This window comes from Mirounga leonina, unplaced genomic scaffold, assembly GCF_011800145.1.
Source record: "Mirounga leonina isolate KUSES-001 unplaced genomic scaffold, KU_Mleo_1.0 Mir_171, whole genome shotgun sequence".
Lineage (NCBI taxonomy): Eukaryota > Metazoa > Chordata > Mammalia > Carnivora > Phocidae > Mirounga > Mirounga leonina.
The window spans coordinates 4,412,569-4,484,657 of NW_023270436.1; positions in this window are offsets into that span (position 1 = coordinate 4,412,569).

The window sequence follows — 72,089 nt, forward strand, 5'->3', positions numbered from 1 at the left end:
AATGGACATATTTTTCCAGAATATCTATAAATATTCCCTAGAAGACATTTTGGAAAGTTATTAATTAGATTATGCTTTATTTTCCTAATGAGGATTTTTGAAATAGTTTTTCACTGTGCATGAAATAACCACATTTTTATTATCACCCATTAATTGCTTACTTTAATTGCACATGCATATTTAAAGCAAATTAATTAAAAGGCTATAACAATTTTAAAACATGACCTTTTCCCTCTCAAGTTGTATGAAATGATTTTGTCAGAAGTTTCATAATTGTTTATGAAACAATGCATGCAACCAAATGAGTTTGCTTAAGCTACTGTGTCTCAAAGTGCCATAAAAACCAAGTGATTGAGAGGCTCCTTCCTAATATGTGAAAAATTGTAGACTCAAATATACAGTGACTCAGTTACGCGGGATAACTTGGGGGTAGGTAGGAACTCATCTTATGTCTGACCCAGCATGACTAAAACATTTCAGGAGGCTAGTCTAATAAAAAGACCCCTCTCCTGCAATGGACTTCTAAAAAACTTGTACATTTTTGGGGGGTGCCTGGGTGGCTCAGTCAGTTGAGTGTCTGACTCCTGGTGTCAGCTCAGGTCCTGGTCTCATGGGTCCTGAGGTCGAGCCCCAAGTGGGGCTCCGTGCTCAGCAGGAAGTCTGCTTGAGATTTTCTCCCTCTGCCCCTTACCCTACTTGCTCGCTCGCTCTCTCTCTCAAATAAATAAATAAATCTTAAAAAAAAAAAGCTTGTACATTTTTAATATTACCCCAGGTAATTTTTTTTAAAGTAGGTTCCACAGCCGGCCTGGAACCCAATGTGGGGTTCAGACTCACGATTCTGAGATCAAGACTTGAGCTGAGGATCAAGAGTCCAATGCTGAACTTGCTGAGCCACCCAGGCTCCCCCAACCCCAAGGTAATTTTTTTATAAGAATCCCATGCTATGTATACTAATTTCAGGTCTTCGGTGGCAAGTGACAAGCCCATCTCAAAATTAGTTTCAGCAAAAAGGGAACACAAGGGTTCATGTGCTGAATTCACAGAATAATTCAGAAACAGTCATGGCTTTCAGGCACGGCTGGATCCTGAGCCCAAGTAATAGCAAATGTGCTCTTTATCTCCATTGCTTCGCCCCCACATCTCCCAAAAAGCTCAGTTCTCAACACGTGCACTTCTGTCCTTCACGTCTTCAGGCAGCTGGGCATGAGGAGCTTCCATCTGTAGCTGCTGGTATGGGTTGAACTGTGTTCTCTGAAAATTGACACATTTAACTCCTGGACCCCAATACCTCAAAATGTGACTGTATTTGGAAATAAGCAGATTGCAGATGTAATTAGTTAAGATGAGGTCCTTAGGGTGGAGCCCTGATCCAATCTGACCCACGTACCAGTAAGAAAGGGAGATTTGGAGACACACACACACACACACTCACACACACACACACAACACCGTGAACAGCAAGGTGAGGGGACAGACCACCGCGCTGCATCTACAAGCTAAGGAACCGCAAGGATGACCGGCCCCCAGCAGAAGCTGGATCCTCCCTCCCAGCCTCACGAAGAACCCACCCTGCCCGTGACCTGATCTTGGACGTCTAGCCTCTGGAACTGCAAGAGTACATTTCTGCCAGTTAAGAGACAAATGTGCAGTGCTTTGTTCTGCAGCTCCAGCAACTGGTGCACCAGCCAAGCAGATGTGAAGTGAGCAGACTCCTGGGGTCAGAACGCTGAGAGCAAACCCAGTGACCATGGCCCATGACTGCAGGCCTTGCTCTTCTCCCCGCGGCACCTCAGTAGAAATCGGACAGAGATATGCGGGCTAGTCACGCTTAACAACCGCATGCCAACTGTTAGCCCGGGTCAACGGTCCTCAGAACTTATCTGCAATTAAGAAAACATTCGGGGGAGGTTGGAGCAGCTTGCAAAATAAGGGTTTTGCAAAATGCCATTAAACTGTCACAGGCCAACTGTTCCCACAATTATGTACAATAATTCTGTGATGTTAGCTCAAACCAGGAAAAATAATCTCCTTATGCAAAATGTATGCGGTTAATAAAAAATGAACATTTTTATTCAGCTGTCCTTGTCCTTCCAAATACTAATTATATTTATTCCTTTTTATTCATGCAGAGGTTTTTTTTTATATAAATGTAATCATGGTTTAGTAAATCCATAACCATTTGTTGAACAGCAATGCTGATCACATCTCTTCAGCTAAGACTTGCAAAGCATTTCATTACAATGGTGTTCTGCACTGAGGTTCACTCCGTGAATTGAGTGTCTGACAACAGAAGAATGCCCCATGCACACCGGGTACTTTTAAAAAGCCTCTTTACATATTAACAGCCAGTGTGGCTGGGAAACTTCTTTGTTCCCCAAATGATGGGAAAAGCGGGTCAGGATGGTGGTGAACACAGGTCTTTGCTCCAGATTTTACTCTCCTGTTTGTATTGGGGAAAAAGTAATAATGAAAGCATCAGCCTTGCAGGACTAGCCGGGGTGGGGGATATGGCTTCTGCAGAGCCCTTCCGCGAGATTTCTTTGGACACTGTGGTCACTTGGGCAAGTTCTTGAACACCTACCAGCACCAGCATTTCTGCATGACCTCCGTGGGAGGCAGCGCCTGGGAAGGAGGCCAGTGACGGATGGGCAGTGATCATTTATGATGCACGGAAGCCCTTGTGGGGGCGCTGCTTTCCTCACGGCATCTTATACAACGCACTGAAATGGAGTGAGGGAGCTATAACATGACATCCAATTTCCCTCTCAGAAAATCACTTATAAGTAAGCCCAACTTTCTTTTTTTTTTCTTTTTTTTTATTCTTACGTTAATCCCCATACATTACATCATTAGTTTTAGATGAAGTGTTCCATGATTCATTGTTTGTGCATAACACCCAGTGCTCCATGCAGAATGTGCCCTCCTCAATACCCACCACCAGGCTAACCCATCCTCCCACCCCCCTCCCCTCTAGAACCCTCAGTTTGTTTTTCAGAGTCCATCGTCTCTCATGGTTCGTCTCCCCCTCCGATTTCCCCCCCTTCATTCTTCCCCTCCTGCTACCTTCTTCTTTTTTTTTTTTTCTTAACATATATTGCATTATTTGTTTCAGAGGTACAGATCTGAGATTCAACAGCCTTGCACAATTCACAGCGCTCACCATAGCACATACCCTCCCCAGTGTCTATCACCCGGTCACCCTGTCCCTCCCACCCCACCCCCGACTCCAACAACACTCAGTTTGTTTCCTGAGATTAAGAATTCCTCATATCAGTGAGGTCATATGATACATGTCTTTCTCTGATGACTTATTTTGCTCAGCATAACACCCTCCAGTTCTATCCACGTCGTTGCAAATGGCAAGATTTCATTCCTTTTGATGGCTGCATAATATTCCATTGTGTATATACACCACATCTTCTTTATCCATTCATCTGTCGATGGACATCTTCACTCTTTCCACAGTTTGGCTATTGTGGACATTGCTGCTATAAACATCGGGGTACACGTACCCCTTCGGATCCCTACTTTTGTATCTTTGGGGTAAATACCCAGTAGTGCATTGCTGGATCATATGGTAGCTCTATTTTCAACTTTTTGAGGAACCTCCATACAGTTTTCCAGAGTGGCTGCACCAGCTTTAAGCCCATCTTTCTTACTTTATTCTTTCCAATGCACCACATTATGCAAAAGGCTCACCAGGAAAGTTTCACTCTTGAGCACATCTCCCCCTGGTCCTCATTGGGAAGTTCCTCCTTAATCTTTCTGCATCCCTCTGCCTCCAAGACCCTCCTGAGGGAAGACCATGATGTGGATGAAAGAGGAAGGGTTCTCTCTCTGTAAAGAGTGGCTGGAGGGGGGGGGGGTCACTAATTTGCACGGCTTTTTAGAAATGCATCTGTCAGAGTCACAAGAATGTATTAAGAAAAAAAATCCAGGACAAGAGAGGCTTTCCCTTTCTTGTAGGTAGAAGGCAGGCCACTTACATATTAGTGGGGTTTTTTAGGATCAAGCCTAGGAGACACCGAGCAGGTGAATTACCAGCCTCCTGGTTTGTTCCATAGTACATCAGGCACATTTTTCCACGACCACATCTTAGCAAATGCACTTTCCTCTCGTGAACACTTACGGCCTCAATATCAGCAGATCTTAGAATGATTAAAACAAATCTTTAATATTCAGAGAACTTCTTTGCCCTTCTCAGTAAACTCCTTAGAGAGCAAGCAATTCGATTTTATATTGGCAAGATACAGACCGGGTACAGATAAAACCTGAATTGTATGGTCCCTGCTGTGTAGATGCTCGCCAACATCTTCCTGGTCTAAGATGATGTAAAGTTCAGCTCCAGATAAAAAGACAGTGTATATGAGCCTGCACTCCTCGGAAGCCTTTGGCTGGCTTCCAGAAAAGGTGATTCCTTGGGCCTAACTTGTGCAAATCACGTGGTTTATGCTGAACACCTGCTTTCCTTCCAGAAGTCTGGAATTTTGGTACCTACCAAGCATAAGGGCCTCCATGACCAGCCCGCAGTGAACACCCTGAGTCTCTAATGAGCTTCCCGGATAGATGACTTTTCTCTTGTGTTGTCACAAATTGCTGCTGGGGGAGCTCAGTGCATCCTGTGTGACCCTACTGGGTGAAGATTCTAGAAGCTGGAGCCCGGTTTCCTCTGGATATTTCCATGTGTCATTTCCCCTTGCTGATTTTGTTTTATGTCTTTTTGCTGCAATAAATCACAGCCATAAGTACAATTCTATGTTATGAGTCCTCCTCATGAATCATGAAAACTGGGGGTGGGCTTGGGACCGCCCAGTACACCTCTCACTCCTGATCTCAGGTGGAGGTTATTCACTTTTTCACCATTTATTATGATACAACTCGGTTGTCATGGATAAGTGGTGTGAGTCCTAGTTTATGTGGGTTGTCATAGCCACTGTTCATCAAGTCTAAGGCATATGTAGTTTGCAGGGAGTTTTGATTAGGTACACGATTTCCACTTGTCAAATACTTTCTGTGCATTTATTACGTCAACGTTGTCTTTTTTTTTTTTTTTTTTAGATTGATAATTTGTTGAATTGCCTTGATGGATATGCCCATGTCAAACCAACCTTGCGTTCCTGGGATAGTCCTGGTTTATCGTGATGTATTTTTCCTTTGTATATATCACTGAATTCTTTTTTTTTAAAGGTTTTATTTATTTATTTGAGAGAGAGAGAATGAGAGACAGAGAGCATGAGAGCATGAGAGGGAGGAGTGTCAAAGGGAGAAGCAGACTCCCTGCCAAGCAGGGAGCCCGATGTGGAACTCAATCCTGGGACTCCAGGATCATGACCTGAGCCGAAGGCAGTCGCTTAACCAAATGAGCCACCCAGGCGCCCCACATATATATATCACTGAATTCTATTCACTAAATTTTTGCATCTACTTCATGGGGCATACGTTCTTGTGATATTTCGATATCCCAGAGTGATCCTGGCCTCATAAAGTGAGTTGGGAAGTGTCCCCTCCTCACATACAAACATCCATCAGTACACACTGCATCCTCTCCACCCACCCTCTGAAGATCCAGAGCTCTCTCTCTCTCTCCCTGGGAAACTCTCTCCACTCTGCACTGCAAATTCTAGCTGCCTTAGACCCTAGTTCTATCTCGTCAAGACCTCCAGGCTCCACCTGGGTTCTCCCTCTCGGCACCATGGTCTGGAATCTCTCTCCAGACATTATACTCGGGCAACCATAGAGCTCACCTCATCCATTTCTTGTGTCTCAGAAACCACTACTCTTCGTTGCCTCATGTTCGGTATCTGGAAAAATCATCATTTCGTATATTTTGTGTGGGATTTTTTGGGGGGGAGGAGGTTGTCTCAGGAGAGAAAGTAAATATTGCCCCTCTTTCTCTATCTTGGCTGCAAGATTCTCAGTGCCATTCTGCAATAATTTGCACAAGTTCAGATCATTTGGAGAAGTATCGTCCTCCCACCTAAGCTGCTCTCTCCTCTGGAACTGTGGGCCTTTGTGAAGCAGAGGCTGAAGAAAATATTTTCCAATATCTTCTTTAGCTTTAACATCCAAGACCCTATATTGAAGTTCCAGTTAGAAATGCTAAGTTACTACAAGTTTAACAAAACCAAGAATATAGCCTGAACTGATCCAAGGCCTGGATGGTCTAGTAGGATGAATTATGTGATTTTTGTCTATAGGTTTCCACACCTATGAAAATAATCTTAGCACACATGTGCAGGGCACTTCACAGTGGCAACTGTGAAGTAGGTCTGTGTGGTCAACTTTGTTGGTTGCCTGCCCAGCAACCGTCACTCTCTCTTGCTCTCAATGGAATCCCAGTCTTGTTCAGATGTCCACTCCTGCACAGAGCCATGAGCCGTGGGGAAGCTCATCCTACTCTAACTGTAGGGATAGCAGTTGGGTCTCATTGGCACTGGTTGGTTCCTCCATCGATATGTGACTTGGTATTTGCTAAGGAGAAGGAAGTTCTGTTAGGAAGTCCTTCATAAAAAATTGATTCATTCCATAGAGAGCCATTGGAAAGATACAGCTTCTCTTGTTCCAGTAGATGCTATGTATAGATGCAATGATGAATACTGCAACAGCAGTCCTGCTATCTGCTTGAGGATGAAGGACATGCCCAGGATGGTATCCAGACCATGAGAAAGGGAAAGAACCTGGATCCTTGATCCCACGGAGCTTCTGAATCCGTCAACTCTGTAGCTTGCTGTAGACTGGACTTCCCGCTGTTGAATAAGAGAAAGTCCCTTTCCATCGAAGACAACTTGAGTTGGGGTTATATTACTTTATATGAAATTATTCCACCATATAAAAATTGATATCACCTTCATTTATGGGAAAGAACCAAAGATACCTGCCTGATACCACATAGCTTGTAAATGATAGAGCTCAGAATCAAACTTGGTGCTTCTGGCTTCCTGTCCATGGGAGGACAGAGGTGACAAAAATCAGAAGTAAAATCTTTAAATAAAATGTGGTCAATAATAGAAAAAGTTGCATTACATGCTGGTAGAAATCTTTTTAGAGGAATGGATAATGTCTAATCCTTCGTCGTATCTTTTCTCTAAGCTTCAGCCTGGCCCTCATTTCAGCGGTTAGATTGAATTCTCAGGAAAAAAAGATGAATTGAAAATAAGATTCTATTTTCCTTTTTCATTTAACTCCCACTCACATCTTGTCCTTCTTTTCCCTGATAACTCTGATTATTCACTGATTCTTAGGGACTGAGGTCAAAAATTCTTGATTCATGGTTGGGATAGTTCACAAATGTGCTTTATGCATCCAACACATGGTTTCTGGCAGCATTAAATCCTCATTTTGACATGGAAACAAGTGTTTGTGGACCAGTCCTACTGCTCTTTTTTTTTTAGAATTGGGGTTTCCCTGTTCACCCTGCTTTTCATTAGCATTCTCTAATAAACCCACGTCACTCACTCACCTTGTCCTCTCTGGATGCTATTGCCATTTGATGTCACTACTTGTATATGTTATTTAGAAATTCTTCAGCCTTGAGATTGAGAATACAAATTACATGCAGGTTTACAAGAACAATCCATGTGTCTGAGCAGTGTGTGCCCAGCATTCTGTTAGGACATGGATAGACATCGATGTATAAAACAGAAATGCTACCTGCCCTTGTGAAGCTTACCACCTAATAGCAGGCATGTTATTAAAAAATAATAATTCTATAATATTCCAATTATCTACTAGCTATAGTCACTCCATATTGTGCCAGTTAACAAATACCCCTTTATGGTAAAAACAGGAGACAGAAAACCTTGGCCCACAACCAAAATCCAATTTGCTGTTTTTAAAAATAAAGTTTTATTGCAACACAGCCATGCCATCCATTTACTATTGTGTGTTCATCCTACAATGGCAGAGATGAGGACTTGCAACAGGGAATGAATGGCGTTCAAGGACTCAAATAGTTACTACCTGGTCCTTGGCAGAAAAAAGATTGTCAACCCCCGGCATAAAACAGCAAAATTGCTACTTAAGTTCAAGGTGCTGAACTGGGCTATGGGTAGACACGGACCCATAAACAGATCTAATGTCTGCCCTTGTAAAGTTTATGGTTGAAGAGTTGATTTATTTTTTTTTTATCACCACCAGTAAATACATACAAAACTAAGAATCTCATTGCCTGGTAAAGAAAAAGCATGTCGCTCACTTCAAGTACAATGTAAGTCCATTGCCTTGATGAAAATGCTTCTCCTGGGCATTGGTTCATGATTTTCATCCACTGGAAAGACCCTACACCTTTGGCTCAGTCCCTCCATTATGAAATGGAATGCTTTTTTTTTTTCTTTCTCAGATCATGTTAACATTTGGAAATGGCAGATCCTAGTAGTACCTGGAAGTCAGGAAAGACTGGCTTCATTTCTACCTGTAAAAAATCAATGTATCTTTAAGGAGAACCTGGTTTTCTTTTCATTATATTGCTAAGTGGACTTCATGAGTCTATTTAAGATTATGAGACATAACATGAAACATTAAAATGATTCTGATCTCTTAACCCAATACACAGGCAACTTGTGTATTCATAGACTCTGCATATATAACTCACATTAGCTTAATGAGAACCCTGTCCACACATTGTTACTGGATCATGGCCTTTAGCTTTTCCCAGAAGAAAGGTTTATATTCACTTTCTCTGATGGTTTCCCTCCCACGTTTGTTTTTCAGAGCTGATGTTTAAATTCCTCACAGAGCTGAGACATTAGTGGAGAGAGGAGAGACACCCATCAGTCTTGGACCGATAATGCCCTTAATTTGCTGGGAGACTTTGTCACTGTGCCTTATGATCAATTATGCAAGCTCATTCTTCCATGGCTCTGGGCTCAGACGTGAAGTCCATGCCTTAAGTAGCAAGAACTGGTCCCTATAGCCTTAAGTCAGGAGGATATTTTAAAACACTCAGCCACTGAGTCCACCAGGCCAAAGGCACAGCGCACAGACCAGTCACCTGGAACAGTTCAGTGTAGCTCACATCCCAACCCACATTCTATGGGGTCACCTGATGTCTACAGGCTATGTTGGTTCTCAAAGATCTGTTCTGAATCTCCTTCGCTTCTCTTAATGTTGACCTATACTATGTTAAAAACTAAATTAGCTTCCAACAATAAAAGTAGGGAGATTTTAAACCAAATTCTAAATTTCTGGCATCTCTTGAATAAAATCAGTATATATCTGTTCATGCAAGGACCATGTGTCTGCACAATGACAGTTAAGGAAGGGGTAGTCCACTCTCCTACTGTCTCTGATGTCTGGTCACCTTCCCCTCACCTGCCTGGTCCCAGCAGGGGTTTTCAATCCCAGTGCCTGATTCCGAAGGAGGCAGAGAGGAAGAACCAGGGAGCTGGACTCATGGGAGAGACTCGGATGCACATCACTGGCTTTGAGGATGGTAAGGGCCAGGAGCCAAAGAATACAGGTGGTCTCTAGAAGCTGAAGAAAGCAAGGAAATCCCCCATACTGTCCAGAAGGAAGCACAGCCCTGCAGACACTTGATTTTAACTCAGTGAGATCTCTGGGGACTTCAGACGCTCAAAACTGTAAAAGCATTAAGGTACCTTTTGTTGGGCCACTAAGTTGATGGTAATTTGTTACAGCAGCAACAGGAAACTGATACAAAGTCTAATCCACCAATAACTCACACAGCAAAATTATAAAATCTACTCTGTAGGTGAGAGCAAGAATCTCTTGCCAAGTGATTGTGCACAGATGAAATCAGTCCCGTCTTCCTTTACAAAGAGTTCACAGCATGTTGTGTATCAGACGTGGTGGACTGTCTAAGCTGCCTCACCAACATCCCTCCCCTAATTTTTCATTGCCTTCATAGAAACCATATTTTCTTCTGGGCATCAATATCCCTATCTCAAGTGATGAGCAATTTTGTTTTCCAGTGTCCCATTCTCCCTTGCAGCTGAGGATGGCCATTTGATCCCATTCTGCCCCCATGAGCCCCAGTCTTATGTTTCCGCAGGGATGGAGGTTCTTGAAAGTTTTTTTTCCTATCCTAATAAAAGGGGAGACATGACTGGTATTTACTCCTTTTACATTCTACTTTCCTGAATGAAGATGTGATTGTTGCATCTTCAGCAACTTCAGACATTTGCAACTACAAGGAAAACACCAGAGAACTGAAAAGGCATTCACCTGGATTATATTGAGCTCCTAAAGTAAAACCAGCAATCCCTAGATTTCTTGATATATATATTTTTTTTCTTAAGTCCTCTATTTATTTATACCATGAAGGCCAGCCAACTGCAGTCATGATCAATACCTGGTATCACAGTATTCACACAGTTTAAAGTCCTTTCAGAGAATATTGCACTTATCTGTCTCATCCCCCTCAACTGTAAGTTTCGGGGGGAAAGGACCTTGATTTACTCAGCTCCACCAAGTAGAAACCAAGGATTTCTTGGTGTCTGATTTTAATATGGGAAAGGACCTTGGATACATCTGATATCCTGTTATCCCGGAGGAAAGGAGACTGAGGCCCAGAGGTGTCGTGGTGAGCCTAACCTCACTATGTCTACAATTCAAAGTCTTTCTGCAGTCTTGAACTTTCCTGAGCAGATAAGGAAGCGAGGTCTTCCATTTACCTAAGCAGGCAAGGGCTGGAGGGAGCTCAGGTGTCCAGGGAAAGCACACCACACGTGCCCGTTTCTGCCCCTGCCATTCCTCTCTCCACCCCACATCCTGTCCCTCTGGGATGGAGTATGTGGGCTGAGCTCGGAGAGGACACTGGACATTCTACAGGTGGCTTTGCAAGCAAATTACATTAGTGATTCTGTCACATTCTGCTTCTTGAATCCAATAGAAGCAGATTTTACTGTTCTAACCTAGGGACATTTTGGAATGCAGAGAACACATGGTGCCAAAAATCAGTGGTGATTTGGATTAGGGACTAATGAGACAAAGTCACTTTATCCAGACTCGAAAGGGATTCATACAAATACCTAGTGCAGGTTGCTGAGTCTCCAAGCCCTTCCCAGTTGCCTGATCGCCAACTTTTATAGCTCAAAAGCTCAAAAGCACAAAGCAGGCCATTTCTATGAAGGTTTGCCAGGGAAGAAGGCATAAATCCAGCAAACATTGTGGTTCCCACAGTTGGAACGTGGAGGGCAATTATTCTATTTCCTAAATGAGCAATTAAATATTTTTAAAGGAATGTCAGGTGATCTCATAGCAGAACAGCATTAGCCAAATGCAACCCTTGTCTTGGGGACATCACCCTCTTGGGCTTCTGGGGGGTGATTAATTCCCAAAGGCCATCACCACCCTGACAACTGGGTAAGCAGATACTCTCGCAGCACAGAGAGAGGCAGATCTGTACAGAGAAATCATGGTTCAGGGGCGCCTGGGTGGCTCAGTCGGTGAAGCGTCTGCCTTCGGCTCAGGTCATGATCCTGGGGTTCTGGGATCAAATCCCACATCGGGCTCCTTGCTCAGCAGGAAGTCTGCTTCTCCCTCAGCCCCTACACCCCTGCTCATGATCTCTCCCTCTCTCATGCTCTCGCTCTCTCTCTCAAATAAATAAATAAAATCTAAAAAAAAAAAAAGAAGAAAAAGAAGAAGAAGAAGGAGAAGAAATCATGGTTCAGAAGTGGTCAGCAGTGTGTGGATGATTTGGAATGACCTAATCACAGGCAATAGGGAAGGAAAGGACAAGCTTCTTTCCTACACTCATCTTTTTCCTCCCTCCTCAATTCTTTGTGGGATGAAGATCCCCAAGCCTTGTTGGTCCCATGACTTTCATCGCTCGGGGTGTTCAGTGGAGAATCCCCTGCCCCCCGCTAGATTAATGTCCATCGGACCAGGGAAGGTTGCTCTTTGGTACCTGGACACAGATTTCCCAGCTTCTCCACTGAAGGCGGATTCTGGCAAAGGGGTTGAAAAGTGAAAGGAAGATTATGTCCCTTTTAATGAAAACTGTTCAATGTTGTAAGGGCCACGATATCTATCAATGGATTCTGATGCTGTTTCAGGTTACCAGAGACTAGAGACCGTACCTGTGTTTCTGGAAGCCCCTCTTGGAAAAACATCTGCCAAACTGGCTTTGCTTGTGTGAGGGATGTGTTTCGAGGGTATTTTTGAATTAAATATCATAAGAATCCAGCAGGGCTTTTAGCAATCCCATGTGGATAGAGAGGCAAAAATTATGTTCACAACTGTCAAAAAATCTGGTTCTCGAAGGGCCATGGCCGTGAAGAGAAAGGAGGCACAGAGGGGTAATGCCACCCTCTGATTTTGCCCTCAAAGCATTTGCCAGACTTACCCCGCACAGCGGAATGAAAAAATGCAGAGCCCTTGACAGCATTCCCAAAGGGCTAAGGAGACGACCGCCTGAGATGGCCCTTCTTCTACCCCATTACACAAATGAAGACACTAAGCCTACGTCTTGCTCAAGACAGTATAGCTGCCCATTGGTGGAACTGGGATTTGAATCTAGGTTTGATTTTGCCGAGAGCACTCCTGGCCTGAAATGCTCCAGGGTCACGTCCACGGGCTCCTCTGAAATCCCCTGTCAGAGCACCCTCTTTGGGATGCTCAGCATGAGCTGGCCAACGGCCCTCATCCACGGGGTTTTCCACCTCCCTTCCCGGTCTTCCCTGCACCTCCCACCGCCTGGTAGCCTGTCTCTGTTTCCAGCTGTCCCTCTCACTAGACAGAGCCAGGAGAGGTGAGACTGGTGGTGTTCACTGCCGTGTCCCCACTGACTAGGACGGGGCCGCCCCTGGGCCCTCCAAGCATATCGTTTTATGGGAAGAAGAGAGGGTTGTGTTTTCCATCCTCCTCTACATGCTGTGCTCCGATGCCATGTTGTCACCCGTATCCGAGAATGTTTGAAGAGGACAGAGGTTAAAGTGACACGATGAGTCACGGTAGCACCATTCACAATAGTTAAAAGGTAGAAACAACCCAAATGTCCTTCCACTGGTGAAGGGATAAACAAAGTGTGGTCCATCCATACAACCGAACATGATTCAGCCAGAAAAAGGCATGAAGGGCTGACCCCTGCTACAGCATGAGCGACCCTCGGGAACAAGCCGGACGCAGAAGGCTGCACGTTGGGATTCCATTTCTATGAAATGTCCGGAAGAGGCAAATCCATACAGATGGGAGGCAGATGGGTGGTTTACTTACAGGGGCTGGGGGAGAATAGAAAATACAAAGGGGTTAGGGCTTCCTTTGGGGGTGATGAAAGTGTTTTGGAAGTCAAGTGATGGTTGCACATTATCGCGAATGTGTTTAATGCAACTGAATTGCTCACGTTAAATGGTTAATTTATGTTATGCTAGTTTTACCTCAATATTTTAAAATTACATGAGTCTTAACCCTAGCCAAATAAATTCTCCATGCTTCAATTTGTTCATTTATAAATATTCCTAAATAGCTAACCGGAACAGTCTCATTATGAGGTTCAATAGTGATTTAATATATGACAACAATTTATAAATTATGAAGCATTGCAAAAATGCTGGTTGCTGTTCCCATTTCCTCTAGTTCATTCTGATTGTGTGGTTACCATTTGTGATTCTACATGAATTATTGGAAGTTGTCATAGATTTAAGATGGGAGCGACTGGGGTAGCTACGGTTGTTCACTGAGCAATGCTTAGCAAATAGAGATTATCACTGGATTGGCAATATTTTCTCTATTCCTTTGCCTTGAGTGTGCCCTCCCCTCCTGACCCACTGTGCACCCTTCCCTTCCCAGCCCTACTCTGCGCTCAGGAGGCTGGCCTCTCTGGACTGCATTCTAACTTCCGAAGTGTGTAATTTATGTAGGCACAGGCAGAACTCTGGGGACTGTGGGGACTAAGAGCATAGAGGGGCAGGAGTATTTACGGTCCTCCCTCCCTCCCTGCTGGCCATGTTTTTAGGTGTCTCTGGACACATTTTACAAACAAGACAATGGAAGCGAAGGCACACAGATGTTATTTAACTTGAAGAAACTCAGGACCACATAAAGCGCTCTAAAGCCCAAGTCCATAACCTTGTTTTCTACCCAGCGGCTCCCTTCCTTACTTTCTAATTTGGCTTGAGTGACAGCTCTGGGACTCACCAGCTCCAGCCAAGTTGGGCTGTGAACGTGCTCAAGCCCAAATAAAGACACCAACCCAAGTGACCAAGCTGACCCTCAAATTGAAGTGAAATGACAGAGAACACAATCCTCTTCGTCTTCCTAGCATGTGTCAGGAGTTGCTACAGAATCCACATCCCGGGCTTCTTCACAGCACACCAAGTTATCAGACACAATTACCCGGTGAGAATTGGGTAAAAAAAAAATCAAGCAGTCTTGGAAATATTTCCCTCCCTTCCTAATTTTTAGGGCAAATTGAAAGAAAAAATCCAGAGACAGGTATTTCAGGATGGAGAGACTCCTAAAACCAGCCCTTGAAATGCTTCCAGAACAGTAAACCAGAGGAGAAAAGCATGGGGGCCAAGCTCCCAGCATCCACAAAACATCCACAGATGGCAAGATGGCACCATGACACAGTCAAGTCTTCCCCAGGCGGCTCCAGGGTGGGAGAAGGCTCCCAGGGTCTGGCAGAGACGACCCCGGATCTGCCAGTGTAAAGACCCTTACCCAGCTGAGCAATGACAATAATCAGTCCAGGGAATACTTTCTCTGATATGCTCCAAAGGTTTAGGAGGCATTTATTATTTTTTTAATTATTATGTTATATTAATCACCATACATCACATCATTAGTTTTGATGTAGTGTTCCATGATTCATTGTTTGAGTATAACATCCAGTGCTCCATTCAATATGTGCCCTCTTTAATACCCATCACCAGGCTAACCCATCCCCCTACCCTCCGCCCCTCGAGAACCCTCAGTTTGTTTTTCAGAGTCCATCATCTCTCATGGTTCATCTACCCCTCTGATTTCCCCCCCTTCATTCTTCCCCGCCTGCTATCTTCTTTTTTTTTTTTCCTTAACATATATTGCATTATTTGTTTCAGAGGTACAGATCTGAGATTCAACAGTCTTGCACAATTCACAGCGCTTATCAGAGCACATACCCTCCCCAGTGTCTATCACCCAGTCACCCCATCCCTCCCACCCCACCCCCCACTCCAGCAACCCTCAGTTTGTTTCCTGAGATTAAGAATTCCTCATATCAGTGAGGTCATATGATACATGTCTTTCTCTGTTTGACTTATTTCACTCAGCATAATATCCTCCAGTTCCATCCACGTCGTTGCAAATGGCAAGATCTCATTCCTTTTGATGGCTGCATAATATTCCATTGTATATATACCACATCTTCTTTATCCATTCATCTGTCGATGGACATCTTGGCTCTTTCCACAGTTTGGCTATTGTGGACATTGCTGCTATAAACATCGGGGTGCACGTACCCCTTCAGATCCCTACATTTGTATCTTTGGGGTAAATAGTAGTCCTATTGCTGGGTCTTACGGTACCTCTATTTTCAACTTTTTGAGGAACCTCCATACTGTTTTCCAGAGTGGCGGCACCAGCTTGCATTCCCACCAACAGTGTAGGAGGGTTCCCCTTTCAGGAGGCATTTATTATAAACGCCTTCACAATCGTCAGGTTAGAGGAGTAAGAACCAAAGTCCGGGCTTTGTTTGTTCCTATGGGGAAATTTTGGTAAAAATAGAGGGTTCTATTTTTAGGGCTAATTTTTCTGTTTTGTTCTTTTAAAAGTAATTTTCCCCACATTAATTTCATGACAATGATGAGAACCTCGACTAACATTTCGACAGTTGCTGTGTGCTAGATGTTGTGTTTCCGATTACGTGTATTTTCTCACTTAACGCCATAACAACCTAAAGTAGGCAAGTGGTAGAAAATAGGGAACTGCTGATGTACAAGAAGAAAGAAAAAGAATTTTTAATGGCAGCACCCAAAATGACCACTCTTAACATGCCGCATAGTTTCCCAAACGATGCTGTGCCATCCCACATGTGGGTGGGCCAGCTCGCCTGGGTACTGAGGGTGGTGAAGTTTACATGAGCCCCGTACTCCCAGCGAGCAGCAATGGTCAGGAAATCCCGCCTACCGTTACAGTTCACTGGAAGATCATCCTTCTCTGTATGGTTTAGATAAGACTGCCTCTGAACCCTTCTCTCCTTTCCTGGCCCCCACCCCTGAGCCGTAGAAGAAGGAACAACCTCTCCTAACAGCCCCTCCTGACAAGCAGCTGACCTCCGGGAAGAATATTCCTCCATTAACTGTGATACCAATCTACCAGTTCATTCCACCCCTGACACCTGACTCTTCCTGCCTTGGGGACTCTTCCCTTTAAAAGAAAAGCCCTTTTTCTGTCTGTACTTGGAGACCCTGGCTGATCTCAAGGGTGGAGCATTTCCCAATGTCATGACCCTTTTCCCTCACTTATTCGAATAATCATTTTGCATAAAACCTCTCCTTACTTGAGTCTAGATCTGTTTTTAGTTAACACTACCTCTGGGGGGAAAATAATGAATGGGATTGGGTAGAGGTGCAGCCTTTGTGAAGGAGGGCCTCATTCAGGTTCACATTTACTCCTAACGAGACCCAAATACAGTGTGGAGGGTTCATTAAGCCCCTAAGCCCCATCCTCTTCTCCATAGTCATACCAGCTGTTAAACAAGCCTCTCAGACTCCAGGATTTCAGCTAATTCCTCAGAAATTTGTCTCCAGAAAAGAGAAGTCTCAAAAATCTTGGATCTGGGTCTCTATAAAACTCTCGATACAAGCCTGAGAATTCTTTACTAATAAACTCATTTGCTGTGATTTGCATTCATTCTTTCCTGTTGTCCTCAATGGGAGGGTTAGTTACCTTTGAATTATTCCAGAATTACCTAACCTGCCATGAGTGAAAGTAAAAGCTTTTCATTATTCTTTTATTTCCATTGATTCTTCTGTCAATGATCAATGCTTTTTTCATGTGCTTATTAATGATTTTTATCTCTTCTCCTGAGAATTGCCTTTTTGGTGCGATTTTGAGGTGGAATGAACGAATTCCATGAGTATTTTAATCCCTTGCCTGTCTTCTCTGAACTAGTGTGTATACGACCACATTATTTTGGCCATGTCAGGAAATGTTAATTACAACACGGGAGTCTGAGCTCCTTTCAGAAAGGATAACAACTTCCAAAATATCGGCCACTCCTCCGTCCTCTGCTTTGGTCCCTGGGCATGGACAATATTGCCTGTTTTCAAAGTGAGCTGCCTAGAACAGATCATCCTCAGTTCTGCCTGTTTAGGGGAGTGTTAATCTAGCAAATACCCACGGACCCACTCAGAACCAGCCATTTATCTAACGCTCTTCTCCCCTCAAACCCCTGAAATAACTAACAAGTCCCAGTACTGGTTTACTTGGGGTTTTGCTTCATCCTTAATGGCTGATATATTAAAAAGTAGTGGGGTGTCTAAAGGGTAAAAGGATGGTCTATTCCATGAAGAGAGCAGGTGTTATACCAAATGTCAGGAGGATCTAAATGTAAATGTCTAGCCAGAAAAACCAGCAAAAGCCAAGTTTATGGATCAATAGCCTACCCCAGTGCAATTTGCCTGAGCGTTTCACGTCCTTCCTTGTAATTGATCCTGACCTTTGGATGCAGCGTCCCTTTTACAGAGAGAAAAATTGGGTCGAGAGTGAGCAAGGAGAACACGGATCAAGACTGCAGACACCATTCCTTTTGCAGCTCAGGTTCCTGGACCATGTGTCTAAAAGCAGGTGCTCACTGCCTTCTAGCTCTCTCCCTCGGTTGGTTCCTATAGGGATGCCTTTTAGAGGGTAATCACCTTTGTTATTTCTTAACAATGTGACTGCTCTAAGGACAAGAAGGCCTGGCTCCCTGGCAAGGCTAGTACAAAGATGTACCTCAGTGCACCTAACCAAGGCTTCCCCACAATGGTCCTCCCCCCCCCACCACCACCCCTAGGACCGTCTGGGGACATCCGATTACTGTGTAAAGGCTTCCTGCTGCCTGGGAGCAGAGATGGGCCTTTTGTAAAACATTTCTAAGTGGCCCGTGGCCCCTTTGCTAAGTGGACATCAACATCTCTGATTTGAGGTTGGCAAACACTTCCCCAAGAGCGAGGAAGCCGAGATACACTCCCAGTCAGGGGCTCTCCTATCCTTTTCCAGAAGAGGTTAGAGAGAAGGAGGTCGGGGCCTGATATGCATCTGGTTTCCCCCACTGGATTTCAGACAATATGGGAAAAGACGATGAACCAGCGTCAGTGTCTCTCCCATCTCCTTAGCTCCTACTGTGGGAAGGACCACCGCATCAGAACATCGTGGGGAATGTGTTAGACCGCCTGTGACAGTCACTTCTTGACAAATGAGCTTTCTTTACAAGCAAAGCAGGAAAATCGACAGACACGCTGATGTGTAGGATTCAAGGGGAGGAGAGCCCATCCATCCCCTAACCTGCAGCCGACTAGCTCGCAGGGCCCTTCGGGGTCCACGCGCCCCACCCCCAGCACCAACAGAGAGCCAGCAAAGCGGGGTGCGGCTCCGTCGGCTCCTGGCCGAGCGGGGGCAGAGCCTGGTCAACGGCCCCGCCCAGCACTGGGCAAAGCTGCACAGAGTAGGTACTCACAGCCTCCCTTCCCTGCACGTGCTGCCCCCAAGAACCTGTAGAATGGAAGTCTGAGAACTGGCACCCCGGCACAGAGCATCAGCAAAGATGGGGTGCTCCCCACTGCCGGGCCCCGCCCCCAAGGAGCCTATCGATGGCCCCGGGCCACTGTTAGGAAGAAGGTCACAAAGAAGTGGTGCCCCTCCCCCCCTTTTCTGGTCGCTGCCCACAAGGTGCTTGAGGGGCTGAGCCCCGCCTGTTGGCCATGCCCACCTCTAGGCAACCCTCTCAAAGAGGTGTGTCCCCCCACCCACCACCAGAGGAGCCTGTGGGTGGGCTGCATGGACCAGCCCCTCCAGGAGCTCCACGCACCAATCCTTCCCAGCAATGGGCAAAACCACCAAGAGGCTGGGCCTTCTCTCGCCGAGTCATCTCCCCAGGAACTGGTGAGGCACTGACCCCCAAATCGTGAAGGTGTTCTTCAAATGAATGGAGTTACAGGGGAAAAAAAGCGTATTTCACTTTTCCTTCTCTCTTATACTGTAAGCCATCAAAAAATAGTTCTTGAGCAATAATGTATGGTTCTCCTGCCCGTTCTGTCCCTCTTTAATCTCCTAGCCACAATGCAAGGTGGAGGTGATGGTCCCCACTATTTGATGGGGAAAGAGCCTATCGATGGGCCCACCCTGCTACACAGCCAGGTCTGCACATGGGCTGGGGGGTGGGTCGGGGGGAGAAGGGCCAGGATGGGCTGCGAGCACAGCAGTTCCCAGGTGGCCTGCGGGTAGAACCTCAGAGAGCTCCTCATCGATGGACTCATACTTGCATCCCCATTTCTGGGCTTGGCTGTGCATTCCTCACACGTCCCATGATCTCATTTTCTAAAGAATAAGTGAGGTGAAATGGAGCTCAGGCACTGACATTTACAGAGGGTTAGAGGACTAATAATATTAATGATATTCTTGTTAGTTCAACATTGTTTTTGTGCAGATTTTAATTCATGCTGCCCTCAGCCCAGGGGCATAAGTTAAAGATTTTTTAGAAAGCTTCTTAGTAAATGTCTCAGTTAATGGAAACCAAAACAAGCCAATGACCCTCTTCTCTAACCTTGAAATTACAAAGATTGAGAATGAACCCTGTAAAGGGGCTCTCTCCACTTTGCACGGCATTTGAGAGCTGAGCTAGCCTTCCTGCAACAATGCTCCACCCACGAATTGTACATCCTCATCTCTTTTTCTTTCATAAAAGGACATCACAAATAAACTCACAGGAACTTAGTAACTATAAGCAATCCACGGCTAGAAATTAATGGTGTTTCTCACATTTCTTGTCTAGAATAAAGAGCATTCCTTGTCCGAGGATGCCAACTATCTACATGGTGGCTTTTAATTTGTCAAATTTATTCATTTAATAAATACAGATTGAGTCTCTCGTCTGTATCACACAGCAGCCTTAATTGTGTCTGCAGATGAAGCGAGAATGAATGGAAGGGTCTTTTCCCTTTTGATCCAAGGTCAACCTTGGAGACAAAAAAGCAACCAGACCTTTGCCTTCTGCGGAGTGGCAGTCCAGGGTCAAATCTATTTGCCTGGATCAGTGTGTATTCTTTAATTAAATTAATCATCAACATTGAAATACAATATTGCATATAAAAATAACATCTCCTTTTTCCTTTTAAAATTTGGAAGAGGGGTGCCTGGCTGGCTCGGTCGGTAGAGCATGTGATTCTTGATCGATCTCAGGGCCCTGAGTTCAAGCCCCACCTTGGGTGTGGAGCTTACTTTAAAAAATAAAATATGGGGGTGCCTGGGTGGCTCAGTTGGTTAAGCGGCTGCCTTCGGCTCAGGTCATGATCCTGGAGTCCCGGGATCGAGTCTCGCATTGGGCTCCCTGCTCAGCGGGGGGTCTGCTTCTCCCTCTGACCCTCTTCCCTCTTGTGCTGTCTCTCATTCTCTCTCTCAAATAAATAAATAAAATCTTTAAAAAAAAAAAAGCTGGATGCTCAACCAGCTGAACCACCCAGGTGCCCCTTCTCTGCCCATTTTTTGGGACCCCTGGGTGGCTCAGTTGGTTAAGCGACTGCCTTCGGCTCAGGTCATGATCCTGGAGTCCCGGGATCGAGTCCCACATCGGGCTCCCTGCTTGGCAGGGAGTCTGCTTCTCTCTCTGACCTTACCCCTCTCGTGTTCTCTCTCTCATTCTCTCGCTCTCGCTCTCGCTCCCAAATAAATAATAAAAATCTTTAAAAAAAATATGGAAGATTAATTAACTTTGAGCCCACATTGCATGGAGACAGCTACCGGGAGGTGAGTGTTGGCTGTTCTCTGTTCTGGGAGCACAGGCTTACTGCTGTCCTTGCCCTCTCCTGCCTCTTATTTTGCCTCTCCAGCTAATATTATATTCAGGAATGTGACTTCAAAAAAAAAAAAGGTAATTGTGCAAATAATTTCATCTAGTTACATCTGTAATCACATGACAAAGGAAAAGTTAGAGAGTTGTGTGTCAGGCAGGGGTCTTACCTAGCCCCAGGTTCCAGCCCCCGAGACCCGTCCCAGGTGAGGTTGCAGGACTGAGCACTGATGGGACCGGGCAGGTCAGGCTTTGCATCCACAGTGAGCTTTACAGATTGAAGTCATTCCATGCTCCATTAAATAACTACTCGCCTCTGCTTGGTAATGTGCATATTAATCTAGCTAAATACATCTGTTGCCAAGAGCTGACCTGCTTCAAGACTTCTGGGTACAAGGTCCAGACAAGACCTTGCCTCATTGTGAGGATTTTAAAACTGTTGAAAAAATCGTTCTGCGGCAAAGAATGATGTCAATCCCGGTGTTTTAACTTTAAGCAAGATCCTGAGCTGTTAGGGTATTCAACGATCTAAATGCCACAGTGCTACCAGACAAGCGTTCCCAGGGCTGACATACTAATCTACTTGACATTCAACAAATGATGCCGTGTCTCTCTGGGGTGACACCCACTGGAGGAGGCCAGAGCTCATGCCATTCATCCTGTCCCCAGCCTGCCCTGAGCACCTCAATTAATTCAACTATTACTGATATAAAAGGGACACATTTAAATGTCTCAAGAAAAGAAAGCACCTGCAGCTTTCAAAAGACGTATCTCAAGGACAGGGAAAAGCACATGAAGATAAATCTGCCTTTCATTTTGTTCCATTCAATACGTGAATTTTGGAACACTAATAGAATTACTTCATCTTCAGTAAAATTCCAGCCCATAGCGGCTTCATGGCTATAAAAAGCCACTATTCCATGACTACATTTTGTGACACAGCCCCGAAGTGCAAGACCCAGCTAGAGGCACTTTAGGTATATTATCTCTTTGTCATCTTCGTAAAAATAATAGCAGCCGACTTTTATCAAGTACCACGTTCAGGCATGGCTCTGTGAACAAGGTATGGACCATCGCATGGAAATATTTTTACCGCTCATCTTACTGAGGAGGAAACTGAGTCTACAGGAAGTTAATGGGCACCAAATCAAAGAGCGTATACATGCTGAACGGGGAGCCCGATGCGGGGCTCGATCCCAGGACCCCAAGATCGTGACCCCAGCCAAAGGCAGAGGCCCAACCAACTGAGCCACCCAGGCGCCCCAAGCCATTAAGTTTTGAATATCCAGATATATTTGAACGTTGTGTCCCAAACACATGGGCTATGCCTCCAGAACCGTCAGCCACTGAGCATGCAGAATGTCAGCATATGACATCATGCACACGTATGTGTTTTGAAATGTGCACATTTTCATCCATCCATATAATGTGCTTTCTAGTGAGAGTTTATCACAGCTGTTTGTATAAGGAGCTATAACATCAGCTCCCTGGTGCTCATATTAAGTGAGAGCAGCACAAACACCATCCTCCGGGGGTCTCCCAACAGCTACACTGGCTTAAATTAGTTTTGAAAACATCCATGGGTTACAGTGGTTTTACTCTTCAAAGCAGGAGATTATTTTCTCCCCATAGAGTAAAAATCTTGCCTCTCTTCAATGATCCTAAGGAATGAACAGTGCATAGAGTAGTAGCTAGGAATACACACTCTGCAACCCGATCTCCTGCTGCAGATCCAAAGACTGTCATTTATTTGCCTGTGAATTCGGATGCATTTATTTCCAGCTTTATTGAAATACAAATCACCCCAAATTGCAGATCATTTTCACAACTCCCCATAGAAACCCATACCAAGGGGCGGCCACCTCACCCCCTGCCTGACCCAGCCCCTGCAACTACTAGCCTACCTTCCATCTCTATAGATGGTTATTCTAGAGCTTTCCTATAAGTGGAATTATACAACATCAGTCTATTTGTGTCTGGCTTCTGTCACTTAGCATGATGTTTCCAAGGTCCATCCATGGGGTAGCATAGATCAGAACCTCATTGATTTTATGGCTGCATGATATCCCAGTGTACAGTTATTCCACATTTTATTTATCCATTCATCAGCTGATAGACTTGGTATTGCTTCCACTCTGGGCTCTTACAGATAATACGACAGTGAACAGATGTGTATAAATCTTCAGGTAACATGTTTTCGCTTCTATCAGGTATGTCCTTAGAAGTGGATTTGCTGATGTGCACAATAGCCAAACTGTGGAAAGAGCCAAGATGTCCATCGACAGATGAATGGATAAAGAAGAGGTGGTATATATATACAATGGAATATTATGCAGCCATCAAAAGGAATGAGATCTTGCCATTTGCAACGACGTGGATGGAACTGGAGGGTATTATGTTGAGTGAAATAAGTCAAACAGAGAAAGACATGTATCATATGACCTCACTGATATGAGGAATTCTTAATCTCAGGAAACAAACTGAGTGCTGTTGGAGTGGGGGGTGGGGTGGGAGGGACAGGGTGACTGGGTGATAGACACTGGGGAGGGTATGTGCTCTGGTAAGCGCTGTGAATTGTGCAAGACTGTTGAATCTCAGATCTGTACCTCTGAAACAAATAATGCAATATATGTTAAGAAAAAAAAAAAAGAAGAAGGTAGCAGGAGGGGAAGAATGAAGGGGGGGAAATCGGAGGGGTAGACGGACCATGAGAGATGATGGACTCTGAAAAACAAACTGAGGGTTCTAGAGGGGAGGGGGGTGGGAGGATGGGTTGGCCTGGTGATGGGTATTGAGGAGGGCACATTCTGCATGGAGCACTGGGTGTTATGCACAAACAATGAATCATGGAACACTTCATCTAAAACTAATCTCTTCATTAATCTCTCGGGGCCTCTGCTTCCCCATCTGTAAATGGGCACGGGAATAGGGACTCCTTTATGGGGTCGTGGTGAAGGTGAATGAACTGAATCTATGGACGGCATTTAGGACATGTTTTTACAGCATCGAACATTCATAGCATTTCCTTACCTCACGTGTTCACCAACTTGGGAGCCCTCCCTACTCCCTCTTTTTGGGGGTTTTATGGAGACTTCAGTACATGGACAGGATAGATTCAATTATTGGCCATTGGAAATGGGTTGAACCTCCAGGAGGTCAGGGTGGAGGGTCGGGGGAGCCGGAAGTTCCAACCCTCTATTCAAGGTTGATGGGAACCATGGCAACTGGCCCCCATCCTTAGGCGTGGTCCGAATGCTCCATTAACATAACAAAAGGACACCTTTATATCTCTCATCACTTAGGAAATGCCAAGGGTTTTAGAAGCTCTGTGCCAGAAACAGGACGAAGACCAAAGATACATTTCTTATTATAAATCACAATATGACAGCCTGAAACACCTTTTTCACTGTTATATTCTCGGCTAGATTTGCTCATTCTTTAGGCCTCCGACTAAACACAGTAAGTGTCTTTTAGACAGGCCCCTCACCGAGCACCCTATGAAGAATAGGCTTTTCTTCCTTACTCTCTGTCACAGACCCTGATAATCTGTCACAGCCCTATCCCGGCTACCAGTGATCATTTCGTCTCTGTTTACCTGATTAATGCCCAGCTTGACCACCGCATAATGGTTTGAATATACACCTTCTCCCACTGTCATCTTTCGGGCCTAACCCAGATAAGGACACATATTTCTTGCTCAGAAAATAGTTGTCAAATGAGTAAATTAGTGCATTAAGATTATGTTTGGTTACTGCATAATACCTTGCTGGACACAAGCCTTACTAAGCTTATCGATTATATTACATTTATGCTGATTCTAATTTTCAACTGTTTAAATATGACCAGTGTTTTTGACTGGATCCATGCTGAGACTCAGAAGTCACTGCATTGACTTGGGTACACACACACTCTCACGTTAGTGATTCATGAAAAGGTAGAAGAAACGTGGAGTCCAAGACCTTTCAAGCCACAAAATGGGGCTACTGACCCCCTCCCCACAGAGACACGATGGCCCTGGGACCCACAAAGTCATAAAACCTCAGAGAAATTTCAAATACTCTTACATTCCCTATTAGGGATTCTGAGAGCCGAGTGAGGCAGGCCACTCTAGAAAAGACTGTATTTCTTGTTTAAGTTTGTGGTGTTTCAGGGCACGTGTCTGTAGTTTGGCCATATTTGTTCTCACCAGCTAATGAAGCTGAAATACACAGGTGTCAGAAAAAATTCCATATGAGCATTATCCAGCAGAATCTTTGCTTATCTCTCATGTATGAATAATCCTTAATTTGTGAAAGTCTAGCTTCCGCTGCCTTAAAAAAAAAAAAAATCAACTCAATTTCAAAACCCAGGGAAATTCTAGAGGTAAACACCATTGTGTCCAGGTCTTTGAGTAATATCATTGAGAACTTCTCTTATCCAACCTTTTCATCCATTATGTGCCAAGCACAATGTGGGACACAAAGGCAAAGAGAAATTATTAAGTTTTCTTCCTACCTACAGCCCATCAATGAGTCCTTGAAACAGGCAGAGTGACCTTCCTCTAGGGACTCAGCTGCCTCGATGTTCATACTTTGCTAAGGGCAAAAGGCAATCTTAGCCCAAACCCCAGGATCCTGTAAGTCTACTTTAATATATAAAAATTCCTTTGGAAACTTCCTTTATCTCTACCCCCCAGGATAGGTCTTGGTCATCAACCCAAGCATATGACCCACCGATATACATCTGAAGGGTCTCACAACTCAGGTTTTATTAGATGGTAATAAATGACCTTTTCCCAACAACAGCTTGCCCCCTCAGGGTTCTAGAAACCTTGCTTCCAAAATTCCTAGAGACTTACACTATCCCTAATCTCCTCCCAGCTTGAAAGTATATAATGGGCCACTCCTCATGACCCCAGTGCAGCTTTCTGCCCACGGGTCCTGTCCTTGTGCGCCAAAGATGTCTCAAGAATTCTTTCTTGGCCATGTGCTTCGAACCATAACATCTTTCCTATGTCAAACATTATTGTGGGTAACGGGTGACACAGCAGTGAGGAATTCCTGTCCTCATGGAGCCCATGTCCCCACTGAGAGTGGGAGGGGGCTCCATTCTAAGTCTACATGGTCAGTCTTTGTGTTCTCTGCATTGGCTTGACTTTCAAAGCAGGGCCTTCTCCACAAGGTGGCACTGAAAAAGTCCAGGCTTACATCTACTCTCTGCAAAAGAGAGTCTGTTGTGTCCCTGCACAAATTCTGAGCATGACTGATACAGCCCCAGACGGGGCACATGCCCACCCTAAACCAGTCCAGGTGGCCAAGAGGACAAAATACGGTGACTGGCTTAGGCTTGACACACTGAGCCAGGGTGGACCAGCTCTCCCTGGACACTGGATGGCAATGGGGAAGAGTGATTTCTATGGAGAGAATTTGGGGTGTGGGTAGGAGAGGGAGGGTACCATTTGCTGGGCAAACAACCACATCACCAACACCATTTCCTTTGGATACATTCTTAGAAGTGAAATTATGGAACTGAAAAGTAAATAGATTTTTTTAAGACTTTTGATTCACATTGCTAATTGTGACCAAAAGGTGTCAATTGATTTGTATTCCATGACTGTGTTATTCTATCTTTTGACAAATAATAAAAGAAATCTTAAAATAATAAAAATGAGTTAAAAAATAAAAGCCCTTAGATAGCATTTAATTGAATCTCTGATGATTAAAGATTTCTGTTACATGCATTAGTTTGATCCAAGCCTTTAATTCAAGTTCCAGTCATGTCTAAAAAGAAAACTTGTTATCAGATTTGCTTGTTTGTTTTACTGCTTAAGAAAAAAGAAAAGAGGGGCGCCTGGGTGGCTCAGTCGTTAAGCGTCTGCCTTCGGCTCAGGTCATGATCCCAGGGTCCTGGGATCAAGCCCCACATCAGGCTCCCTGCACCGCGGGGAAGCCTGCTTCTCCATCTCCTACTCCCCCTGCTTGTGTTCCCTCTTTCGCTATGTCTCTCTCTGTCAAATAAATAAAAATCTTAAAAAAAAAAAAAGAAAACAGCATTACCATGTTTAGAGAAGACTTAACCCTTTAGTCTGGATGATGATTCAAATATTCCCCTGAAAATGTCCCTATGTCTCAGTGTTAACTGATGAGCTGCAAATATCAAAAAAGAAACACCTTATCAAAAGGAAAAGCAATGTTGGGGTGCACCTGGCTGGCTCAGTCGGTGGAGTGTGTGGTTCTTGATCTCAGGGTTGTGAGTTCAAGCTCCCCACTGGGTGTAGTGATTATTTTTTTAAAAATATTTAAATAAGTAAAAGTAGTGTTAAACAGAAGGAAATCAAAAGTAGAAAATGACCAAAAAAAAAAAAAAATCACAATGCACTGCTTCACTGGCAAATTTATGCAAAGGAGAAATAACATAAAATACTCATTATCAAATCAACAAATCACCTCCCCTCCTCTAGATCTTTCTAAATCTCCAAATCATACTTCCACCCTGCCAGATCTTCTTTGCTTTGGAACACCCTGTGCATGAAGACCATAATCCCTCTGTGGTGTCTCTGGAGCCAGCTCTTTATTTGCTGCATCCTCCTAGAACTTGTGCAAAAATGAAGACTCAGGGGTCTTCCCGGATGGGTCCTCACGTCCACCTTGCAGTTGGTAACCCCAGAATCCTTGCAGTTGGTAACCCCATCATCCTTCCCTCGGCTGTTTCATGATGAATGAAACGCTCACAAAACCAGCTTCTTTGGTTCGTCTGGACCCCCTTGCTGGCTGATTGTCTTATTTTCCTCATCACTGTCCTTGAAACCTTTGCACATCTCCTGGATTTGTAGGTGGGCACACCTTGCTTTCCTGGTAATCCACCCGTAAACCAAGGCAAGGATGAGGGAGTCAGCACCTGTTTGTTTGTGATCATTTTACCTGTGACATTGAAGCAGGGAGCTTACCCTGCCACCATCTTGTCCTTCCTTCCCCAGGAAAGGAATCCCCACTTGAGATGGAACAGGCGAGAGTTCCTATAAGCCTCCAGCTGAGAGGACAGAGCCCCTCATCTTGTCGTTCTCCCCACGTGGAATAAGGTGTTGGCTCTGGGGACACACGTGAGCAGCCACACTGCAGGGCAGTTACCTGACTGCCCTCTCCCATGGGACTGTTCCCAGCATGGGTCCCTTGTTCCTTGAGGAACAGGGAACAATTTGAGCCCCCGTGTCATCTTGTCCTTGCAGAATAGCTGAGGCCAGTGAGAGCCATGAAAATCAGAGATGGAGAAAGACAGTGTGAGTTTTAAGAACTTTGAACTCTTTTTCTGCAAACTTTCCTATAAACCCTCTGGCTGGGCAAATACTTGAGCCTTGAAATGAAATTTTGGAGTATTCAGTACCTCACAGGGACGAAATCAATCATAAACTCGTGTAATAAACTTCAGCCTTTGGCATTCCATGATTTTGAGACTTTTATTCCACCAACTGTTTTTATACTTTAACTTTCACGTTATTTGTGTTTCCTTTATATTTTGTGTAATCTTTTTGGAAAAGGAGTATTACGTAAGCCCCCAACTCAGTGAATAGGACTGAGATTTTAGGGTTCTTTGTTATATGTAAATTATATTAGAATTTTGTTCGATATTTTTATTTTCAAGATTATATCATTTTAGAAAATGCTCTTTCTGATGGAGAATATACTATTTAATCATTCTTTAGTACACATCATTGGTATGTGGAGTATCCCAAGGAGTTCATGATCATGTAAACATTTTTCTTGCAAAATCTTTAAAAATAAAATGTATCTTTTTATTTGTTGAATGGTCATTAATATTTGGGCAAAGGGCTCACACAGAGATTCCATAAAAGAAGAACTAACTATATTGAACAAGGTTATACTAAATCCATTTTATTATTAGTCAAATTCATATTAAATTTTTTGTCTTTTTCCCATGAAATAAGAAATATTTTTTAAAAAATAGTCCTTACAGAGGGCACCTGGCTGACTCGGTTCAGAGGAGCATGTGATTCTAGATCTCCAGATTGTGAGTTCGAGCCCCACACTGGGGGTAGAGATCACTTAAAAATAAACTTTAAAAATATTAAATTAAAATGTTACTTACTGGAAATATTAAGATTTTCAAATTATTCATCACGGGCTGAGAACAAAATAGTAACAACAATGTAACAAGTGCACAAACCCTCTACAACATCCCAGACTTCATATCTTTAAAAAAGAAGATAAAACCTTAATGAAGTAGAGAGCTAAGCATAATGAGACTGCAAAAATATTTTTAAGATTATATAAGACAATATGTATTAGATGAGAGGAAGAAAACTCCTACCCACTTAATAATAAATGAAACCTAGGCATGCCTGGGTGGCTCAGTCAGTTGAGCATCTGACTTTGGCTCAGGTTATGATCTCAGGGTCCTGGGATTGAGCCCCACATTGGGCTGGCTCCATGCTCAGTGGGGAGTCTGCTTGAGATTCTCTCTCTCCCTCTTTCCCTCCCCCTGCTTGAGTGCATGCTGTCTCTCCCTCAAATAAATAAATAAAATCTTAAAAATAATAATAATAAATGAAACCTAAAAGTTATCACTGATAATTCTTATCAGTTTGAATATTTAAAAAATGAAAATGAATCAAGAGACACAAATTAAAATGATGATGGTAGATTAGGAATGGTATCTATAATATATTTATGGGACGCCTGGCTGGCTCAGTCAGTGGAGTGTGTGACTCTTGATCTCAGGGCTGTGAGTTCGAGCCCCATGTTGGGTATAGAGATTACTTAAAAATAAAATCTTTTAAAAAATGTATTATATATTTAACAGAGAAATGATTAATATTCAGATATTTTAGGAACTGCTATATTTTAGAAATAATAATACAGGCAACCCCCCCCATGGTTAGAGCATTTGAACATAAAGGAAGAAATAAAAGTCTTTAAGAAAACAAACTGGGGGTTCTAGAGGGGAGGGGGGTGGGAGGATGGGTTAGCCTGGTGATAGGTATTAAAGAGGGCATGTTCTGCATGGAGCACTGGGTGTTATACGCAAACAATGAATCATGGAACACTACATCAAAAACTAAAGATGTAATGTATGGTGATTAACATAACATAATAAAATAAAATAAAAAATAAAATAAATAAAAATACATAAATTCTACTCAAACTCAAAAGTCATCAGGGTAACTTTTTTCTTTTCTTTTCTTTTTAATGAATGCATTTAGCAAGACTGGCAAAAAACAAAAACCAGTAACATCCAGGTTTGGAGTAATCGTATTGGTGAAAATATGCACATTTAAAACTTTATGGAAGACAACTTCGCAGTAGCAATTTCGGTGTATGTGTCCTTATATCAGGTTATGATCAAACTACCCTCTGCACTATGGGATGTATCACGGTGACTATCCCTCAATGTTTTGTATTACCAAAGAAATGTCGGATTGCTATAATAAATATACCTCCAAATTTAGCGTCTTAACACAGGGTTTATTTCTCACTCATCAAACTGTCCAAGACAAGCGCTCTGGTTGGCAGGTGGCTTTGCTCCAAGCCATGAATCACAACCCAGACCCCTTCCATCCTGTGGCTCCCCAGTCACTTGGGGCTTCACTGTCACCAGCCTTTGGCCACAAATGCAGGGAGGAGAGAGGAAGGAGAGGGCAAAGACTTTCTTAAAGCTGAGGCTAAGGAGTGGCACACATCAGTGGCTCCCAGTCCATTGTGAGAACGGGTCCCAGGGTCACCCCTCAACACAAAGGGGTGATGAACGCAGACCTGCCCGGCCAGCCACCCAGCAGCAAGGGCTCTTCACTACAGACGGGACATGGGCTGGGTCCTCTGGTCCACAGCCAACCCTCTCTGGCCCAGCTATTTTGGAGTATTTTCTCTGCCATATAATTTTTTGAATAGTGTTTCCAAGTTCCATAAAAAATCCTGAGGGAACTTGGATTAAATAGCATTGGACCTATAAATTGCATTTATTTATAGATTAGTTTCTCTATAGATTACATATGTTACAGCACACACAGCAAGGAGACATTTGTCTGGCACGTGACTCTAAAGAGAGTATTTTGAAGGAGCTTGGGGATTTAGGGTCCCCCAGTGGCTCCTTTTCTTCCAAGAATTTCCAAACATAATGTCTTTCTCAGGTTTGGATGAGAAATCTACATAAAGAAAACCTCTCTAGCCCAGAGGCCACCAGATGAGTTAATTGGACACTTCTAGGAAATGTCAACAAGTAGATTCCCACAGTCTCAGTTATCCGGTTCTTTACCTTTCCTGACGCATAAAGAATAAGACACACACCAAGAAAGAGACCCTAGACATGTATAAACATATCAAATAAAAGGAACACAATAAAAAGTATCACTTACGTATTAGTGCCTCCAAAAATTGAACAGAATCCTAAATTTTGGAATCAAAAAACATCTCTCAGCACTAATCTTGTGGAACATCGCTCACGGAAAACAACCAGCAAACTGGGGTCTCCAGATAGCACGCCATAGGAAGCACTCCCCATGAATCAATCCTTCCAAAAGACGAACCAAATCCAACCAAACCTCTAGCATTAACTGTGAGCTTTGGGGAAACACAGGCAATGGGAGGCCATGAAAATGACATCGCAAAGACGTGTTTGACCAAATCCAAACTGTGAAGAACCCAACCGGACAACTGCCGTGGTTTCTTCAGCAAATAAATAGCATGACAAAGAGAGGCAAGGACAAGAGACTATTATAGATCAAAAGTGATTTAGGAAGCAGACACACTAAGGAGAGTGTGCAGGTCCTCTCGGAACACCTGACTCACACATACCAAAGGGCAAACAGCCATTGTTGAAGTGGTCAGGGAACGTGAGCCCTGACTGGGTAGCAGAGGATGCTAAGAAATCATTAATTTTACTAGAAGTAGTGATGATGTTACAGTTATGCAAATAATAAAATGAGTTCTTCTCTTTAGAGATGTAAAGTATTTACTGATAAGTTCTTTGATATCTGGCATGTTTTTAAAAAAATATATTCCGGGGCACCTGGGTGGCATCCATCCGACTCTTGGTTTCGGCTCAGGTCATGCATGATCTCAGGGTTGTGGAATCAAGCCCTGCATTGGGCTGCACACTGAGCGTAGAGCCTGCTTAGGATTCTCTCTCTCCCTCTCCCTCTGCCCCTCCCTCCTACCCCCCTACATTTAAGTAAAAATATATGTATTCCAGGTGGAGTGAGAGAGTGAGTGCAGAGAAAGAAGATCAGCACAACAGTGACAACCATTGAAACTGGCTGATGAGTCCTTGGGAGTTCGTGTACACATCTGTCTCTTTTCTATTTGGATGCATAGTGAAATTTCCCATTAAAAAAAAAGAGAGTTACAGTTTACTTCCTCCTAAGAGGATCATGAGCATTAGAATGAATGTAATAGAAGTTAAGATTTTCATTTAAAAAATTATCAGTAGATTCAACAGATATTAAGTGTCGTCTAGGTTTTGATACTTGTAGAATGTTCTGGGTAGAAATAGAAAGTCCTTCTTCACTCGTACTGATGTTTATTTACGCTCCTCTCTTGACAGTAAGAGGTTGATTATTTTATATCCTAAAGGATTTCTTTCCTGCCACACTTGGATGTGGAGAAAAAAAAATTAACTGCGCAGAGAGATGGAAATTAATTGATAACTTTAAGATCATTCCCAGGTTTCCATGGGCCTGTATGCTTCCACCTGATCTTATTCTACTTAAGCTCTTGATTGATGCCCTGTCCAGAGCCGGACCAAGAGCATGGGCAGACCTAACCTGGGACAGATCTATTTCATGCTCACCTCATTCCAGGCACTGACTTTGGAACTGGAGCCACAGAGCCAGATCAGACAAATTTATCAGTTTTTGTGTTTGTTTTTGCTTTTGCCCTTTTTTTCCCAAGACGAATTTGTAAATACATGATAGCAGTAAAGAATGATGGGCTATCACAGAAGAGGTGTGTACAGGGTGAAGTAGGGGCTGATGAGTGGGTGTGATCTAGGAAAGGGAAAAATGTGATAACAAGGAAGTATAATTGCATGTGTGTGTGTGTGTGTGTGTTAGGGAGGACTCATTTGCTGAACTGAAGAATTTGGGCTAACGGATGTAAGGAGCCATTGAAATCAGGGCAAGGCAGGGTCATGTGTTGGGTGGGTTTCTGTGGGGAAGCATGGGGAGCAGGAACGAAGGCGGGGAAGCAGGTGGGAAAGGGGCATCAGTTGGCTCACCGGGGGCAGCGGGGAGGGTTGGGCAGAAATGGCTCATGCATGATTGGCACGGTTGGAGTCTTGAAATTTAAAAGGGTGGGGCGCCTGGGTGGCTCAGTCGTTAAGCGTCTGCCTTTGGCTCAGGTCAGGATCCCAGGGTCCTGCGATCGAGCCCCGCATCAGGCTCCCTGCTCCACGGGAAGTCTGCTTCTCCCTCTCCCACTCCCCCTGCTTGTGTTCCCTCTCTTGCCGTGTCTCTCTGTGTCAAATAAATAAATAAAATCTTTTTTAAAAAAAGAAATTTAAAAGGGCTTTGCTCAGTGTGGGTGGAGGGACGTAGACTAGATACACCTTGCTAAGGGAAAGAAAGAAAACACACAAACACACACACACACATACAAAGCACAAAATGAGCCACAAAGACTTTTGTTCATCTTCTCGCTCAAGGACAGAACAGTCAATAGGGGCCTTCCCTCCTCTTAATTCACAATCAGTGAGTGCTCGGTGAGAACCTGAACTTCAACCCAAGAGTCCTCTCAAGCACCCTCCATATGAACTCAAGTGTCATTTAGAATTGATGTTTTAGACACACAGTAAACAAATGTTTTCTTTTTCCTTTTTAGAGCAGACTCGGGGTCTAGGATGCACAGCAGCCCCCACCATGCAAAAGACAGAAGAGACGTTCATTCGGCGTAATTATAAGAAGCCTCCACGGCGAGCCCTGTCATCGCCAGGCCTGTGTCCCCTGCCCTTACCATGTCCATGTCTGCCACTAAGCGCCCGACCACTGGCACACGCGTGCCCTTCCTTGCATGCTCTCCACGCAGGGGCGCTCTGTCCCCCCGTGTGCCCTGCTGGGAGAGCTGGCCATTAAATGCCAGTGGGGAGTGAGCCCTCATCCGTGAATAAGGAGTGGTCACTTCCTCCAGCTCCCTTGGCCCTCATAGAAGGTTAAGGGTGTGGGGTTTATTTTCTCCCTGTCTCTCAAAGTTTCTGCAGGGAGTAAGATGGCAGCTGGCTGGACACTGGACCCTTTGCTGATTGTCTGCCTACTTGTCTCACTTCTTGAGTCTACCGCCCGGGTGGTCTTCACTCAAATTGACCACCCACACTTTGATCCTTGTCTCGGGCTCTGCTTCTGGGGGAACCCAACTGAGACAGCCACCGTCTGAAGACCTTCTGGCTTTGGGCTCTAGAGTGGGCTTTGTCAAGTGGTGACAATTGGGGGGGGGTGACATGGCAGGAAGGCAAGAAAGAAAAGACATCTGAAGAATGAAGTCAATAGAAATTGCAAATTTTCGCTTTTCAAAGAAAAGTTAAATTAAAACCAAGATGTGGGCGCCTGGCTGGTTCAGTCGGGGGAGTGTGCAACTCTTGATCTCAGGGTCGTGAGTTCGAGCCCCATGTTGGGTGTAGAGATTACTTAAAATTAAAATCTTTAAAAAAAATAAAAAATAAAACAAAACCAAGATGAATTGATCTATGTTATCAGAGTCATGAATGCATAGAACTTTCTCAAGGTAAGTAAAGACTTCCCATTTTATTCTTAACCCACCTCAAACTGGCTTCTGTGGGGGAAAACAAGAAATCAAGACCCAAAGGAACTTGCCAATTCACAATATAGAATTATTTACTTTTATGATTGAGCCAACAAAATGAGAATGCATGAATTCAGACAGGCCGTGAGTGGCTACAGATTACAGAATATTCTCAGCTCTATTTATCAGAAATGATTGATCCCATTGTTATACCATCTGACTTAGTGGTTCGTGGTCCATTTCCTTCCTTGGCTACATTCTTAGGTCCTCTTAGCTCCTCCCCGGGCCACGACAGTGTATCTACTTGAAGGTTCATATGGTGGTCACAGTCTTCCACATCCTTTTTAAAGCCAGATGGACTTTAGTGTTCCATATTTACCAGTCCTTCAGTGAAAACATATCTTAAGATACCTACCCCGGGGGTGCCTAGCTGGCTCATTCGGTGGAGCGTGCAACTCTTGGTCTCTGGGTTGTGAGCTTGAGTCCCACATTGGGTGTAGAGATTGCTTAAAAATAAAATCTTCAGGGGAAAAAAAAGTTGTTTTGCAACAGTCATGCATTCATTCAGACTCCTAATTATTCACCATACCAGGCACTGTGTTAAGTATTTTACATCTATTGTTTTAGCGAATTTTCATACCAATCTTATGAGGCAAGGACTATTGTTATTCCTGTTTGACAGAGACAAAGACTTAAAGCTTAGGGAGTTTAATAAAATATCAATGGTGAGAAATCTAGTAACAGGCAGACCTAAGATTGCAACTTACAGATGTCGGACTTCACAGCAAGCGGTTTCCGCTGATACCTGATATTCTCCTAACACGTGTTTTATCTGCACGTCCTTCTCTCCCTTGCTATCCTTTTGTTTTTAATGAAAGCCCACATTGAAAAGCTTGTTTCCGCTGAAAGATATCTTTAAAATAAACCTGGTGATCAATGATTACCGTGATGAAGTAACACACATAGTTTCAATGCAGTAAGAGTAGAATTTTGAATTTACCCAGGACACTTGAAAACTGGCATTAATAAGGACATGTAATTCCACGGAGTGACCAAGAGCTTTGGAGTTGCATGGAGCCGGGTTTGAATCCAAGCTCTGCTGCGCTTTGGCTGTCTAATGGAGGGCCCATTACTTAGCACCTCCAGGCCTCAGTTTCCCCGGGTGTGGAAAGCAGCCGATCCTGAGACCCACACGAAGCGTTTGGCACAGCATGCAGCCCGTCATAAATGCTCTATTAGTGGTAACTACTCTTGTGTTTGTTATAACAGGATCGAGATGTTCAGGGGATGAAACAAAACAAAAGAGTTGCCCTTAAACCATTTCTCAGGCCCGGGGCCCTGGAACCTGCTGGGTCAAAGAATAAACTGCAGATACCAGTGGTACCCGGGCCTGGAGGCAAAGCGAGGAGAGAAGGTGCTCAGAGATTTGGGAAAGAAGCAGGGAAGGAGGACAGGGTGAGAATGGAGAGGGGAGGGGGTCCTGGAGGCTCTGACCCCAGGGAGAGCCGTGTGGACTGAGGGCTGAGCTGCAGCCACAGTCAGCCATGTCTTCCCACAAATGATCATGATGTATCAGCGTCAGAACCGGAAGGGGACCTGGCTTCCCCCACCCCCCAAGATGTGATTCCAAACACAGATCGTCACATCAAGCTAGCTGCACACCCTGACTGTGGACCGTGCGACCTCGGCAACGTTATAAACCCCTTACATCTCTGTGCTCTCACTTGTCAGGTGGGAATCCTAATAGACCCCACCTCCACGCCTGTGAGGACCCATGAGACCACACGAAGCACCTGGCGCAGGGAAGCCCTCAACTCGGCCTGTCACCGCAACTAGTTCTGCTAGTGATACCACAGAGATCCCCGTACCTGGCAGGAAGATTTGCAAAATAGGGCGCTGAGTAAACCAAACTTCTACATAAGAATAAGTATGACAGAGGCATTCAATCATGTTTATGAAGAATTTAAAATACAGGGCACCTGGCTGGCTCCATGAGAGTTGGTCATTCTTGATGTCAACATCATGAGGTCTTGAGTTCAGGCCCCATGTTGGACTTAGAACATACTTAAAAAAAAAAAAAAAACAGGGGCACCTGGGTGGCTCAGTTGGTTAAGCATCTGCCTTCAACTCGGGTCATGATCCCAGGGTCCTGGGATCGAGCCCTGCAAGGGGCTCCCTGCTCAGCGGGGAGTCTGTTTCTCCCTCGACCTCTGTGTGCGTGCTCTCTCTCTCCCTCAAATAAATGAATAAAATCTTTAGAAAAAAACTTAAAATGATATGGTAAATACATTTAATGCTGGGTGGAAAAGGCAGAATACAAAGTAGTGTATAAAATATGATAGCAAGAAAATATAAAAAGGCACAGAAAAAAAGTACAAAATAGACCAGTATATTCATAAACTTCAGTTTTGTTTGAATAAGTTTCCTTACTTTATTTTTCTGCACATTTGAAAAACTTTCTATAATCTGTATTATTTTATACTGATTAAGGGAATTTGTATTTTGCAAATAATAATAATAATAATAATAATAATAATAATGGAGGGATTCTTAATTTCTAGTTGCCAGCCATTATATACGTCGTGAAGAACCCAGGCTACCTTGAGACCTTGTCCTTTCCTCATGCACAGGAAAGTGAGAAGAATCATTAATCAGAGGTATCGTATGTGCTCTCTCTGCCAGCCTTCGGATCAGAGGAGACGTCATCCAAATGCAACGTTAGCATCTAAAGCGCCCCTCCGAGATGCGGGGATAGCATCCATATACCTTACACTACATTACGTAAATTATAGGGCTTTAGGGAAGAAAGGCTGCATCAAAGTTAAATTGATGGTAAGCATTTATAAATGGAATAAGAAAAACCAGCATGGATACGTTGAGATAAAAATAAAGAATTAGCCCTAAGTCTCCTTGGCACAGACTCCTGCTGACCTGGTCAACATGCTTGCTCCCATCAGCATGATGAAAAAGAGAACAGAATCCAGGCCATCGAGTCAGAGAAACAGACGAGAATGTGCTTCTCTTTCCCATATCACAGAGCTGGAGGCCATCAGTGCCCGTAACCAAAACTGAACTGTGCTCAAGCTAACAAGAGATACATCTGAAGGACAGAGTTATTTCACACCGAGTGATGGAAACTTGCCCCTGGGGGTGCAGGTGTTGGCAGCTCCAGCTTCCCCAGAGCCAGGAGGGACACAGTTGCCCCCAGCCAGGCATCCAGCCAGGGGTGGGGGCGGTGCCCGCATCCTGAGTCACTGCAGCAGGGGGTTCCCACAGTTCTGGGCATGCAACAGTGAGAGATTTCTCTGGTGAAGTTACACCAAAACGCTGTCATTAACCAACCTCCGTGGACAGACGAGAGGGTTCTGAGTAAGCACAGTTAGATTGGAACTGCTCCCCAAACAGGTCCTCAAGGAATATGGTGCTTGATTGAGTTTTCCTCCACCTCCTTCCTCTCATCATTACTATTAATGGTATTGTTATTATTAATTTATTGACGGTGGAGTCTACTGTAATCATTTATTTAATATTAGAATTCCCTGTGATCTAAGCATGCAGAACTCACCTGTTAAAATGAAAGATTTACCACAAGCCCACGGTACCCACCTCTCGGTGGCTGGGGTGTGGGCGCACCCTGGGGCGCCCCTCCTCCACGCACCCTGCCCTGGGCACCACCAGTGCCTGCTTCTGGTCAGCCCACGCTCCCGGGCATCACTCTGAGCGAACCACTGCCTCTAACATAAAAAATGGCTTCTATCAGAGAAACAGATGAGCTTGTTAATGGAGGGGATGGAAATGGAGCCGTAATGAGCTACTGCATGTAACTGAGCACAAATCACACCGTCAGTGCTATTTACAATTGCACGTGGCACCGAGCCCGTCATTATGTCCATGCGAAGACTCTAGCCGGTGGACTTTCCAGGAAGGGGCTCTCACCTCGGCCAGACCCATTTGGAAGCTTCTGTTATATGTGGGAGTTAGAGCCAGCTCTGGAAAGATTCAACACTGCGTATATTCAGAAGTAAAAATGTGGCTGAAGAGTCTAACCATGGACATGCACCTGAGAAACAGAATCTCAAAAGTTTGGAGACACTGTATGACATCTATGGGCTGTGTGATCGTGGGGTGGAAACATGGAGTTGGTTTGCCAACAACAAGGCAGTCAGGTCAGCATAAGCCTCCCCAGAGAAGCAGAACCTTGAAAATCATTGTGCCCCCCAAGTTTTTGCAAGCTTTGAAAATCCCTTCAGAGACAGATTTTTCAATCTATCTTTCAATCTATTGACAGATAATCTGTCAGTATTTCAGTACATTTCTTTGAATGATAAGAACCACATTTATACATGATCATGAAACCATATCATTCCTAAAATGATGACAATAATTTATATCATTGAATACCTCCAAGCTTTCAAGTGTCCTCAAATGTGTGAGCCTGTTTCTAAATCCCTATTAGAGCATGTGTGGTTTTATGTTTTGTTTCTGTAGATTAGCGTGCAGACATTTCATTCCATTTTGCTTCCATTAAACTCAGCAAATCTTCCAATCAGATTCACCTTCACTGAACTGCCCAAGGCTGCTGCTGATTGAGCCCAGTCTCTGGCAGAATTTAAGCTAAAGTGCTCAACAAACAAAACGAGGTTGAGTTTATCCCAAAAGATGAGTTCTGTTACCATCCTAGTGGAAAATTAAAGCACTGACTAGAAGAAGTAAACCCAGCTTTTATCGTAATGTAAGTGAACACAAAGCTTACAGCTGCCATAACTAAAGGAAGGGGGCTGACGTGGGCAACAGCATCACCTGGACCTGTGGAATTTCCAGATGCTGTTGGACAAGCCCCACCCCCTTTGACGAGACAACATGCATGGAGGGTGCCCACCACGTGACCGGTCTCAGTTCTGCCTCACAGTCAACACCTGGTGCTTGGAGACCCCGTCTGCTCAAGATGCCCCCATTGCTTCCTTGATGGGGACACAGTGTTTAAGAGAAGCAGTTCACATCCTGCAGCGATCCAGGTAAGAGATTGTTTATTACCCAAGGTGACGGTGTTAGGAAGTGAGGGCTGTGGGAGGTGATGAGGTCATGGGGTGGAGCCCTTCATGAATGGGATTAGTGCTCTTGTAAAAGAGACCCCATAAAGCTGCCTCGCCCCTTCCTCCAAATGAGGGTATACCAAGCAGTCAGAGACCAGGAAGCGGCCCTTGACCACTTGACCTTGCCCACATTGATCTTGGATTTCGGGTCTCCAGAACTGTGAGTGATGGATTTCTGTTGTTAGTGAGCTACTTAGTCTGTGGTCTTTTGTTATAATTCAGCCATCTACTCCAGGCTAGGGAATGGTTAGCCTGCTCTGTCACCCATGGATGCCTCCAGTGCTCACCAACCCTAGTGCTTGGGGGAATTTATGTTTCCTTGGTAACTTACCAAGTCACTCTGCCTCTAGTTTCGATTCTGTAGATTTGTCCCCAAGGCTGGTTCTTCTTCCTTAATAGGAGAGCTGTGGGAATAACTCGCCTCCGGGCAGCCGGGTGTGGGTTTGGGGCTGGACAAGTCACATGTGTTCATGTGGGCTTGCCGAGTTGTGCTAACTGGCAACAGGCTGCAATGAAATGCATACATTAATTCCAACCTTTATCTTCAAGGGGCTCATAGCCATCCTGAAGATGGCGTAGGTGTGAAAGGGAATATAATATAGTTCCAATGAAAACTGAGATATTTAAGGGGAAAAAAATCAATACAAAGAAACAACAAATGCAATATCCCAGCTCCCATTTGCACCCCACCCCCGACACCGTGCCAAGCACAGTTAAAACCCCTCAGCCGGCCACTCGGTCGTGAAGGTAGGGATCGGTTTTGCTCTCAGAATCCTCTTTCCAATTCCCCAGCACCGTCAATCCTGTCCTGGGACTGCTGAGGGGAACGAATATAGCAATGGGCAGGTGTCGATTGTCCTCCTCGCTCAAGCTCCCCAAGACGCAGGGGGGACAGTGCTTTGTCTATAGTGGAATAAATAATAAACAGCTCTGAGGGGAAAATGAAGACAATCATTAGGTCCAATCTCCAAAAAAATTCATGTATTTGGGGCACAGTTTACAGTCATACGTCTTGGAGGAGACAAGGGTTTTTAACTAAAAGTGATGTTGGTCAGAAACTTATTCATTACATGAGAGTTGGGGGGAAAAAAATAACCCATATCATAGAAAAGGAGTTTTTTTCAATCTGGAGCTTTTTTATGTTCCTACCAGGCAAGAAAAAACTCACCAGTGGTGAACATGTGTTCATAGTGACTTTATTTGTCACAGCCCAGAAGAAGTATTAGTCCAGGTATCCTTCAACAAGTGTGTGTTTCAGCAGGAGAGCGTCCCTCCGTACCAGGGGACACCCCACAGCCACATCGAAAGAGCGGAATATTGAGACCCACAACAACTTGGAGGGATCTCCAGGCTATTATGTTGTGTGGGGGGAAAAATCAAATCCTGAAAAGTCAGATACTATGTGATTCTATATATATAATGTTTTTGAACTGACAAAAATTTTAGAAAAGGAGTGGCTGCTGATGTGGGGAAGAAAGACAGAAGGAAATGTAGATACAATTAAATGTCCTGATAACCTGTAGCCCACTGACAAAGACCAGGCAGAGTAGGACAGAGTAGGACAGAGTAGGACATCCTCCAGGAGCTCACAAGCATCTTAATGTCAATGCCTTGCTAGAGGGAAGGACCACCTTAGCTTGACAATGGCTAGGCTTCCGGGATCCTGTGTCTTCTCTAACATATGAAGATCCTTTTGGAAACTTCCCTTGTCTTTACCTCCCCCGACTCCAGAGTATATAATCAGTTGCTCCTCACAATCTGGGGCAGCTCTTCTTGCCCACAAGTCCTGTCCCTGTGCTCTAATAAAACATCCTTTTTGCACCGAAGATGTCTCAGGAATTCTTTCTTGGGCCTCCGAACCCCACGTCTTCAAACCACATCAGATGCCAGAGGTTAGGGAAGAGTAGGGACTCCTGGCCAGAAGCAGGAGGGAGATGGGTGTAGTTACACAAGGATGACACAGGGGTCGCTGTGGTGGAGGGACCGTCAGTATCTGACTGCAGTGGGGGTCCAGGATCCTACACAAGCGAGAAGGCGACATACTACTTGGTACACACACGCCCGCATGCACAGGAAGGGATTCAGGATGCGACACTCCAAAATGTGCCCCTCTGGCAAAAAGATTATTTCGAGTTAAAAGGCGTCAAAACCTAGCAGCTACAAGAAAGGCTCTCTGCCTTCCCCAAAACTACCTACACTGACCTTGGAAAGGAGAGCCTGCACCAGGAAGACAAGGCTTCACCAGGCCCCCTTAACCGAAGGAACTCATCTGTGTAATAAAACGACCTTGTGGTTGTTGTTTTGTTTTGTTTTGTTTTTTAAGATTTTATTTATTTGAGAGAGAACAAAAAAAGCAAGAGAGATCACTGAGGGACAAGGAGAAGCAGACTCACCGCTGAGCAGAGAGCCCAACATGGGGCTCGATCCCAGGACCCCAAGATCATGACCTGAGCCGAAGGCAGACGCTTAATGGATTGCACCACCCAGGCATCCCTAGGATGACCTTGTCTTTCCAAACAACTACCTTCACCTTCTTGCCAGTGAGATTTCTCCCCTTTGTATTCTCAGATCCCTACTTTTTCCTTAGTTCATAGAAGCTTCCTGTTGCCTCATTGTCTTGGGAGTTGCCTGTGTGGTGGATTCCCTGTAGGTACGCCCGTTAAATTTGATTTTCTTCTGCTCTTCTCTCTCATGTCAGTTTGATTCCAAGTCCAGCTAGAAGGACCACGGGCAGAGGGAGGTCTTCCTCCCCAACACACACCCAGACACACAGCTGGCTACATGTGTCCCCGGTGCAGGCGAAATAAAATGTGTGAGTTGCACAAACCCCAACGTCCTGATTGTGATACAACATTATAGGCTTGTAACTGTTACCATTGCAGGGGACTGGGCCCAGGGAGCAGGGAATTATTTCTTGCGGTGATCCAAGTGTCTTATTTCTTGAAACTGCCCATGCCTACTCTTTTTAAGAGACATAAAAAAATATCTCAAAGAACTTCATGTCTAACCAGGATAAAAACACTGGACAAACCAAATTGGAAGGGCGTTCTATCAAATACCTGACGGGTACTCCTCATAACTGTGAAGATCATCAAAAACAAGGAACATCTGAGACACTCAGCCCAAAGGAGCCTAAGGAGACATGACCACTGAATATAACGTGATACTCTGGATAGGATCCTGGCACGGAACGAGGACATTAGGTAAAAATTAAGGAAATTGAAATGCAAATGGACTTTAGTTATTAATATGTGTCAATATTGACCCATTAGTTGTAATAAAAAATGTCATAGAAATTAAGATGTTAACACAAGGGGAAACCAGGTATGGGGTATAGGGGAACTCTCTGCACTATCTTGGCAACTTTTCTGTACGTTCAAGACGATTATAAAATTAACTAATTTTAATACTATATTTCATAATTAATTATGAAGTAAATTGTTACTGTCCATCGGGAGGAATGTCAAAGGGCATGGACTGACTTTGTCCCAATGACAGCAGGATTCCCTTTACCAGCTGCCGAGAAAACCACCTGGAGTCATGGTAGGTTTCACGAATCCTCCATGGAAATGATGCTTTGTTTCTTTATCCTAAAAAGCAGTCTTGGGGGAGCTTCCCAGTGAAGCCAGCAAACAGAATCCACACTGTGGAACCAGGGCTAAGGGCATCCGTTTTTTCAGATAGCCCAAGTGACATTGGGAAGGGGTTCTTGTGAGCCTATAGTCAGCAACAAAAAATTATAAGCTAAACTATTTTCTCTAAGCATGAAGGCTGTATGATATGTTTTGCTAACATGTTTCCAACTTAACAGTCCTCTAGCACAGAGGTGACATTTGCTGGGAAGGAAATTACATTTTGCTTTCATACCCACATGATTCAGAGCCTGGGTAACCAGGTAAAAAAAAGTAACAGAGCAAATATGATGGTGGTCACCACCAAGCTGTCTTCAGTATTCAGGGGGTCAGACTTAACATGCTGGGTTGTAATTGTAGATTACTCCAAACTCAAGATCTGAAGGTGTAAAGTCTAGAGTAAATGTGTGTCCTTGGAGGATTCAGGTCACTGCATGCCGATTGAAGAAGGCTGCAATTCCCTGAGAAAACAGGAATGAGCTTCATTGCTCAGCTCCTGCTTTCTTTCTTGACATATATCCTCGTTTACTCCCCACTAAAGTAAGAGAGATTTTTGCGTATGTTTTAATGCACTGTGAATTGTCTTTGGGAATCTATCAGCAAACAGCAAATAGAAAAATGTATTAATAGGATGCCTGGGTGTCTCAATCAGTTAAGCGTCTGCCTTCAGCTCAAGTCATAATCTCAGGGTCCTGGGATCGGGCCCCATATCAGGCTCCCTGCTCAGCGATGAATCTGCTTCTCGCTCTGCCTCTCCCCCTGGCTTGTGCTCTCTCTCTCTCATTCATTCTCTCTCTCTCTCTCAAATAAATAAAATCTTGTTAAAAAAAAAAGAAAAGAAAAATGTATTAATAAAGGCATATCCCTAAGAACCAACAATCTGTACTACTCTGTGATTTAATGTATGGGTCATGAGACTTGTATTCACTTTGTTCCTATTTCCCAGGGCATGTCCTCAAAAGAGGGGGGGCGGTTATTCTGCCAATAGCTAATTCAGCATGGCCAGACGCAGAAGCCTGTATTGTTATCCTAATCTCCCCAAGTAAAAGAGGCAGACTCTTCGTTTGTTAAAATGAATTGACTGGAACCATTTCACCACTTTTCCCTTCCTGGGTCCACTTCTAGGCCAGTTATATTGAATCAATTTAATTCAAGCCTTATGTGGGCTTAGGCCAGGGCATGAAGTTCAAAAGGTAAAGACAGAATACAAAAAAAGAAGATCTATTTCTTATTGCACAGTATTTTCAAGTAGAGAAGAACGCAGAAACCTTTAGATTTAATAGAGCACTCCCTTCTCTGAGTACAGAAACATATGCCCAAAGCAATAAGCACCAGATCCACCTGCAGCAGGATGAAATTAGCCTTAATATGCCATTAAAGTGTTATTCAAGTTTGGCATTTTACAAATCCTCTGGATTGAATCTCCCCATTTGCAATCCTGAAATTTGGGCAATGATATTAGCAATAGAGAAACAGCAGAGATTACTGTTTTCATTCCCATAAGTTAGGTAACAGAGCACATTGTCATATCAATAAACAACCCCTTGGACTTGCATGTGAGTTTATCAGGGTATCCTTTGGGATATAATAAAAGCAATCTAAGGAAATATTTTCCATGTGTAGCCTCAGTTGTCTGATACTTTGTTCCTGGCTTTGACTCCTGAAATTAACCTGAAGAATTGTCTAGTGTTTCAAAATATACATGCTTCTGCTATTTTGGTTCACATTTACCCTAGATCCCCTTTTGGGTTTTATGTAGGTGATACACCAGCTTGAAACAATTGTTTTAAGCACGATTTCCAGTGAAGTGTAATTTTTCTGGAATGGAGAGCCAAATGTAACATCATCAGGAAAGCCTTTTGGGAAACTACAAGTTTAGAAATGCCCAAATACTCAGGAATAGGAAAAGACTTGCCTCTCTTGGGGTGGAGGGAGGGAAGGGGATGACAAACAGTGGGAGTATGGGATCATCAGTGAAGCCACACCCAGCAAAAAAGACCTCCCAGGATTTCTGGAAAGTGTTATTTAAAAAATAAATAAATAAATCTACAGTCCTAATTAATTTCATTTTCACAAATGAGAAAAAAATTAACTTGATTCTCTGACTATAAAGAATACTATCGTCATTACTTTTAATGTCTTTATTTGCTCATTGTAATTGCTGTGTCAGTTCTTGGATGGTTTGATTGATTGATTGACTGACTGATTGATCTCCTCATTACTGGTCAGCTGTTCTTGGTTCTTTGCATGCCTAATAACTTCTGACTGGATGTCAGACCTTGTGAATTTTATTTGTTGGCTGCTGGGTATTTTTGCATTCTTTGAAATCTTCTGGAGCTTTGCTCTGGGATGTGGTTCAGTTACTTGGAAGCAGGTCTCGCTTTTAAGATTTGTGTGACTGAACAGGAATGAGCCCGATTTAAAGTTAATTATTCCCCACTACCGTGGAAAGACCTCCGTGCATACTTTACCTGGTGCCGTGTGAATCCCAGGGTTTGCTAATCCAGCTGAAGGAAACAGGTGCCATTCAGGCAGTGTTTGTGCCAAGCCTGCTGACCCTGATTCTGCCTGGCAGGTCTTTTGTCTCACACGTGCATTAACCTCATGCACGTGAGCTGAGTGCTCCAGGGGGCCCTAAGCCTCACCTATGGAGCGCTGTCCCCGCCTGGTCCTGTGTCCTCTGAGCTCTAGCTACGTTGGCTTTCCCCAACTCCTAGCTCCATCTCCCCAAGCCCCCCAGGGCTCCCCATCCCACTTCACAGTCCAGACACTCAAGACAGTGAGCTGGAGAGGTTGTAGGGCTCACCCATATGTATCCTGTCTCTCTGTCCCTTGTTGTTTGTTGTTCTACGTTTGGCACCTTACACGTTGTTGTTTTAGGTATTTCTAATCTGGTTTTTAGTTGTTGCAGTTGGGAAACTAAATTTGGGGCTTGTAGCTCCAATTTGGCCGAAAGCAGAAGGTCACCCAGACTTCATTAAAGAAGTTCCTTCATTTGCTGAGGCAGAGGTTTTAAAACCAAAGACCCTTAAATGAAACACCCCTACTGAAGACCAATCTAAAAGATGCACTTACTTGCAATTCAGTCTCTCCAAGACACGGAAGATTCAACAACCGAGCCTGAACTGTGACTTTGGACTCCATACGGATGCGACCAAACTGACCGGTATTGTTGGCAAGTAACAGCCTGCAGCACCTTGTATTCTCGATGCAAGGCTCAGCCTGTCTTCCTGATCAGAACTGTCAGGGAGCTGTTTACAGAGCATCTGTTCTAAGGGATGACATCTCCATTAGACATAAGACCTGCCTCAAGATGCAAGCCCAGTTATAGCAATCATTGCAAGAATTAAAATGATCGATGGTGCACGTAAATACGTGCCAGTCACCAATGCTAAGAGCAACCTGAGTCACTCATAGTGGCAACTCTAGAAAGCAGACCCTATTGCCTCCCCCACTTACTGATGGCAAATCTGGAGTTTAAAGAAGTTAACGTCGGCCACGGTCACTCAGGCAGCAAGCTGCGGAGGGGGGATTTGAACCTCCCCAGGAGCAATTTCTCCTGAAGTCGGCCTCCCTGTGTGAAGAGAACCTTTTAGTCTATAAAAACACATTGGATCCAGCTTCTCAGTATTATTATTTGCAAAACAACAACAGTGCTTTTGCGTTTGACTCGCTCCTTACCTACCCTTGCAGTTGTTTATGGAAATCTGCACTAAGGAGGGGCAGGTGAGTTTAACAGGGATGCCCAAATCAATTTCTATAGATTATATCACATAAACATTGCACAGTTGATTAGGATAGAATGTGAGCTGTCCTAATCTTGGTACTTATGGGGACATTATTATGGCAAAACAGACTCAGTAAATACTAACAGAGGCAATTTTTACAGAGCTGTTTCCAACATCATCTTAATCCCTAAAATTATTTAGTACTAGACAGTTCCTGGCAACTCACTGAAAGCCTCTGAAATAGGGAATTTAAAGGAGGGGATTTAATGGACTTTGGATTCTTAGAAACAGGCTTATACGAGTTTAACACACTGGATATAATCTAAGCAGAAATATTTAGGACCATGCCTCTTTTATTCAAATTTTATGTTCTTAAAAAAAAGCAACTTCTTAATGAACACCTTTTAAGGACAATCTTGTTATTCGTTATTCTCAGTGTCTATAAATGCAGAGATGCTGTGGATTCACTACAGGACTGGAAAACCCATGATTTCCTTCACTGATGTCTTTGTGGGATATAATTTCTCAGCAATATTCCACAATAATCCCTGCCTAGGGCCTAACAACAGTTTATACATCACCATGCCTTCCCCACGATGCCACTCAGATCTGGTCACGCAGACTCTGCACCTTTCTAAACCTGCATGGTTGTTTTATTTATTTCTTTTAATTTTTCTTTTTTGGGGGAGTAGGGTGGGGGAAGGGCAGAGAGAGAGGGAGAGAGAGAATCTTTTTTTTTTAATTTTTTATTGTTATGTTAATCCCCATACATTACATCATTAGTTTTAGATGTAGTGTTGCATGATTCATTGTTTGTGCATAACACTCAGTGCTCCTCAATACCCATCACCAGGCTAACCCATCCTCCCACCCGCCTCCCCTCGAGAACCCTCAGTTTGTTTTTCAGAGTCCATCGTCTCTCATGGTTCGTCTCCCCCTCCGATTTCCCCCCCTTCATTCTTCCCCTCCTGCTACCTTCTTCTTTTTTTTTTTTCTTAACATATATTGCATTATTTGTTTCAGAGGTACAGATCTGAGATTCAACAGCCTTGCACAATTCACAGCGCTCACCATAGCACATACCCTCCCCAGTGTCTATCACCCGGTCACCCCATCCCTCCCACCCCACCCCCCACTCCAGCAACCCTCAGTTTGTTTCCTGAGATTAAGAATTCCTCATATCAGTGAGGTCATATGATACATGTCTTTCTCTGATTGACTTATTTCACTCAGCATAACACCCTCCAGTTCTATCCACGTCATTGCAAATGGCAAGATCTCATTCCTTTGGATGGCTGCATAATATTCCATTGTATAGATATACCACCTCTTCTTTATCCATTCATCTGTCGATGGACATCTTGGCTCTTTCCACAGTTTGGCTATTGTGGACATTACTGCTATAAACATCGGGGTGCACGTACCCTTTCGGATCCCTACTTTTGTATCTTTGGGGTAAATACCCAGTAGTGCAATTGCTGGATCATATGGTAGCTCTATTTCAACTTTCTGAGGAACCTCCATGCAGTTTCCCACAGTGGCTGCACCAGCTTGCATTCCCACCAACAGTGTAGGAGGGTTCCCCTTTCTCCGCATCCCCGCCAACATCTGTCAGAGAAAGAGAATCTTAAGCAGGCTCCATGTCAATGTGGAGGCCCAACACGGGGCTGGATCTCACTACCCTGAGATCATGACCTGAGCCAAAATCAAGAGTTAGATGCTTAACCGAGGCGCCCCTATTTATTTTAATTTACTTAAGTAATCTCTACACCCATCAAGAGTCACATGCTCCACCAACAGAACCAGCCAGGCGCCCCCATGCGATTGTTTTAAAATAGGCTTTGTTAGGAAAGACTGAGTTGTACCCATGAGGTACGACTTTGGTGTGCTTGAGAGACATCAATACAGAGAAGTTGAAAAAACAATTGAATTCATGGTTCTATCCCTTTAATTCATTCATTAAGTCAACGCATATTTGCTAAGACCATACAGTATGGCAGGTGCTGTTCTGGGCATATGGATACTGTCACGGCTGGAACGGGGAAGGAACGGTCCCCAGGAGCTCACAGACTAACAGTAACAACGTGTCTCTGGCAAGACATGAACTTTGCTGCTCTTCACGCTGGGGTGGATGATTCGAGGAGCTGAAATAATCTTTGTTAAGGTGATGAGCAAATTATCTGCCTTCTCTGCTGTGAGCCTCCTTCCCCACACCAGACACACACATCTTTCAGAGGATTTAAAAATCATCCGAGGTCTGCAGGGGCTTTAGAGGGCTTCGTCTATCAGAAAGGTCTTCCTCACGATAAATGAAAATCTACTTTTCTAAATCAAACCGTTCTTGTAATATTCCTTATTCTTTTTATTCTCCAACGGTCTCGTAATCAAAATGCATCCACACACACACTCAAGCCCCAGGCAGTTGCTTTGTTCCTTCTTTGTCTGCCATGGAAGATCCCAGGCCGTTTGTAGGAAGAGAAGAGCAGGTGCCCCCACTGAAGGCTTAATCAGCAGCCCGCAAACATTGGCCAAGGGGCCCCCGTGTGCCTGGCACGGTGCTGCCTCCAGCTCCTTTGCAGACTTCCCAGAGGGTTAGAATTTACCAGAATTCCAGTGACTCCTGACTTGGGTGCAACTCCCAACTTATATCCTATTTTCTGACGCCCCACCACACAAGAGGCAAATGTGTAGACGGGCCCAAATAAAAGTGAATTATTTCTATGTATTATGATAGGACTGCTGCTATATTAGGAATATGTGTTACTGCAAGAACAACATGATTGCATTCCCACCGAGCACCTCACTTTGCACCTACTGGATCAATCCCTGGCCCCGTGCAGACACAGTGCACCCGTTATCTCACTGAACCTTCATAAGAACCAGGAGGAGTGGTCTTGTTCCTGTCCCCTTTCTCCACAAGAGGACAGTAGTAAGGGTCAGAGAGGAGGAGCACTCCAAGGGCAGCCCCGGGGTCAGGCACCTGGAGGCCTTCTGTCTGCAGTTCCTCAACACTGAACTGTGGGTTAATCACAACACATGGGCATAAGGAATGTTACTTTGCATGCATCTTTATCTACCTTTTGATTTATTCCTTTTTTTGCTTGAGGAGAGTCGGCCGGATTCATGATCTGGAGTGATTCAGGAAATCTTGGCTCCATATTCCTTGAGAGATCCTCTCTGACTCAACCAAAAAACCTTCCCGAAGCTCTTGCTGCCTCTGTAAACGGGCTAATGGCTCATCATTTGTCAGAACAAATAACCGTCCTGCTCCTACCCAGGTACCAGAATAGGTCAGGAGACCAGGGGAGGGGAGAGTCAGATGCCTATGGGCCAGGACCACATTTCCTCTCCCCTCTATTTCTGTGCCTTAAACTTGAAGTGTGAAAGCCCGAGTCTGTCTTACAAAAGAGCAGGAGGCTTCGGGGCCGAAGGAAGTGATAGCCTGGCTTTTGTTGCCACCGTGAGATGACCCTTGGCAGAGATAATCTCAAAGTGGCAGGGGTGGCAACGTCGCTTTCATCCAACTATCTATGGAGAAAAACGACAGGTCAGTCGAACTCTGGGCAAAAAACTTAAAAGTGCAATTAGGATGTTGGGCATTTTCTCCTTGTCTTCTGACAAACAGGTAGAAATTTCGGGATTCCATGTTAATTTATTTTGACCAGCCTTGCTGTAAAGGCAGCTGATGTTCCAGCTCGGAAGTCCTTGGTGAGGTTCCAGAAAAAGAAGAGTGCAATTTTAAGATTAAAGCACAGATTAATAGAAAGTATGAAGAATATTCTCCATTCCAATCAAAAACGTATTAAAGTTGCTATGGATTTTTTAAGCCTACCGTGCATGTGGCGCAGTAACTTGATTTAATTCTAACTGTTTATAATTGCCATTTTCCTGTGTCATTAAGTACTTTTCTTTTTTTCCAGCCTGGTTTCGTGAATGCCTTCTCTGTCCTGCAGTGTGCATGCTGGACTACATTTCAGATGTTCCCCGTCGTCGGACATTTAAGCTGGTTCATTCATGTTACTGTCACAAATCCTTTTGGATACCATGAGTGATCACTTTCGTAACTCATTGCCAGAATAATTTTCTAGAGGGGGAATTTCGTGAAGTAAATTTCCAGAGACTTGTCACGAACACGGAGAGTGTACATATCTCCTTTCCCGGTAACATTTATGAGAAAGAGTGGTCGCCCTCTCCTCCTGCCCCACGACCTGTCCCAGGGTCTCGAGGGGGTTTTCCTCTCCCCTGGCTTCCCAGCTGCAGACTAGCACTGGCTGAAATTCCCAGGCTGGGACCCCCAAATCTGGCTCAGCATCCACGAGAAGGAGCCCCCAGGTGAGCCCTAGTTGCAAGCCCCCCTGGCCCCTCAGCTGCAGGCAGGGAGAGCTGGGGTTCTCATCTGCCAACTAAAAATGAAATGTGGTCTCTAAATGTCAATGAGACAATGATTTTGGAAAAAAGAATGAAAAACTATATATCATTCTTTAGTAGAGCAAGGTTACTGCTTTATTCTTCAAAAAAAAAATAATTTTAAAGTAATTACAGATTCACTGAAAGTTGTAGAGAAACATACAGGGAGGTCCCATGCATCCTTCACCCACACTGTCCCAATATTAACATCTTGCAAACTGTAAGAGAGTATAAAAATCAGGAAGTTGATGACATTGGTCCAATCCATGGAGTCTCTTCAGATTTTATGGTTATACATGCCCCTGAGTGTGTGTGTGCATGTCTGAAATTTTATCACACATGCAGACCGTGAAACCATCACCAAAACTGTCCCTTGTAGCAAAGCTCCCTGATGCCCACCGCGCCCCCCCCCCCGCCCGGTCCCTCCCCTCCTCTCTCCTTCCCCAGCTCCTGGCCACCACTAATCTGTTCTCATCTCTACAACTGTATCATTTCACAACCATCATATAAACTGGAATCTTCAGGATGGATCCTTTGTGATTGGCTTTCCATCCTGGATACATCCTTGAGGCACGTGCAAGTTGTGTGTGTCAGTAGACCACCCCTTTGAGGGGCTGAGCAGTATGGCTGGACCACAGTTGTTGACCATGCACCTGCTCAAGGACATCTAGGGGGTTTTCAGTTCAGGGCTATTACAAATAAAGCTGCATGAACATTCGTATGTGAGTTTTTACATAGAAACCAGTTTGCATTTCTCTGGGATAAATGTCCAAGAATACCACTGCTGGGTTTGATGGTAAGTGCACTTTTGGTTTGGAAATGAACTGCCAGACTGTTTTCCAGAGCAGCTGTACCATTTTCTATTCCCAGTTTGTCCACAGCCTCACGGGCATTTGGGGTTCAGTGTGTTTTTGTGGATGTGTGTGTTTTCCTAAGGAAAAAAAACGTGCAAAGGGGCGCCTGGCTGGCTCAGTCTACAGAGCATGTGACTCTTGATCTTGGAGTTGTGAGTTTGAGCTCCACACTGGGTGTAGAGATTACTTTAAAAAAAGAAAAGAAAAACCCAGAAAGACTACAACCACCTACACAAAAACCAGTGAAGCATGGTGGGTGGTGGGATTGCTAAGTTCTCCCCCCCCCCCCCCCCCATTTCACACCTCGAATATATGTTGCTTTTGTATTCAGAAAACAGGAAGTTATGGTTTTATTCAAGGAAGTATTTGGGACTCGGTGGGCTTGGGGAGCAGTCAATGGTAACAGACTTGGTGGTTGAGGAGTTTACGGACTGAATTGCGCATGTTTCTGCGGGTTCCTGTAGCAACAATCCCTCCCCAGATGATCTTTGCAGAAAAAAAAATAATCTTGAGTTTGCTCCCTATTAATTATATATGTGTTTTACTGTTGTGGGTAAAGACAATTTGAATTTAACCAATATTTAAGTTAAACACATTACAAGTTAGATTGTCATGCCTTGGTAATTATAAATGAGTAAAAATAGGAGATGCTTTGAGAACCACAATTTTTAGTTGGCAGATGAAGAGGAAATCATTAGCTGGTGGTATCTTGGTGACAAGGTTTCTGTTCGTTTTTGTTCCGAAATTCAGGAATCGATCTGAATTTATTCCTTGCAAAAACCAGTTTAATCCAAAAAGGACACCTAGACAGACTATATTAATGCTGGTTTTGTCACCGAAGTTAAAATTTTAATCTATTTTAATCTGAAACAAAGATTATCGCCCTGCTTGTTATTATGTTTTGCTCTACTCAATGGCGATCATTTTAACCAAATCATTTTTTCTTAATCATCAGGGTAGAATTAATTAGAAACATGGACAGATTGTATTTGTTCGTAGGGCTTCCAGAACTCCGGGGAGGTTTGTTGCTGCTGGGGGGTGGCAGGCTTGAGCTAGTAAAACATGTCGCCGCCACCCCCAGGCTCCCGCTGCCCATGGAGAGAAAACACCTGTGACTTTGGGATTTTCTTCCTGTTTTTCTGAATCCCTAAAGTCTCCCTCTTCTTGCCTGTTCTTATGCATTTTGGGAATAAATGTAGAACAACTCTGGCTCGTGCTACCCAGTGTTACATCAGTGACCGGTGAGCATTGCTTCTGCTGCTGGGCTGAGCTGCCCAGCGTTCGTCTTCACTACGCTGTCTGTCGTATATGATTGATGAGCTCATTCATCCATTCTAGGCTTGATAAACTTTGGGGCAGTTTCCAATTTCTGACCTGTCCAAATGCTGCAGATGTGACCATTCCTGCATCTTCCCCTAGATGGGCACACGCACACCTCTATCTGTTGGATATACACTTAGGAGAGAGCTCACTGGATCTCAAGCTACGTATCGGTTCTATTTAATAGATGCTAATAAACAATTTTTCAAAATAGAGATGTCCGATTCAAGTAACCTTTTTTTTTTTTTCTTTTTCTTCAATTTTTGGTTTGGAGATATGTATAGCCTACAAGATATAATTTACTTAGCTTGGACGTATGGTTCTTTCTAAAATGGAGGAGGCTGCTTTTGTGCCTTTGGTCACTGCACTTTGTTGTTAGAAGACACAGATTTCTTCCGTGGCACGGCTGTCCGGAGCCAGACCACCTGGGTAGGAGCCCTAGCTCTGTTTCGAGCTGCAAGACCTTAGGCAAGTTACTTAACCTTTGGTGCATTAGACTTCTCATCAGTAACACTGGAATATTAATAGTTTCTGTCTCGAGGGGCTCTTATGGAGATTAAGTAGTTATAATTTATACCAACAGGGCTTGGAAGTATGCTGGCATATACCAAAAGTCTGCCTGTGTGAATTCCTCTTACTTCTTAAAAGAAAAATCTGTTGAATCCTACTGCATTCCCTAGGCAATTAGAGTTTTTTTTAAGATTTTATTTATTCATTTGATAGAGAGAGAGAGAGTGAGCACAAGCAGGGGGAGCAACAGAGGCAGAGGGAGAAGCAGGCTCCCCGTGGAGCAGGGAGCCCGACATGGGGATCGATCCCAGGACCCCGGGATCACGCCCAACTGACTGAGCCACCCAGGCACGCCTAGAATTTTTTTTTTTTTTTAAGGAACTCTCCTGGCAGAAAACACAGGGGAAACCTGGTGGGTGGTAAGAATCTGGGCCAGGAGGCAGGGATTGTGGCTGCCATGTCTCTGTGTCAGGACCTTGATTTCCCTGCTGGGGGTCCTAGTTCGGGGAGGGCGGTGTGGCCAGGAATTGACTGTAAGCTGACACAGTCCTTGCAGTCAGGGAGCCTAGCCAGGGGCTGGCTCCTGCAATCCCTGCATGCCACCCAGTGTTTGATTTGACCTACATAAGCGCTCTGGGACTTGAGGGGCAAACCCAATATTTCCTCTGTAAAAATGCTTGATTAAGCTTTCCTGTTATTTGGCAAAGCAGCCAGAAGGAACTTGTAGTTGTCTGTTCTATTTAGAGGTTTCTTACTAATGCGCAGTTTCTGGATAAACATCCTCGTTACTGAACTATAAAATAAAGCTTCTCAAGCACACCAGGGCTCCACTGAGTTATCAGCTCACGGAGACCTCCAGATCCCAGCTTTCTTGACTCCTGTTTTTCTTAATTCCCCACCGTTCTCTCTCGGGTTTCCCTGGCCTTTTCGGGCTGGCTCTCGACAGGGGGGGATGGATCAACTGTCTTACTTGGGGAGAAGGCAGGATCATGGGGAGAAGGGCTGGGGTCATGGGGAGAAGGGCTGCGGAAGGTGCAGATGCTTGTCCATGGCTCAGACTTCACACCCCACATTCCCACCACAGAGGCAATAAGTGGGGTCCAGGGTGCTGCAGGTCACGCTACTGGGCCCTCTCCACAGAAAGGACTTTGGGGAGCACAGAACGCACTTACACTAAATTGGAACAGACTTCTACTGTCTTCCTTTGGTGTTAGGTGAAGAAAAATAAAGTGACAGCAAAGGGAGGTATTCCCGACAGAATGCATTCCCCACATGCTTTTTCTTGAAAACTGATTTATAAGATACATTTTGCAGAAGGTGGTTCTTTACTTGCAGGCGGAGGCAGTGCCCCTCGCCCCGAGGCCTGTTGTCTCCTGCAAGCTTCCTGCTGTTGGGGTCCTAGTCTTCCACTTTGCTACAACCTTTTGCTTCCGCTGCCCTGGGATGTGCTCTCAGGATGACAGATGTTCCTGAGTATTTATTTTCTAGTTTGCATTTTTGATTGTCTTGATCAGCATGCTCCACTTTAATGCCCTGCTCATAGTGCGCTGCATTAAGTGTGTGGTGCATTCTTAGGCTTAATTTAAAGTGGATGTTTGTTTTCTGTTTGAGTTAATAAAGCGGTAATCTAGGAAAGAGAGCAAAGATGCTTTTCTCCTCTAGGGTAAAGAAACACACTGTAATTATTGGTCCAGGGCTCTGCCCCTCCCTCCTTAGACCAGAGGGATGTGGTGACACTTGGGAAGTTATGGGTGTCTGGGGCCAAAGGAGAGCAGCCTTTTCAGAAACGCGTCCACTTGCGGAGGTCCGCGGCAAAACAGAACGCCGAAAGCCCTTCCTTCTACCTGGGCACTCTCCAAAGATCCAGCTGGGCCTCGTGCCTCTAGAGAGAGTTGGCAAATACTCTCCATCAATTAATTCTCATTTCCATTCAATCCCCACCAGCACTGAGAGATAGATGGTGTCTGCACAGAGTGGATTCTGCAACTCTGTGTGGTCGCCCTGCACCTGTTAGCACAGGTTAGCAAACCTGTGGGAGGTTACAGCCGCACTGCCCAGCATGGAGGGGTGCGACCATCCGCTGGGATGGAGCCCTGGTGCCCAGATGAGGGTCGGAATATTGCCGCCCACGCTCGGGACCACGGCCAGGCCATTTGTGTCAGTTAGTGGCATATATAGAGATGTTTATAACACTCTGAGCCAACGTCCACGCTCCTTCCTTCATTTATTTATATATTTACATGTCACATCGACATGTATGTTATGATGCCCGTTGTGGTCCAGGCTCTACCCTGGGCTATGAGTTTCCAGAAGTTAACCAGAGAGGCCCTAGCCAAGCCCCGGAGAATTTCCACTCCAAGGAGAGGCATCCGTTTTCTATCTGATGTAACAAGTTACCGCAAGCGCAGAGACTTAAAACAGCACGTGTATTATCTCAGTTCTGGAAGTCTGAAGTCTGAAATGGGTCCCCTGGGTGTTGGCCGGACCGTGTTCCTTCTGGAGGCCCTATGGGAGATCCGTTCCTTGCCTCCTCCAGCTCCGGGAGGCACCTGCAGTCCATCCTCCCACCGCCTCCCACTTACCTTGGACCTCCTCCTTCTTTCACTTGTCAGCACACACTGTGGCTACACTGGGCCGCCCGCAGGACCCCGGAGACTCTCTCCACGTCAGGGTCCTTAAATGGCTCACACTTGCCCAGTCCCTCTCGCCACGTGAGGTCCCACACTCCCAAGTGCTGGGGCTGAGGACGTGGACAGCTTTGAGGCCATCATCCCACCCACCACAAGGGATGACGCAACATCTACGAAAAGAAGGATTGCTGGGTGCTCAAAATCTGTGGTAAATCCTGTGCCGTGTTCCTGGCTTGCAACGCGGAACATGTATTTTTTTAACCCGATGAACTAAGCCAGTTTACGTTTTTCCTACAGCTTAATCTGATTTTTATACATGGTATGGATAGGGGAGCAAACAAAATTTGATGAGAGATTTCCACCCTTGCCTGGCGAATCCTAGCCCTTTGGCCCCAGTCGAGCTGTACTCTAGTTTACTTTGACTTTTCATTTATTCTTAATTTAAACGGAGAGAAGAGGCTACTGTACAACAGTGACCTAAAATTTAAAATAATTGCTATTTTGGCCACTAAGTCGTCCCCGGAAGTCCACTGAATACGAATGACACCCATCTATTACACTTAGCCCGGTGACACTGTAATTGTGGATGTCAGCAATTTCACATGGGACAGTCTTACTAGTAGCCACAAAACTGAACAGATAGAGCCCCCCAAATATTGACTAAAACCCACATCACTATATCTAACGTAGACCCTCCTTAAATCTGATTCCAGCACCGATTTCATCTTCAGATTTTCGCCCTGGCGCCGATAGCTCGTTTTTGTTTTGTTTTTTTTTTTTTTAAAGATTTTATTTATTTATTCGAGAGAGAGAGAATGAGAGAGAGAGAAAGCACATGAGAGGGGGGAGGGTCAGAGGGAGAAGCAGACTCCCTGACAAGCAGGGAGCCCGATGCGGGACTCGATCCCGGGACTCCAAGATCATGACCTGAGCTGAAGGCAGTCGCTTAACCAACTGAGCCACCCAGGCGCCCCGCCGATAGCTCGTTTTTGCATCTCAAAGAATCTTCTGGAATTCTCTGAGCAGTCACACACCCAAGACCCCCATCCTATCAAATTGCCTAATTTGACAAACGTCTGATGCCCCCAGGGGGTGATCCCATGAGGTGCATTTAGCAGACTGCTTAGCTATTAGGTATTTGTGTTTTGCTCTAAATGTCCGCTTAGAAGGGCGAATGTGCCCGGAAAGCCACAGTACCCGGCGCGTGTGAGCGCAGTGCCCGAGCTAACACATTTAGCTGCAGGGCTCGACACTGGGCGTCTGTCCGAATTCTATCTTCTCCGCCTGCAGCATTGGAACTGTAGAAGCAGGTAACAGCCTACACGTAGGAGAACATATGGAGGGAAATGTTCACAGAAGATCATAATGTGAAATGCCAGGACCACTTAAACACAACTGTGGAAGTGCCCTTGGCTTCTCTCTCTAAGGGGCACAGACCAAGGGGCTCGGGGTTCAAATGGCAGGATTCTCTGCAGGCTGCAGCATTAATGAGAGCTGCGCAAACCGAGAGAGAATCGAGGCCTGACCCCGGGGAACTTTCTGTTCCCACTGTCCCCCCCTGAGCCCACTAAGTGTCTACCCATCCCGCTGCCCACCTCCATGCACTCACTGTGGGTCCCCTTGTCTTCCTGCAGGAGGCCCTGGGTGATGCTCACAAGGGCTCTAGGGCATGTTAGCCCCTCTCCGCTGAGCAGCCCCAACAGCTCCGCACCTAGGCAGGTAGCCAGGCCCTCTGAAACCTGCCCATTCCTTAGGTAGGGTTCACACCACCACCCATGGTGTCCCCAAGTTTCCAGCTCTCCATGTAGGGGTTAGAAAGCGACAGGGTCTGGATTCAGACTTAGGGAGTCGGTTTTCCAGCCAAATGCTGGGAACAGAGCTGCCAGCAGGACCCTGGGGCGTTTCAAAGGAGTTAGTCAGTTTAGGGAACTAGGGGATGATGACAAAAGACATCACAGCGTTGTCTCTGGGCATAGGGGACCCCATGAGGTTGGTGCGCTGATCCATCCGTCCCAGAGAAGCACGATTCCTGCCTCCCCTCCCGTTCTTCCTTCCTTCACACCTGCTCCTTCCGACAGACATTTTTAAATGAATGGAGAGTTCACTCCATGGAGGGAATACAATTATGATAGATCTCTCTTACTTAACACCTCTCTTTTCAAGTTCAAAGTATTACCTCAAATGCTCTTGGTTATTCTTTTTGGTTTTTCTTTTGAGTAAAAATGTTTCCCCTAGGCCACCCGTGTGGAAAACTTCCTTAGGAAGTGTTGAACGTATGCAAATACTAGCCATTTGTTAATACCGCCCTGGCCTTACTCTTTCTCGGAAATCTCCTCCGTGTTTATTTCAAGCATCTGGCTATGAAACCATGTTGGGCTGCAGAGTGGGCCAGGTCCTGTCTCTACCTCCTCTCAGCTGTGATCTTCAAGGGGGGGCCTCACCGAGAACACAGGCAAGAAAGGGTTATAAGTATATTCTGAAGACAGTACCGCTCCCAAGCAGCTGGGGCGCACGGGGCCATGTCTCGCTCCCTTTCTGGTCAGCACAATTGATCCACATGCCGCCTTGAAAATGGTTGACATTCAGAAGATACTGGTTGAACTTCATTCTATGGCCCAGGACTTTTCCAGTCGCAAGTGACAGGAACAGCTGAAAACCAAAGAGTTCCAAGCCCATGTGTCTAGGAGGGAGTTTGATGCCCGTGGAGGGAAGTGGGGTGGCGGGGAGCCTCAGGGCCAGTACCCCTGGGGGTGGGAACAGGACGCAGAGGTCTTATGCCCATGAGATGGACCACAGTGAAGCCACTGTGGGCCGTCACCACCAAGGGCCTCCTCCACCATGATGAGAGGGGCGTCTGATGATGCTGATGAGGAACTGTTTTTTTTTAATGAATGAATGAAAGAATCTGATGATGGTTGTAAATGAGAACAATGCCCCATATCTGTGAGGCTCTTACCAAGTATAGGGCTCTGTATGAAGGGCATCACTTAACGCTCCTGACTGCCTTTGGAGCAGGTGCTGGGTCTTATTCCCATAGGGCAGTTAAAGAAACTAAGGCAGGGGCGCCTGGGTGGCTCAGTCGGTTAAGCGACTGCCTTTGGCTCAGGTCGTGATCCCAGGGTCCTGGGATCGAGTCCCACATCGGGCTCCCTGCTCTGCGGGGAGCCTGCTTCTCCCTCTCCCACTCCCTCTGCTTGTGTTCCCTCTCTCGCTGTGTCTCTCTGTCAAATAAATAATAAAAATAAATAAATAAATAAAATTTTAAAAATTTTAAAAATTTAAAAAAAAGAAACTAAGGCAGGTGCAGTTTGCATATCTCGCCCTAGATCTATTAGTGGAGGGTGGTGGGCCTGAATTTCAAATACAACTTCCTGGTGCCTGAGTCCAGTTTTTAACACTGCATTATGCCCCCTCTCCTAACAAGAAAGGCATTTAAATAGGCAACAGGGAAATTTCACAATTCTTAAACACAAGGCATTAACATTTCAAAGCTAATAGCTGAGAATGGTCGATAACACCTCTAAAACTCTTTTTTAAAAAATTGTACCCTTCCAACGTGATTTTCGGGCTTGAGGGCATTTTCCTCCAGTCTCACAATTTCCGTCAGAGTGAAGTGATCCGACAGTTCATTGTTTATCCATCATGACTGCTGCATATTCTGCTTTGAAACTCAGATGATTCTGGATCAGTGAGCTCTACAGGAAAAACACGGGAGAAGGCCAGGCCTTCCATTCTTGCCGGAAAGGACTATTTTTAATGCATATGCATATTTTAACAAAAGCCAACATGTATTGAGCACATACAGTGAGTCAAGCCCTATTCTGGGCACTTGCAGTAAGTGTTGACCCAAGTAATCCACACGGTCATCTCCAAATTGCACATGATTATCTTCATTTTATGGATAAGGGGACCATAGTACTGAAAGGCTGAAATCCCACCCAAAGGAGCGTGGTTATTAATGTGTCACCAGAAATACTTTGGTTGAAGATAAACTTACCTGAAAGCTAATCCCCCTATGTGATTTTGAAGGAAACTCATTCTAAGTGAAGGGCCAGCCAAGCTAGGGTGTACCAACCTCCCGGAAGGCTTCATAAATAAAGTTCTGGAATATGGTCACTGATTCTTGCTTCTGTTACCTGTTCTATAATACGAATCGAAGGTACAGTAGTGATTTCCTATCACTGTATTAAGTTGCCACAAACTTAGTGACTTAAAACAACACAATGTTACTCCATTATAGTTCTGGAGGTCTGCAGGTCTGCATTCCTTGTGGAGGTTCTAGAAGGAGTTACCTTGCCCTGCCTTTTCTAGATTCCAGAGACCACCCACCATGCTTGGCCTGTGGCGCCTCCTTCCACCTTCAAAGCCAAAAAGTGGCCCCTCTTCTCTCTGACCTCCGCTTCTGTGATCACACCTCCTTCTTGGACCCCACCCCTCAGGCTCCCTCAAATAAGGGCTCCTTTGATTACATCTGACCCACCCAAATAATCTTGCACCTCAGGATTTGCAAAATCCTTTCTTTCCAGATAAGGTAACATAAGCATGCGTTCTGGGGAATTAGAACATTGTGATGGTTAATTTTATGTGTCAACTTGACAGGGCCACAAGGTGCCCGGGTATTTGGCCAAACATTATTTGCGGTGTGTCTGTGGGGGTGTTTTGGATACAATTAATATTTATATTGGTAGACTGAGTAAAGAAGATTGCCCTTCCTACCGTGGGTGGGCCTCACCTAATCAGTTGAAGGCCTGAACAGACTACAAAAGCTGAGAAGGGGGAATTCTGCTGCCTCTTGCCTTATTCCCTGCTCTCAGACTTGACTTGGAATATCAGCTGTCCTGGTTCTCAGGCCTTTGGAGTCAGACTGAACTATACCATCAGCTCCTCTGGGTCCCCAGCCTCTGATTCATCCTGCAGAACTGGGACTTACCCACTTCCATCATCACAGGACCCAATTCCTTATAATAAATCATATATATACATATATATACATATGTATATATATGTAAATATATATGTGTAAATATATATGTATTATATAGTATATTTACATTTATTATGTAAATCATATGTATTATATGAGATCCTATATATATTATACATGATACATAATTATGTATAATAATTGTATTATATATGTATTACATATACATACATAATATATGTATTATATATACAATATCTACAATATAATACAACTATATAATATATAATACATATATAGGCCCTCATATAATACATATGATTATATAATATATATTATATATAATAATTGTATTATATTGTATATATTGTATTATATTGTATAATTGCATATAATATAATTGTATTATATAATTTTATATGTATTATATGTTATATATTATATATTTACATATATAATTGTATAATTATGTAATATATAAATATATATTTTACATATATAATTATGTACATAATATATTTTTATATATTATTATTTTTATATTATTTATCTATATTTTATATAGATAATTTATATAACTTACATTTATATACACATATATAATTTTATATCGATATTTATATAATTTACATTTATATACACATATATAATTTTATAATTTTATATCGATATTTATATAATTTACATTTATATACACATATATAATTACATATAATTATATAATTGTGTAATATATTTACAGATATAATACATCATATATAATATATGATATATTATCATATATAAATATATATTATATATAATATGTGATATGCTATATTACATATATAATACATTATATATGTAATATAGTATATAATATATACTATAATTATATTATGTAAATATATAATATATGTAAAACTATATATGTAAATATATATACAAATGTCCTGCCCTAGTTTGGACCTGGTTGCTCCCTGGCATTCAAACAAACAAACAACCAGTGAAATGTGAGGAAGCCGGTGTGACAAAGAGGTTTCCAGGGTAGGGCACAGGGAGGAAGAGGCCGCCGCGCTGGATGAACATGGTGGTCCGGCGAGCGGTCTGGCAGGAGCCAGGAAACGCCGTTCGAATCAGATGGAGACCAGCCCTCTGTCATTACAGTCTGCCCGAGGTTCCTTTTAGACTATTGGCACTCTGGGAGCAGTTTGCATCTAAATTAAAATTGGACTTCAAAGCAGTTGGAGGAGTTTGCATTTCTAAGGATAGAGAACTGTGACAGACAGGTCACTAATTACTGTGGGGCTCTGCGCCGTGGCTGGGGAGAGCAGAACAAGAAGCAGTAATAATAAAGCAGGTGGAGGCACGCTTGGCAGAAAGCACAGGGAGACACCATCTGGGCGGCCAGAAACTAACCTCTGGATCCCTTTGTGTGTTTGATACACAGGTGACCCTTGAACAACGCCACAGCTGGGGCGCCAACACCCCGCACATTAGAAAATCTGCACGGTCGGAAATCTGTGTGTAACTCTGGGCTCCCCAAAAACTTTACTGATAGCCGGAAGCCTTGCTGGTAACATCAGCAGTATTAGCACGTATTATGTATGTTCTGTGTATTATACACTGTATTTCTATCGTAAAGTAGGCTGGAGAAAAAATTGTTTTTAAGAAAATTAAAGGAGGGGCGCCTGGGTGGCTCAGTCGTTAAGCGTCTGCCTTCGGCTCAGGTCATGATCCCGGGGTCCTGGGATCAAGCCCCACATCGGGCTCCCTGCTCGGCGGGAAGCCTGCTTCTCCCTCTCCCACTCCCCCTGCTTGTGTTCCCTCTCTCGCTGTGTCTCTTTCTGTCAAATAAAAAAAAAGAAAAAAATTAAAGGAAAGAGGAAATACATTTACAGTGTTGTACTGCATTTCTTGGGGGAAAATCCACATGTAAGTGGACCTGCACAGTTCAATCCTGTGTTGCTCAAGGGTCAGCTGTACATTGAATATCTAATATGTATGTATGTGTGTATATTATGTTATTTTTACATTATTTTTGTGAAATCTACGTGCAAATACAGAGAATAATATTAAATAACACTAAATGTTGTAACACTGTGTAAAATGTCCTACTACACTGTTATTTTTATGCTCATCTGTCTGATGGCCTGTCCTCTTCTCATGCCCGAACCCCAAATTAGGGCAGGATGGCGGCTTCTTCCAGAATCTCCACGCCAATGGTTCATCTTTTGCCTGCAGGTTATCAGAAAACCCACTCAAAAGAGATGCAACAAAGAGGGGCTCAAAGTAAACTGATATAAATAAAACGTTAGGAGTTTAACAGGGGCGCCTGAGTGGCTCAGTCGGTGAAGTGTCCAGTTCTTGGTTTCAGCTCAGGTCATGATCTCAGGGTCGTGGGATCGAGCCCCGCGTCAGGCTCGATGCTCGGCGCAGAGTCTGCTTGAGGTTCTCTGCCCTTCCTCCTGCATGTGCACGCACATTCTCTCTCTCTCTCTCTCTCAAATAAATAAATAAATAAAATCTTTTAAAAAAGAGTAGAAGGGGCTCAGCTTGAATTCAGGGACTTACCAGTATTTATTTCCTCTTAGCTCTGCCCTCTGTCCTGTTGGCTTCCACTTCTGGGTTCGCCCATGGTTCCAGGCTTATTATCCATATGCCTTTCCATCCCTGAAGTTTTTTGGCTTTTTAAAAGTTATTTATCTGATAACTCCTGTAAGAGTCCTACAACTCATGTGTTTTGCATGAATTTGCAACCCTAGCACTGAGGCCTCGGGGCATGGATTCTATTTCTTGGCCAGGCGTGGGTTATGTGCCTCATTGAACAAGTCACTGCAGGTTGGAGTAGAAGTGAAACACCACCTGCTCCAAAGAGAATAGAGTAAGAATAAAGAAATCCACATGAAATGGGTTGTTGAGAGGAGGGAAAACCCCCTACCATCATTCTGCACCCAAACTGCCCTTACTTGCCTCCTGGGATGCTGTAGAGCTTTAGGAGGGGGGCTGTATGGGTTGGTCCTTGGTATCTTCTTTCCATAGAGAGGGGCACAGAGATCTATAGATAGAAAACATAGACACATATATACCCATAATATAAATATACACGTATGTATCCATAATAAATATAGATACAGATATATGGATAGATAGATATGTATACAAAATTTCATGACTGCTACTGACATGTAGATGACCCCTGTGTTAGTCAGGGTTCTCCAGAGAAACAGAACCAATAGGAAATATATATATATATTTACATATACACACACACACACACACATATATATATATATATATATATATATATATAATGTATGTATGTATGTATATATACACCCCAGCACAGAAGCTGGTACAAAGAAGTGCCTGCTAACTGTTTAAAGAATTAAAAAAATGGGGGTGAAAGTGACTTAAACCTACTATATTGGCTTAAATAAACAGGGAATTCATTGGTTCTTGTAAGTGAACATTCAGAGTATTGGCTTCAGGTGTAGCTTGATCCAGGTGTTCAATCTATGTCCATAGGAATCTCTTCACCTCTCAGATATGCTTATCCCCACGTGGGACTTACAGATGTATGGTTAGGATCTCCACTTGTCACAGCAAATGTGGTCACCGAGTTGCTTTAGGCTTACATTCTAGCAGATGGATCAGACCCCTGCTCAGACCCCACAAACACATTTATTCATAAGGAGAGACTCTGTTTTCCAATGATTCCAGGCAAAGTCTGTGGCCGCCTCTTACTAACTTGGGTTTAATCACACTCCTGCCCCTGAACCCATCACCATGGTGGGTAGAAAACGATTTTCTGATTATCCAGGTTAATATGATGGGGTAGGTGGACACCTATGTGAACCACAAAATTGAAGATAATAGGACTGTGATTCCCCAAAGAAAAAGAGAGGTTCTGGAAAAACATGGCATTAAGTGTCGGGCAGACCAAATCTCCAGCGGAATAGATGAGCTGGAGATAAGAGGGAGATTCCTTGAAGAACAGAATCCAGAATCCTGACTGGGATTAAACTGTCGCTGCTTTAATGTCCCTGCTTAAACAAGTGTGAGGGAACCTGGAAAATTCTGTGCTTCTCTCCTAGTCTGGAACATGGCATGGGCCTCAGAATGTTAAAGCTCTCTTTGGTGTCAGTAAGAGGCGGCGACACAACGTTAACCAACACTGTAGGGACAGGTGGTGCCGTCCGGTTCTGCATGGCCTGGGGGCTTCTTCTATGGGTCCTTGAGCAAGTCATCCTTGAGCAATTCCTCTTGGAACTTTTCTGATCAGCCCTGTCTGTGGAGCTGGGCGATCCTAACTCAGACAGAATCCACCACCTGCACTGTCCCCTCCGCTCCTGAATGTTGACGATCCTTCCTAAGTGCTGGAGGGTTGGAGGATCCGGGCTTGTGCTGGCCCCGAGGGACTTCCCTCACCCCCGATCAAATTAATCACGTTATTTCATTACTGAGTCGTTATGTCATATTAAAAACCAACTGTCTGAGGAGTCGCCCTCAGTACCGCTGAGCTTCCTCGGGGAGCCAGTGCCTGAATGTCATTTCCCTGCCAGCAGGTCCGCGTGTCCCGCTGCTTTGACCGTCAGTAAACCCCCCCTCGACAGCCCCAGTGACTCTGCATCCCCCTGACGACGCTGAAATCTCCAATGCTAACACAGAACTTGGGCAGAGCAATTCAGGGGAAAAGGAGCCCCATTTCCACCAGGGTGGTGACAGTTTCCCCAAGGAATTCCATGGTGCTGTGGGAACGTAATCGTGACCCTATGGTCTCTCAGGTCTGGAATCTTAATGTCCCCGATTCTCGATGGGGAGTTGGCAGGATAATAATAAAAACAGCACTTCGCTGTATCACTGAGCGGACCAGGTCCTTCACTCCCATCTGTGATTGGCTCCCTCCCTCCCCTCCTTGCCTATTCTTCTCCCTGTCTCCCCCGCTCGAGACCCCCCCAGCTACACAGACCTTCCCCCTTTTCTTAACACACCGCCTCTTTCCAGCCGGAATTCTCCCTCCTGCCTGGGAAGGGCCACCTCTGGTCTCTGCCTTGCTGGCCTCTCTTTGCCATTTGGGTCTCTGCTCAAAACTCACTTTCAGAGACGCCTTCCTTAAGCACCAATGTAAAAAAGCACCAGTTAGAGTTCATAAAACTGCCCTATTTTATTTCCTCCACAGCCTGGCATTTTTGTGTTTTTTGCTGGTTTTCTGTCTCTCCACTGGAATTTAAGCCGTACATGAGCCAGGACTAACTGCCTTACAGAGATGCTCTTATCACAAGACCCTAGCACCGTGCACGGGATACCATGGGCTCAGCTCGTGGTCATGCCTGGAGAAAACGACAGCCGTGGGGTCTGAACCAAGTGCGATATTACACTTAATAGAAACATCCACCTGTGCATTTGATTCTATTCACTGTCTGATTTCAGAATGGGCAATTTCCATTCCAAAGTGAACTTGACTTTTTTAAAATAAATCAACTCAAATAAGGTATAATATGTGTATTATAAACGCACAAACCATATCCATTCAAAGCGTGTAATTCTATGAGCTTTGACATTTGTTAAAAGGTAAACTGAGGCACGTTAAATTTTTTTTTTTTTGAAGAGTTTATTAGAGCACACATCTGTTCCAATCTGACAAAAGTGCACAGTCTGCGTGTCCTGTCTTTCCTTGGAAGATCAGTCCTTCTCTCGAATTTGGTTTACTTGGTGGTCCTGAAACTGCAGCTCACCAACGGGTCCAAGAAAGTTCATGATTTTGTAGCTGACCTGGCTTTTTCTTGTTATCAGAACAGGACTCACGTTCTTTACTGCTTTCTAGAGAAACCCTAAGCAGAAGAGAAGACAAATTACTCTTTCCTATTTTTTCTTTGCTTTTATTCTGTCTCTGCTCCTGTTTCCTCTTATCATTGAAACATTATATATTTATCACCTTGCTCTGACTGCAAGACCTCTGCGCGTACCTGAGTGGGAAGGGAATCCGATCTCGGACAGATGGTCTAATGCTCACACAGCGTGCTTGAGACCAAGAATTTCATGTTTCAAGTCTTGGAATATTTCAATTAGGAGACAATCATTCTAAGACATATTGTGCCCATATGGCTAAATATTAATCTATGCCAAGATAAAATTTTGCACATCTTCAATATGGTATAGAATTTAAACTCCTTGTTAATTTTCTAATATATAAAGAGCTCTAAATATCAAAAAGAAAAAATAAGGACACGAAGAGATGATTCATCAAAAAGAAACACAAATGAGCCATGAACAGATGAAGGATGTTCAGCTTCACCAACACCAAATATTTACAAATTATGTGAGAAGACAGCAACTATACCAACATAATTTAAAACATATATGCAAAACAAAAGGGATCCCGAAACAGATACTTGTGTTGGCTGTTGAGGATGTATTACAGACTTTTGGGGATCATGTTTGCAAAGTACATGAAGAACCTTCCCAAAATATATAAACATTAATGTATTTTCTCACATCTTGATGTTTATCTTGTGGAACTGATCACAGATTTTTAGCAAAGACTCAGTTCAAAGATGTTCACTTACACAGTGTTTATAATAATCAAACGTTGGGGACAATCTGTGTATAACAGCACAGAATTGGTTATATCATAACTCTCAGATTGGAAGCCTAGGAGGTAAATATGGAAAACTGACAATTTATCCTTTGCCCTTTCAGTGAGTTCAATAGGAATTGAATTAGCCGCCAAATTTTGTAAAACTGATTTCCCACGTAAAGTTCCAAAATGCTGGCTTCCCTTCAGAGAGAAGAGAGGATCTGGAATACTGTATCCAGCATGAAATCACCAAATACATTTTAAAAATTAAAAAAAAAAAAAGTCCAAACTTTGGTTGCCTCTCTCTGTAGTAATTGCCCCCTTTAGACTGGCTTGCATTTCCCGGTCCCCCATGAGGCCCCCCATTCCTCACAGAGTAAATTCCCTTTACTTGCCTGAATCTTGTTGGCATCTGTGTGGATGGCACTGGAATTAAGCAGCCAACCGGACATCCATACAAGGGAAGGTGACTTCTCCATTCAACCAAGTGACAAAAATGTCACATATCATTTTGTAAATAGTCCCTTGTATTTGTATGTCCCTGAATTAGATCAGTTAGATTGTTTTGCTGTGTGACAAGTTATCACGAATGTGGTGGACTGAAACAACACACATTTATTATCTCCCACTGGGTCAAGCAGTCCAGGTAACACACCCAGAGGTCCCAGCCACTCGCACAAGGAGGAGATGATATGGGACATACATATCAAGGAGTAGGGAGCATGGGGCCAACTTGGAATCCTGGCTGCCACCCCCCTAAGATGCATTTTTGCAAACCATGAAAAACTAGAAAGAACTGCACCTAAATTTTAACCCTTTTGTCCCCTGAATACTGGAATAACTGGTAACTTTTATTTCCTTCTTTATGCTTTGCCTGTACTTTCTAAATCTTCTATATGAACTCACTTCATATATGAAGATGTGTGACTTGTGTAATAAGGAAAAAATAAAGGTCCAGTAAAGTGATGGTCCTGTTTAAATTATTTGAGCTCAAGATCTAGTCGAGCCTGAAGCCCGAGGCTTGCACGTAGCCTCATATGAGAATTCGCCCTTTTTAACAGACTAAACCAGTTTGAATTGGATGTTCATTCTCTTGCATCTGAAAAGTACAGAGAATTTGGAAATAAAGCCGCTGGAGAACACCAAAGCCTCTCACTGTGTCACTTCCTTACACCACAGCGAACCCAGGCCTGCTCTACACATCCTGGGATCTGGGGACACTGGTGTTTATTTTAAAAATTGACCTACTTTCCGTGACTCAAGTGGGGAAGATCTGCAGGGGCAGGTTGCCTCGGCAGCGGCAGCGGGGACAAAGGCGGCAAGGCGCCCAGCACGTGGGCTCCAGGAAGGTCAAGCCCTCACCCTGGCGGCACTTCGAGCTGCGGGAAAAGCACGAAGGTCCCTCGCAGCCGGTGGGGTCCGTGACCCAGGCCTGGGCCGGACCATCAGAGCATAGTCCTCATAGAAACGAGCCGAGAGAACGACTTTCAGAGATGCCCCTTTATTATAATGGAAGGTGATCGAATAAAAGTCTCTTTCACAAATGTAGGTTTGGTCTGAATCCGGTGAACCCCAAACAATGGGTTTCAAAACTCAGAAATTTGCAGCCAAAAGGTATGCGCGGGTTTAGGCGTCAGGAAATGGTGTTTTTGAAGAAGAGAGAGCCGGATGAATGAGAGCGCTCTGTGCCCTCCACGGGCCACTTGCTATCACAGATTTTTGAGCAATACAAAAACTATTTTTTAAGACTGCGGAAGAGAGAACATGTTTGTCCTGAGTGTACAAAGAATGCCATGGTCAGCCACTCCGGCAGAAGACGGGAGCCGGGCTGTGCAGGGAATCTGGCAGTCACATAGCGCGAGGTCCCATTCCTAATTATGGACACGGAGACTCACTTTCCCCAGGACTGGAAAACACAGCCTCAGTGGGCACGCTGGCTGGCATGCACCCAGAACAATCGACAAGACCATTATTCTCCCCGATTCTCTCTTTTTTGCTCTTGTATTTTGCTCATGCTCTGGGATGACAAAATGGAGATCATAATGTACGCTCTCCCCGGAGGACTCTGACAATCACCTGTTACGTTCTAGACAATGGGGGACAAAAATAACTATTTTTTTTTCATTATCTACAAAGGCACTTATTCTCACTGACTGGAGTGCTATGTTTTTATCCTAAGATTGGTTTCTATTTTAATTAGAAAAATGGGCTCTGGAGGATGCGCAGGCCAGTAGCAAATGGCTCATTTTTGCTCCGGTTCGCTGGGCGTGGGCAGGTGGTAAGCGACTCATTATTCTATGCAGGTCCCCTTCTCTAACTTTGTTTCAGAAGGAACGAGGTTCTTTATGGTTCTGTGTCTGTGCGTAATGCTGCAGCTGCTGATTATGCTAATTCCTGCTTACTTGCAAATAGGCCCGTGTTTATTTTGTGCCTCACCAGCTGTCAACAAAGACATTTTAGGAATAATTGCCATATTTAAAGGCAGACTTTATTCATGTCCTCCTCCGGACCCTCCCAGGATTAGACCCCATATTAGGAGGGTTTGAGAGGAGAGTCCTGACGGTGGGCAGGGGGGTGCAGCCCTGGGGGTGCAGTCCTGGCTGGTTCCCCATCACCATCTCTGTGTCCCCCCACCTGTGAGCAATCTCCGCATCGCCAGGAACTCTTGCCTTGCTTTCTGGAGGGGTTACCGAGATACGGCTCTTATGGGCTCATCACGATGGCTTATGGAGCTTGACTTTCCCACTGCTCCGTAATCGATGTCTGGAAACACTTCCTCTCAGACTGGAAATTCTGAGAATCCTGAGAGAGCCTGTTCTGCGGTCTCTAAAGCATCGGGCTGCTTCCTCGCTCAGCAATCAGAATGGAACACAAATGATGCGTCCAAAGCAAATAATCGCGCTCCTGATCTTACCTGAGGGTTATATTTTACTTACATGTCGTGGTCCAGATTTTATTTCATGAGAGAAGTAGAGGAAGTTTTAATTAGCTTTTGCAATTGATATTGTTTAACATGAAGACAGAAAAGATCAGTAAATCAAAGCACACTTGATTTCCACTGCTCTTTTCTCATTTATCTAACCGTCGTTATTGGCGAATATCTCATTTCTTCCAGAGCTCTCCCACCCCACTTGGGCCAGACGTGAACATATAGCAACTTGTTTAAAATAATATCTACTCACGACTAGGTGCGGGTCAAGCCTTGTGCTAAACTCTGGAATGACAGGGATAAAAGAGCTAACGTCTCTCTAAAGGAACTAAGAGTTGGGGGGAGGAAAATGCACATGAATAGCTGTGGGCCTCAGCCTTCCTCGGGGTGGTGTGAGGGGCAGCTGGGGAGGGCTCTTCAGTGAGTGGACACAGCTGAGCCTTCCTGGTGCGAGAGGGAGGGGAGACCGAGGAAGGGCATTCCAGGCGGCGCTCCATAGTGGTCGAGAGGACCTGGACAGCTGACTTGTGTAGGATCAGATCCTGCCCCCGGCACTCATTAGCTGTGTGAGCAAGGAAAGTGACCCAGTTGGCGTATTTGCGAAACTGGGGGGACAATTAATGATGCGATCCAGCATTTATTCCTGTGTGTTAGGCATTTAACCTATGGTATCGCCTTCTATCCTCAACACAGTTGTGATGTAGGTGCTATTTATTATCAACATTTTGCAGAAAGGTTTTGCAAACAAAATGGTTTGCAGGTTAGGCATAATAATAAAACCACGTAAAATGCTAGAAATTATGAGGCATTACTAGAGAAGAAGCAGCGTGTGAAAAGGCAGAGGGGCAGG